General features: G+C 31.3%; 3 protein-coding genes across 3 annotated transcripts in view; 2 read left to right on the top strand and 1 right to left on the bottom strand.

The window, feature by feature from the left end:
- Positions 1–6,419, bottom strand: part of LOC111688008 (uncharacterized protein CG5098) — a 64,135-nt gene extending 57,716 nt beyond the window's left edge. Inside the window, exon 1 of the mRNA XM_046953395.1 lies at positions 6,387–6,419. The gene's annotated coding sequence lies outside the window, so the exon portion shown is untranslated. The remainder of the gene's footprint in view (positions 1–6,386) is intronic.
- Positions 6,420–41,934: 35,515 nt separating this feature from the next.
- Positions 41,935–43,156, top strand: LOC111681500 (putative uncharacterized protein DDB_G0282499). Its single transcript, XM_023443296.2, has 2 exons — positions 41,935–42,539; positions 42,603–43,156. Exons 1-2 carry the CDS (start codon positions 42,022–42,024, stop codon positions 43,099–43,101), a joined length of 1,017 nt encoding a protein of 338 aa, XP_023299064.2. The 5' UTR covers positions 41,935–42,021; the 3' UTR covers positions 43,102–43,156.
- Positions 43,157–53,461: 10,305 nt separating this feature from the next.
- On the top strand, positions 53,462–57,294 carry LOC124420606 (uncharacterized protein K02A2.6-like). The gene is made up of 3 exons (XM_046954067.1): positions 53,462–53,791; positions 55,546–55,928; positions 56,109–57,294. The coding sequence occupies exons 1-3, from the start codon at positions 53,462–53,464 to the stop codon at positions 57,292–57,294; spliced, it is 1,899 nt and encodes a 632-aa protein (XP_046810023.1).
- Positions 57,295–72,089: the final 14,795 nt, after the last annotated feature.

The raw sequence follows: 72,089 nt of genomic DNA, 5'->3' as shown, positions 1-72,089 counted from the left end.
AGATGAATGATATTTTTTTCTCTCTCATGCAAAATCAAAAGTTCCTAAAAAAAGTTTTCTAGTGTGGACCAGCACAAACATAAAAAAAGACATAGGAAAACAAAATAAAACAACGTATACGAACAGAATTCACAAAAACAAAATACAGAATTTTTTTTAGTGCTTTGATAAACCAGCAACCAAAGCGAATTTATACAAGGTGGTGGCAATTCTGCAAAAACAACATTTTACATGTATTTTTTTGTTTTTGCATTTGGTTTACGTCAAGCCGAATTCATATAAGGTGGTGTTATTCAATCAGCTGATAATTTTTTTCTTAATTCGCCTGGTTTGCGTAGATGTCAAAGTTTGTTATTGTTTACATTTTTATATTTAAAAATGACTGTTAAACGGAGAAAAACGTCGTTAATATTTTGAATTATTTATGTAAAAAATCTGAAAATATCAAGCATCTCGTAAACAAATATCATTTTATTTAAAAAATGGCATAATCGGTATGTATACAAATATGTGATTTAAGAGAAATATTTTTTTCTAATAAATGTTAAAATATTACACAATATTGTTTTATATTTTATATATAAAATTGTGTAGATAACGAGATTAACTAAAAAAATCTCTTCCGGAGCATTTACATTATGGCTTAATTTTGAAATCTATTAAATGTTAGCAAATTAAGCAATATTGATTTATATATACACTATGTAGATAAAGAGTTAACTAAAAATAGTCTGTTCCAGAACGCTTTATATAACAAAACTCATATGAGGTATTTACTCGTCCGGCGGCTGTTACATTATTTCCAAATATTGAAAATTATTCCAAATATTGTAAAAACTTGCGATAAAAATATATTCTGAATTCAATAATGTTTGTTTAAAACGAAAAATTCCGGCATATTAATTTGCAAAATTTAAGTCAGTGCCTGAAGTCAAATAAAACTTTTTTTGTTGCCGCCAGCCGGGTAAATACTTCATATGAGTTTCTTAATATTAAATGTTAAGGAAGAGATTTTTTAGTTAATCACGTTATCTACACAATTTTAATATAAAATATAAAACAATATTGTGTAATTTGTTAACATTATTAGAAAAAAATATTTTTCTTAAATAACATATTTGTATACATTCTTCATATGTGTTTCTTAATATAAAGTGTTTCGGAATATTAATATAAAATATAAAACAATATGGTTAATATGTTAACATTTAATAAAAAAATAATATTTTCTAATATAAAAATTTTGTATGCATTTGTATGCTATATATCATTATTTAAATAAAATTATATTTGTTTAAGAGATGTTTGGTATTTTAAGATTCATTACTTGAGTGATTCAAAATATAAAGGAAGTTTTTCTCCGTTTAACGGAAATATTTAAATATAAAAATGTAAACAATAATAAACTTTGACAGCTACGAAAACCAGGCGAATTAAGAAAAAGTTATCAGCTGATTAAATAACACCTCCTTGTATGAATTCGCCTTGTAAGCAACAATACTGTGAATTGGAAAATATGTACATGTGTGTAGACAAGGTGTATTCATATAACATATTACATAATATTGTTTTTAATTTATATTAAAATTGTGTAGATAACGTGATTAACTAAAAAAATCTCTTCGGGAACACTTAATATTAAGAAACTCATATGAAGTATTTACCCGGCTGGCGGCAACTGACTTCTACGTTAATTAATTTTGAAATCTATTAAATGTTAACAAATTAAACAATATTGTTTTATATACACACTATGTAGATAAAGAGATTAACTAAAAAATGTCTGTTTCGGAACGCTTTATACAACAAAACCCATATGAGGTATTTACCCGTCCGGGGGCTGCTATATTATGGCCAAATAGTGAAAATTACTCCGCCGGAATAGAATTATCCATTCGCAACAAATATTCATTCATTCGTAATATAATGTTTTCATGAATATGTACTATTTTATGTTTACTTCTCACAAAAAAATTGAGTTTTACTTAACTTCAGGCACTCACTTAAATTTTGCAAATTAAGCTGCCGGAATAGAATTTTTCGTTTTAAACAAACATTATTCAATTATCAATCAGCTGATAATTTATTTCTTAATTCGCCTGGTTTTCCTAGCTGTCAAAGTTTGTTATTGTTTACATTTTTATTTTTAAAAATGTCCGTCAAACAGAGAAAAACTTCGTTAATAGTTTGAATTATTTATGTAAAAAATCTGAATATACCAAGCATCTCGTAAACAAATATCATTTTATTTAAATAATGGCATAATTGGTATGTATACAAATATGTTATTTAAGAAAAAGTCTGTTCCGAGACGCTTTCTATAACAAAACCCATATGAGGTATTTAGCCGTCCGGTGGATGCAACATTATGGCCAAGTATTTAAAATTACTCCGCCGGTGTAGAATTATCCATTCGCAACAAATATTCATTCATTCGTAATATAATATTTTCATGAATATTTACTTTTTTATGCTTATTTTTCAAAAAAAATAAGTTTTACTTAACTTAAAGCACTTACTTCAATTTTGCAAATTAAGGTTCCAGAATAGAATTTCAATTCAGAATATATTTTCCCACAAATTTTAATATCTTTATTTTTTAATATAATATAAACATTTTACAAAAATTTTTATATCAAATAAATTCGCCGTACTTATGGTTTTTGACATTTACGAAAACCAAAAGCAAACAAAATACATGGGAAATGTTGTTGTTGCAGAACTGCCACCACCTTTTCTGAATTCGCTTGCTGTGTATTTTGTTTTGTATGCAGTTTTTTTTGTGAATTCTGTTCGTATATATTGGATGTAGTTTGATTTTACTGATCTGGATACGCGTCTGGGCCTCAAATTGGCAATTAAGTCATATAAACTCTGTATTTGATGTAGTAGAAATTCATAACTGTTGTTTTTATTTCCTATGTCTCTTTTTTTATGGTAGTTTCGAGCTGGTAAATAGTCCTTTCGTATAGTTCAAGGTCTATGATATATATTATTTTAAAGTCTCCTATCACAAGTTTGGCGTTCTAGTCTCTATTGTCACTATTTGAGCGTTCGAGTAATCCAAAATTTGTACTTCTGTTCTACCCAATGTTATCATTTGTCTGAAAGTAAAAATTATTTTTTTATTAATTTTTTTTTGGACTATTCGGTTGGTTGTCGTCAAAACAGTTCCTCCTCTGTCCTCTTTAACTATTTCAATATTGTATCTAGGTGTCAGTTTATTCCCTATTATTTTGTTGTTCTTCTTTTTGTTATGAAAGTCTAAATCCTTTTCTTGTTTTTCCGTCAATTTCTGTATAATTTTTAATCTGTCATGTTTTTAGGATTCGGGGTCATTGTTTCTACCGAAAAATATTTCTATTGGTTTCCTGTTTGTTGTAGAGTGAACGGAATTATTGTATTTTTTTAAACAATTAGTCAAAAGATCTTCAAATGAATTATAGACTTTTTCTGCATTCATACACCTCATAATTTCAGTGAAAACGTTCAATCTGGCCGGGTTTGTATTTGATCTCATAGTTATATTCTTCCAAGATGGCTTTCCATCTTTTCAATTTACTATTCGTGATCTTATTCCCAAGAGCATAAGTTAATGGTTGATGATCAGTAAAAATCTTTACATCTACTGGACCATACAAATAGTTTCTTAATGTTTTAAGAGCCCACACCATCGCAAGCACCTCTTTCTCATTGGTGGCGTAGTGTTCTTCGGCTTAATTCAGTGTTCGTGAAATGAAAGTTATTGGTTTGCCGTCTTGTTCGAGAACAGCACCTAGAGCATAATTTGAAGCGTCAGTTGTTAAATGAAATTCCTTTTCAAAATTTGGAAATGAAAGCATTACTTCTTCTGAAGAAAGTGAATTCTTTATTTTTCTGAAAGCTTCTAAGACCCCTTAAAAGAACGGTTAGGGGTTTTGCTAATTTCGCGTAATCTTTGATAAAGCGTCTGTAAAACCCTGAAAGTCCTAGGAATGACCTAAGTTCTTTAATTGTTTTTGGAGGTGACATTTCTTGGATTTGTTCCTTTTCCATTTGTTGATATAATAAAGCCTAAGTATTCAACTTCCTTTTTAAGAAATTCACATTTGTACAATTGAATTTTCATATTTGCCTTTTGGAAGGTGTCAAAAATTGTCTCTTTATTTTTCAGATGAGAGTTTTCATCTTGACCAAAGACTATAATGTCTATATAGACGAAACATATTTTTCCAATATGATGTATTAACATATCATCTAATGCTCGCTGAAATACGGCTGGAGCGTTTTTTAAGTACTGAGAACCAATTACACTGTGATACAAAAGTGAAGAAAAATAAAATGCAGGCGTTTTCATATACCAATTCTATTTCGTTATAGTCCATAGAGTACGAATATATTTTTAGTTTTCTTCTATCACTTCGTTAACTTACTTTTTAAGAGCAAAATATGCGAAAAGAGCCATTTTTGAAGTTTTAAATTTGAAAAATCATAAGTTTAGTAGTTTTCATCCGATTTTCAAATCCGATATTTTTTTAATGATACAAGTGTTGCCTTTTAATCCAAGAAAAGAAATCCAAAATTTATGGTCAAATGTCTGAGTTACGATCGTTTAAGTAGAAAAACTCACACTTTTTTTAAAAAATTTTCATTTTCATCATGCTCTACTTTGACCATGAGGCAGTGAGTTCATCTTTTATTACTTTCCTGAAGAATCACATAAAGGAAGGTTTCTAAAACTTGTTATTTCATAAAAATCTATGAAAAACTGGATGATTTATACCAATTTTTCTAATAGCATGTTCCTCGAATTTTTGGTTTTCTCCATACAAATTAATTTTTGTATAAAAATGTTTATAAACATTTTTTAAACTTGTTACAAAGAAAACCAGAAACATAAACGTTTTTGTATGGAAGAAATATGCTATATTTTTATAAAACTTAGCACAACTCATAACCTTTTTCATCGATTATCATAAATTGACCATCATTGCACAGACTGTCGAGAGTTTTAACGTGAGCACCTGCCGTGTCGGCCTTATCTCACGGTGGTCTTTTTCATCCACAGGCTAGACTTGAGATCGGTCTACCATCGCCCCTTTGTCTTCAATGAAGACTCAGGTGGCAATTTTTGCACATTGGCTATGACCGGTACCATGCGCAAGTACTTTGCTGGAGTACTCGAGCTATCTAATCTCTTGCCAAAGTAGTCACGTTGTAAGACAACCACACTACTATGGCTCTGTTGAATCGGCAACAGCACCTAGAGACGTAACCGGTGGACCGAAGCACGATCCATCAATAAGCCGTTGTGGTGGTTTTAGATTGGCAGGATCAAGTGGGTTGGTTTGTCAAAATAACAAAAGTAAATTAATTAAAGAGTTTGTTTTGTAACCGGCAGTGTTTGCCGTTGGCTTATATGATAACTTTCATTCATAATCATTCAACCCAGCACACAACTCATTCATTCGACACATTCATAGAGAAAAACATACGACACATTCATTTAGGTATACGGGTGGATGAGTCCCGCATACCTCTACATTCATTCTTTATCATATACAATTGATACCAACTCATTTCCAACGCTTAGTCCCACAGTCACTCCTCTGTGGGGTATCTGTTGATTTCGGCAACAGCACCGAACCTTATCCCGAAATATTGACTATTATCATGCATCAGTCTTTTAACCGCCACTTATTCTCTTCCCGCGAATTTGGGTTCAACCAACAGCCACTACGTGGATCCCGAAGGAACCTCAACCAACTGACCAGCCAGGACATAGTCCTGCGGGCAACTGGCCACCCGTAGTACCAGATTGTGCGGTGCTCTGGTCAGACCTCTGGCAATCTATGCAAGGACTAAGCCAAGCAGTAGACTGAAATCACCAATTTTTCAATCCCGGTCAGATTGTAAATAATATAGGATCAAATGAGGCATTTGAAAGAGAATTAGTAAAGGACACGGAGAGAAAATTAGACATAGTTAAAACAGAACTTACAAATTTTGGTTACTCCATTCAATGGGCGAAGGCAGGTATAATAAATTCCATTATCCTATCAGATTACGAATTAAATTTGTCCAGAAGTCATTTCAACAATCTTAACATACCTTATGTAAATGTAATTGATGCATTAGAATTTGGAGAGGTAAAGATAGGAACGAATGAAACTACAATTTTATACGTTTTGTTTTTTTGTTTTGTTTTTTATTTGTAAACTCAATAAAAAACAATTCAAATGTAACAATAAAATTTAATAAAGAAAGATTTGAATTTAAGAGGGGAAGAGTTAAGAAAAATAAAATTGTTACAAATAATAAATAAAATAAATAAAAATTAATTTACTTACCATTCAATAAATTGCTGACTAGTGTTTTATAATTTAAGCAATAGTTCATTTACTTACCTTTTGTAAATTAGCTGACAAATGTCTGCAATATCAAATTTCATGTTAAAAATAAATTTCAAGATTGTTTTGCAATATCTAAAATTGTACTTCAGTTATTAATAATAAAATAAAATTTGTAATACAAAGAAAAAATTTAATAAAAAGTCAGTTGCAGTCAAGTACTCAAACAACTTAGAACATAGTTTTCATTAATTTATACGAACAGAATTCACAAAAACAAAATACACAACTCAATGACGCCAACAGCATCCAAACATACAAAACAAAATACACAGCTGAAAAAACAAATACATCTACATGCACATTTTTTTCTAATATACATTGTTGTTGTTGCTTATTCAACAAAGCATGAAAAATATGATATTTTTTGATGAAATTTTCAGAAGTTGTCTCGGATTTTTGCTCATATCTCCGTTATTTATTGACCGATTTTGCTGATTTTAAATAGCGATCTTCCCGAAAGCATGTCTAACAGAATTGAAGATTATTGAAGATTCGGAAAACTGATTTCAACAAACATACAGACAGACGGACATGGCTTAATCGACTCCGTTATCTATAAGGATCCAGAATATTATAGGGTCGGAAAATTATATTATAGATATTACCAACGGAATGACACTTCTCACGAAGGTGAAAAGTATAATAATGAACTATCGTCTGTTGGGGATTTCTGTAAAGTTCAAAATTTTCACAAAAAATTGACACATTTCCTTTTATAGAAAAAATTTGCCCCAAAAAATCGAATACTTTTTCCTCAAAATACTCATTTAATGTTATTATTTGTCTAGTTTTGCTATCGTATAAAGTAAGTTTTTCATAATTATACTTTTTTCCTAACATGGAGATTTCGAAACAAGAATATTGTCGTCCAAGCTTTACTTTTTACTGTAAATTGTAGCTCTGTCAGTATTTACATTTACCATTAAGGCATTAACATCTACATGACTAAGAAAGTATGCAAACTGATTTGTTTTTCTCTTAATGTACTCAAATTCATAGTCATATCCATTTAATAGAATTTTCCATCTTTGTAATTAGAGGTCTCTACTTTAAATTTTCGTCTAAATAAATAGGGCCTGAAATATTTAATTGACCACACAATCGCTAACAATTCTTTTTCTATAGCGCTATAATTAAGCTTATGCTGATTAGTGTCCTTGACGAATGAGCGATTGGATGTCCGACTTGCAATAAAACCGCACCTAAGGCCCCATACTGGCATCTGTTGTAAAAACTAACATTATGTCAAGACTGGAGTAGTACATAAAAATTTCCTTAATTTGTTAAAGGAATCAATGTAATTCTTATTATTCACATCTATATGTGAACCTTTTTTCAAATATGCAATTTGGCTGTAATCTCTTATAAATTTCCTGTAGAAACCAGTTAATCCTAGAAAGGATTTTATTTCCTTAATTGTTCTTGGTACTGATATTTTCTGTATTACGGAAATATTACCAGGGTTTGGTTTAATCCCGTCAGGGGTTATAATATGGCCTAGATATTCTGACTCGTGTTTGAAGAAATTGCATTTGTCTACCAGTACTTTTAGGCTATAGTCAGAGATTCTCTGAACAATTTTCTTTAATGACAATATGTGCTCTTGGAGAGAGGTCGGAAATGCCAGAATATCGTCTAAATAGACTACACATTTATTATTTATGTAATCCTGCAAAACTTCGTTCATCATTCTCTGAAATGACGCTGGGATATTTTTCAAGCCAAAGGCATTCTTGTAAATTCGTAGTGTCCGGTTGAAGTGAAAATGCTGTTTTATGTCTATCCTTGGTAATATAGGGATTTGATGAAATCCTTTAGACAAATCGATATTGCTAAAATATTGAGAGGGAAATTGAATGGGAAATTTGTCCTCTATTGCGTCGTTATTTAATTTTCTATAGTCTACTACTCTCCGTTTGTCCCTACCTGAATTATCAAGTTTCTTGGGTACAACCGAAATTGGAGCATTGTATGGACAACAATATTTGGTTATTTAACATCATCCTTGTGTATTTGTGGAAAACGATATGTTTTCGAATATATCGCAATATCATTAATTGTTGGTATCCTATGCCTATATTTAATTACGGAATATAAATTATCACCTTCTATATAAAAGACATTTTAAAACTCTTGATTGATTTTGATAATTCCTTAACCTCCTCACTATTTAAATTTTCTGTCAAATATTTCATTCTAGATTCATTAAAATTCCCTTCTTTTAATCGTATTCCATATAAGAATTTTTATATACTAGTGGAATTTTAGCATTTGTAGTTATCAATAAATTCTCTTCTAAATTAATTTTCACTCCTAATGGTTTCAAAATATTACATAACAAAATACTATCGAAATCACTAAATATTTCTGTTTCCAACATTTCAATTTTGGCACAAAGCGAATTAAATTCCTTAAAAAGAGGAATTGTTATAGAAAAAAATAGTGTTAAGTATTATTGGATTTTCAAGTTCTGTTCTAAAATAGCTATGAAAAAAGCCTCTCCTTATTAGTGTAGTACCAGATCCTGTATCTAATAATAATTTAATTGGTATGGTTCTTGTTTGGACAACTATACAGGGTAGAGCTCTTCGGCCTATAAATAAAAATTTGAAACCTGAATGTTGATGATGTCCATTCTATCTGAGCTATTAATACTATACTGTTTAGACCTACCAGTATCAATGTCCACAGGGTTATTGTCAATATTATTGCTATTATTAAAATTACGAGATATTCCACGATTTTGAAAATTTCCTGTGTTATTCTGTACATTTCGTGAACTCTGAAAATTATCATTATTATATTGATCTGAAAAATATATGGGTTATCGTTGCTTTGGCGAATATTATCATTATTGGGAATAAAATTATTCAGCCAAAATTGATTGTAATTAGTATTGTAAGATTGTGAATAAGATTGATGAGATTTTATTAGGATTATGATTAAAATTTTTATTTTTGTTATTGTCCGGGTTGTATACATTTTGAAAATTTGTTTTTATACCCTACACCACTATAGTGGGGAGGGTATTATACGTTTGTGCTGATGTTTGTAACATACAAAAATATTGGTCCAATACCCACCTTAAAGTATACCGATCGATTCAGAATCATTTTTTGAGATTAAGACATGTCCGTCCATCCGTCCGTCTGTCCGGCTGGCTGGCTGGCTGTCCATGTAAACCTTGTGCGCAAGGTACAGGCTGTAATCTCTTATAAATTTCCTGTAGAAACCAGTTAATCCTAGAAAGGATTTTATTTCCTTAATTGTTCTTGGTACTGATATTTTCTGTATTACGGAAATATTACCAGGGTTTGGTTTAATCCCGTCAGGGGTTATAATATGGCCTAGATATTCTGACTCGTGTTTGAAGAAATTGCATTTGTCTACCAGTACTTTTAGGCTATAGTCAGAGATTCTCTGAACAATTTTCTTTAATGACAATATGTGCTCTTGGAGAGAGGTCGGAAATGCCAGAATATCGTCTAAATAGACTACACATTTATTATTTATGTAATCCTGCAAAACTTCGTTCATCATTCTCTGAAATGACGCTGGGATATTTTTCAAGCCAAAGGCATTCTTGTAAATTCGTAGTGTCCGGTTGAAGTGAAAATGCTGTTTTATGTCTATCCTGGTAATATAGGGATTTGATGAAATCCTTTAGACAAATCGATATTGCTAAAATATTGAGAGGGAAATTGAATGGGAAATTTGTCCTCTATTGCGTCGTTATTTAATTTTCTATAGTCTACTACTCTCCGTTTGTCCCTACCTGAATTATCAAGTTTCTTGGGTACAACCGAAATTGGAGCATTGTATGGACAACAATATTTGGTTATTTAACATCATCCTTGTGTATTTGTGGAAAACGATATGTTTTCGAATATATCGCAATATCATTAATTGTTGGTATCCTATGCCTATATTTAATTACGGAATATAAATTATCACCTTCTATATAAAAGACATTTAAAACTCTTGATTGATTTTGATAATTCCTTAACCTCCCACTATTTAAATTTTCTGTCAAATATTTCATTCTAGATTCATTAAAATTCCCTTCTTTTAATCGTATTCCATATAAGAATTTTTATATACTAGTGGAATTTTAGCATTTGTAGTTATCAATAAATTCTCTTCTAAATTAATTTCACTCCTAATGGTTTCAAAATATTACATAACAAAATACTATCGAAATCACTAAATATTTCTGTTTCCAACATTTCAATTTTGGCACAAAGCGAATTAAATTCCTTAAAAAAGGAATTGTTATAGAAAAAAATAGTGTTAAGTATTATTGGATTTTCAAGTTCTGTTCTAAAATAGCTATGAAAAAAGCCTCTCCTTATTAGTGTAGTACCACAGATCCTGTATCTAATAATAATTTAATTGGTATGGTTCTTGTTTGGACAACTATACAGGGTAGAGCTCTTCGGCCTATAAATAAAAATTTGAAACCTGAATGTTGATGATGTCCATTCTATCTGAGCTATTAATACTATACTGTTTAGACCTACCAGTATCAATGTCCACAGGTTATTGTCAATATTATTGCTATTATTAAAATTACGAGATATTCCACGATTTTGAAAATTTCCTGTGTTATTCTGTACATTTCGTGAACTCTGAAAATTATCATTATTATATTGATCTGAAAAATATATGGGTTATCGTTGCTTTGGCGAATATTATCATTATTGGGAATAAAATTATTCAGCCAAAATTGATTGTAATTAGTATTGTAAGATTGTGAATAAGATTGATGAGATTTTATTAGGATTATGATTAAAATTTTTATTTTTGTTATTGTCCGGGTTGTATACATTTTGAAAATTTGTTTTTATACCCTACACCACTATAGTGGGGAGGGTATTATACGTTTGTGCTGATGTTTGTAACATACAAAAATATTGGTCCAATACCCACCTTAAAGTATACCGATCGATTCAGAATCATTTTTGAGATTAAGACATGTCCGTCCATCCGTCCGTCTGTCCGGCTGGCTGGCTGTCCATGTAAACCTTGTGCGCAAGGTACAGGCCGCAATTTTCAAGATAATTTGATGAAATTTGGACCAAGCATGTTTTTTGGCACAAGGACGAAGCCTATTGAAAATGGTTGAAATCGGTCCATTATTTCACCTAGCCCCCATACAACCGTACCTCCCGATTTGAACTTTTTATGCTATAATTACGCCTCATTTAGAAATTTTAGTTTTTTTTATCAATAAATGGTTTAAATATTTTGGAATTATGGTAATATTCAACATAAAAGTTTCTTTACAAAAAATAAAAATTTTATAAAAGTAAAAATTGTAAAAATATACTCATGGTGTAGGGTATCATATGGTCGGCCATGCCCGACTATACTTTCCTACTTGTTTTTTTTTTTTTTTTGTATAAAAATATTCAGTTTCTATTAGTATTTCCTTAGCTTTTAATAATGAATAGGGATTTCTAAAATTCAATACTAATTTTGGTTCATTTGGCAGTTATGATAACAAATTTTAATACCATATTTTCATTATTTCTACAACTATACCATTGCTCGTTTTCTCTATCTATACTTGTTTTCAAATTTAATTTTGTTAGTAATTTTATCATGTACTCGTAAAAATCACTGACATCATTTCTATATTTTCTATACTTTCCGATATGTTAAAATGAATGAAAGCTGGGTTGTGGTATCCCAGCTTTAATTTCAAATATATTGGTAGTGTACTTGGTCCTATATACGATTTTTACAGTTGATATGCCTGTTACAAATGATATTATAGTCGCAACATATGCAGACACCGCAATAATTGCAAGTAGCCAAAATTCAACGGATGCATCAACATTTTTACAACATGAAATAAACTTTCTAGCGTTAAATATTTGAGAATAACTCTTGATAGACGACTTACTTGGAAACCACACATAAAAGCTTAACAACTACAACTTAAAATGAAATCAAGAAAATTGCACTGGTTGTTAGGACCAAAATCTCAATTAAACCTAAGTAACAAATTAAAAATATACAAGGTCATTCTAAAACCAGTTTGGACATATGGCATCCAGTTATGGGGCACCTCTAGCAACTCTAATGTCGAGATATTATAAAGATATCAATCCAAAACCTTAAGACAAATTACTTGTACACCATGGTTTGTCAGAAACAAAGACATACTACAAGATCTTAAAATAAGAACAGTTAAAGAAGAAATACAAAGATATAGTCAAAATTATTTATCCAGATTAGACTCTCATCCAAACCCCTGGATATAGCGTTCCTAAACGGAAGCAGTGATACTAGAAGACTGAAACGTTTACATATCCTTGACCTACCTTCAAAAAGCTAATTTTATTAATGAAAATGTTAATTAGAATATAATAATTAAGCAGTTGAGCAGCAAGCTTATTTTATAGTTTGTGGTGTATGATGAAACATGAATAAGCTAAACATTAATAACTATTTACTTACTATATTATATTATAAAATTATTTATCTTATTTCAATTATAAATTTTATTAATTATAAAATAATATTCTATATTTGAGTGTATAATAGGGTGGGTCGAAAAAAGCTGAGTCAGTCACCCTCTACGATTAAAGATATGTTAATAAAATTTTCAAAAATATAAAAAATATTTTTTGACACGCCTAGAAATACCGCCCTTTTTGTTTTATATATTACGCTGCCATTTTAAGTCCGATCATAACATATGATATATCAATATTTATGGCTTGGATGCAGCTACATTTCACCCTTAGATGATTTTTAAATTAGACGTAACATTCTATGCCCGACTTCTGACATCTCGGATACTTTCCCCAAAATCTAAAGTTGTGGATATACTGGAATAAAGTACATTTAATTACACGAAATATAGGCTTTTAAAATGCTCACTTTTATGCCTAAAGAGCTATTATACAGGTATATAATAATACCTGTATAGTTCTTAATACAAACTATTAATTTGCTATTGATATGTTCGAAAACAATTTTTTAAAATTAATTTCCAATACAAAAATTGCATCCTACTCCCTATATTAACAAAAGAAATATCATTTTATTCAGCATTTAATTCTATTAATTAATAACAAAATCATGCAGGTATATAAAAAATTAACTTTTTATTTTATAAAAATCTATAACAAATTTCAGTGTTAAGTTTTATAAAAATGTTTTTCATCTTTTTTTGCATACAACTAATTTTTATGAAATGTGATAACTTTTTTATGATAAATTAGCTAATTTATTTTTTCTTTTTAATAGGTTCATATTTTTAGAGAAATTCTTTAAATAATAAAAACTAATATAAAATGAATAATCGGGAATGGCAGACCATATGATACCAGATATGAGCATAACTAAAATATGATTAATTTTTTAATATATCATTTATATTATTTTGTCTTAATTTTCATATACTATTTTTATTGGTGAAAAACTGATTTTCTGAAAGAGAGCAAGGATCAATTATGGATCGATCCTATTAAAATTTGGTGTTTGATTTATTTTTTTATATGAGATAGATTTGCAGAATTTCATCCTGATTGTAGTGTTTAAGAGGGAATTAATGACCTTGAAGCCATGTATAAGAGCTCCAAAGCCCTATTCGAGAAGTACGGTTTTATGAGGGCTAGTGGAATAATGTTCTGATTTAATCTATTTTCAAAAAACTTCTTTCTTGGGTAAAATGAGAAATATCAGCCCATTTGTATCGAATTATCTAGAAAATTTTGAGTTGTAGTTTGATTAAAAGTCAGATGGTCAAAGCGAAACCACTATAGTGCTATAGAATATAATAAACTTTCCTCTTTTTCGATAGGAAGTAGGATCTGGAAGGGTTTGTAAATGAAAAAAAAACATGTTTTATAATTTATTAAAAAAAGTGTTTTCGACGTTTTTTTCTTGCAAATTGATTATTTGTTGTGAGAACGGTTAATAATGAATATATGAACATTTTTAAATATCTATAAAATAGCTGTTAATGCATAAAAGTGAGCATTTCTAAGGCCTATATTTCATATAATTAAAGGCTCTTTATTATTGTATAGCCACAATTTCAGATTTTGGGGAAGGATCCGAGATATCAGAAGTTGGGCATAGAATGTTACGTCTAATTTAAAAATCGTCTAAGGGTGAAATGTAGCTACAGTCAAGCCATAAATATTGATATATCATATGTAACGATCGGACTTAAAATGATGACGTAATATATAAAAAACAAAAAAGGTGGTATTTCTAGGCGTGGCAAAGACTCAACTTTTTTTTGTCCATAGAGACCGACCCACTCCAGTGTATATAAATATTTATTTATAATAATTAAATATAATTTTAATACTAATGAATATAATAAGTGCTAAATATTGTAATAAAAACAAAATATAAAAAGTATGAAAATTGATTTATATGGAAAATAGAAATCAAAAAACCAAATATTTGAATCAGAAAATATTATAATTAATTATAAATATTTGAAATATTAAGTTAGTAAATGTTTACAACTGATTTTGTTATTACAAAATTAAAAGAATTAGATTCTAACTTTTATAAAATTAAAAGAAGAATTTTTCAAAGACGTCCTATTTCAAGTAATAAAAGTAAAGTTGATGAATATATAAATTTAATTACAGAGTCATATAACAATATTTTATCTTACACAAAGGCTTATAATGATCAATTATCGAACAGTTTAACATGTTATGTTTAAATGTTGTTGCAAACTTGAATGTAAAATTTAAGATCCATTTGGTATCGATTTATTTTAACTCGTATGTAAAGAAGTTATAACAGATAGTAGTTCCGAAACAGAGTTTGGTGATGATAAAGAGGAAAGTTATGAATAAGAGCAATTGTATTCAAATACTGGGACAGATAAGGAAATTAAAATTACAGTACAGCTTGTAGTACGAATAGTTTAGAAATGGCTTAGATAGACGAAAACACAAAATTTTTATTTCGATGTGTTCAAACATCATTCGTGAAAATTAACCCTTTAACTCTTAATTCTTTTCTTGATAAAATAAGTTTGATTGAGGAACTAACAGCACCAAATTTGAACATATGTCTCATTTCTTTCATAAAATCCCAGTTAGATGGAAAAGCTAGGGAAGTTTTACCAGAATATATATTGACCATAGAAGAGATTAAGGATTCCCTTAGGAGTAAGATAAAACCAGACAGCTCAAAGGTAGTAGCTGGTAAGATTGCATCTTTAAATGTTAGAAACAATAATTATAAAGATTTTGCTAAAAATGTTGAGGAACTGGCAGATGCTTTACAGCGCACAGTGGTATAGGAAAAAAAAGAGGGAAATAATTCGGTAACTTCTAAACGGTTAATCCGATTTTAATGAAATTTGGTATGTACAAAGAGGAGGTGTTGTCAAGTTTAGGTTTTCTATTTGGACCTTATAGGTCAACCAGGGGCCCAGCGGGGGGTCCTCAAATTAGGACACCTCGGCTATGATAAATTTTTAAAACGATCCTATTTCTTCATTTGAGTTCCGATTTAAAAAATATCGCAAATATATCCTCATCGAGCACTATTAGAAAACCTAATGTTTTTTAAGTGACAAATTAATTAGGGAAAACTCAACATCTTTTAGAAAATTTACCTAGCACTATTTTCATCCATAAGGTAAATCTTAAATTTGTTACATATATTGATGAAAATAATAGTACTAGGTAAATTTTCTAAAAGATGTTGAGTTTTCCCTAATTAATTTGTCACTTAAAAACATTAGGTAGGCATGTTATATATCAATGGAAAAGTAATTTTGTCTATTTTTTCAAAACTGTATATAATTTTGGAAAATTTAAAAATTCGCGGAATTTACGGAATACACGAATAAACAAAAAATGGCGAAAATCGGGAATATTTGGACCCGCTATTATCAAAAAACTAAAGTAAGGACGGTAAAAATTTTAATTCTCAAATGCGAATATCTCCTAAACTATAAGAGAAAATTTACTGCTACGACGACATTTTTTATAGTGCTCATGCAGACATTTCAATTTTAAAAATTTATAGTATAGATAATTTTTTTTAAATGTCCAAAATTATATTAATATTGTCGGCATAACAGCTAATACAGTAAAGTCATTAGGTACAATAAATACTGAATTACTTATTTCAAATTATTCAATATCGCAAACTTTTCACATCGTGTCTGACAACTTTAATATTCCATCAGATGGTATATTAGGTAAGGATTTTCTAAAGACGAATAAGTGCAACATTGACTATAATACAATGACAGTTTCTTTTTATATATGTGGTAAAAAAATCATTATTCAAATTTACCATGGAATCAGCAAAAATTCTTATTTTCTGCCACCAAGAAGTGAAGTCTTTAGAATGTTTCGCCTTGACGATGTGATTTTTATTGATTCTCAGGAAAACTGTGATGGTGTTTTTGTTAGTAGGTGTATTGTAAACATATACAATATATTTACGTTAAAGAATGATAAGATGACTATAAATAGTTTTTATGAGCAGAAGTTAAGGCTAAATGATAAATCTCCAGTTTAAGTAAAAAATTATTGACTGCCATACGCACATAGAGCTGAAATAAAAAGGCACAAGTATAAAATTTACTTGATAATTATTTAATTGAACCAAGCACTTCCAATTACAATAGTCCCTTAATTTTAGTCCCAAAAAAAGTCCAGATGATAGCAAATCCTATTATATGTGTGTTGATTTTAGGGCTATTAATAGAAAATTGGTTACTGATAATTTTCCACCGCCGAGAATAGACGATATACTCGATAATCTTGGTTGAGTTAAGTATTTTTCCATAACTTACTTGTTCTCTGGTTTTAATCAAATACCACTTCACCCAAAGTCAAGAGACTTGACTTCGTTTAGTACTGATTAGGGCTCATATCGTTTGTAAGTCTAAATATATCTACAAATTCTTTTTCTCGTAAATTGTACATAGCAAAGTATAACAAGTAGCCCGACTCTTTGACAGCAGTACCTAACTCTAAGCATCCCAATAAACATCGATTCAAACCTGTGAATATTTTTGAAAATTTTCTTAACTAAATAATGTATTTTCCAAATTGTTTTCAAATTTTAAAGTTTAGCCTTTGAAATAAACATGATAATATCCAAAAACGTTTAAAAAAATATAATGTGTGATATTTATAAAATTTTCAAAGTTTTGTTTTAATTGAACTTAGAAAAGTTTCTTTCAAAAAATAAATTATTTTAGAAAAATAAAAACAGAACATTTTTTCTACAGCAAGGGAGCGAAAAAACGTTAAATATAGGAGAAATAATCGGAGATATAAAAGAAAAATATGCTAAAATAAATGTATGAATGTTTTATTTTCAGGTGATGTAAAAAAATATATGAATTTTGCAATAGTTAGCATTATAATTAGGGTTTGAAATATGTATGAAAATAATAATAAAGAATACTTGAAATACGTTTGAAAAATTTTTTAGTTTCAAGCTTACCTCTAGCCTTTTTTTAAATTTGAAATACATTTGAAAAATACGTTTGATTTCTAACTGCCTTTTTGTTTGAGAAGGCCAAAATTTTCCATTTGAAAACAAAATTTTTCAAATTTGTTCTCAAAGGCTATGTATGAAATTTGAATAGGTTTTCAAATACATATTTACATCATTTCAAAGGTTTTTGCTTATTGGGATGTGTTAGAGAAAAAGTACCTAAATCTAAATATGTGTTAGTAACAAAAATGTATATGAATTGGTGTATTCTAAACACACAGAGTTTTATAAAAAAGTTACAATTTTAAATTTGTTCGAATTTTCAATACCAAAAATTGAAACTCTGTTTGTAAAATAAAATTCAACAACAACAAAAATAAAATGTCAATAAATTAACAAAAAAAATTTTTCCAGTTCATGAAAATTAAACAAAATTTTAAATTAAAAGTTCTTAAAAACTATTTTAAAAAATTGCAGTTTTTTTGTGGATAACTGCAATTTCGCGTACGATCCTTAAAAGTGGCCAAAAAAGTAAGTTAAATATTTGAGTGTTTTGACAAGTTTTAATTTCTCACAAGAGAGTCGCCAAAATCCCGCCAATTACGCGCAGATTTCATTGATTTTATTCTAAAAATCATAAACAAAGACAAAATTTTCCTAAGAAAATTTCAAACATTTTTTTTAACAAATAGAAAATAAAAATATATTTGAAATATTTTAAGTCAAGGCTTCTAGATTATGTTTAAAAAAATAAAAATTAAAAAATTCATACAATTTAGGAACTTATTCTTAAATATTATTAACTTTAATCAATGAAAGCAGTTCATAATATTTATGCTGAAACTTTTTTCTGTGTATAGATGATATAATTGTAATCGGATATAGCAAAAAACATCACTTGAAAAATTTAACCAGTGTTTTTGATACCTTAAGAAAATTTAATTTGAAAATTAATACCTATAAATGTATTTTTTTATGCCAGAAGTAAAATTTTTGGGTCATAAATGTACCATGAATGGATTGTTGCCAGATGACAATAAAGTATCCGCTGTAAGAATGTACACAATACCCATTAACAAAAATACTGTTAAACGTTTCATTGCTTTTGCGAACTATTACAGGAGATTTATTCCTAATTTTGCTTCTCTTGCAGCACCACTTAACTATTTAAGTAGAAAAAAAATTAATTTTGTATAAGATGAAAACTATCAACAATCTTTAGAAAAAAAAGAACAATTAATTTCTACAAAAATTCTTCAATAACCAGATTTTACAAAGCAATTTCTAATTACAGTGGATGCTTCAAAACCCGGTAGTGGGGCAATCTTAAGCCAACATTTTAATGGATTTGATTTGCCAATATACTACGCATCTAAAGCCTTTAGTCATTCTGGACAAAATAAAAAAATTATCTGCTTGCTATATATTTTGCCATAAATCAATTCCGACTTATTTAACATGAAAGATCCATCTTCTAAATTGACTTAAATAAGACTAAAATTATCCGAATATAATTTTTCAATCGAATACATTAAGGGCAAAAACTAAACGAGTAATCAGAGCATTCTTGCTATGACAACTCGAGCGATGACTAAGAAAAACGACATGAACAAAGAGCCATCAGGATGTGTTGGAAAGCTAAAATTACAAATTTATTATAAATTTTAACATAACTTCGATAAGAAAGTTTCAAAAATAAAGTGGGAAATATATTACGTTAATGAAAAGATAAATGCGATTAAATTAAAAGTCTATTATAAATTTAAATTTCTTATAAATATGATATTGTTAACGAAAAATTGAATTTCGATGATATGCTTTTGAGGCTACAGGAAGAAGCCAACAATGATAACATGATAACTTTAAAATGGGTAAAGGCCAATACATTATTTACTTTATTCACTATTCAGGAATTATAGAGCCATGGTAATACAATATTAAAAACTTTAAAAATTATACTAGTAGACCCAATTGAAACTATATTTGAAGAAGAAAGGAAACAAGTAAGAGTGCTATATTCGGCTGTGCCGAATCTTATATACCCTTCACCATAGTGTATTTTAAACATAATTGATCTTACAGTCTTGTTAATAAAAAAATTTGAGTCGATTTAAGCCGAATGTTTCGGCGGCGGCTCAAGCAACTAAATATAGTTCGGCGGCGGCTAAGCTCCGACTAGAAGCCGGTCGACTTCGACCTCTGATTCATTGCTGGTAAACATTGACGAGACGTAGATTTTGTTTTTGTTTATCGTAAAAAAAATTGTTTTCAAAAGCACTTGGGAAAAATTTGTGTTAGTTTTAAATTTCAAACTTACATTATTCGCATAAAAATTATTGTACAATAACTCACAATCTACTCTCATATAATTGAAAACGTTTTAAATACTTTTTTCTATTCATTAAAAAATATATTTGCAATACAAAAGGGAATATTATTTTATTTTAACAAAAAATGTAAATCATATTTTTTTGCTGTGTATTTTTTGTATGTTTGGATTCCAAACAAAACAAAAAAATACACAGCTGAATAAAACCAAATACATCTACACACACACATGTAAATCTTTTTCTATATTCAGTGTTGCTGTTGCTTTTATAACAATTTTTTGATGAAATTTTCAGAGGTTGTCTCGGATTTTTGTTCATATCTCCGTTATTTACCGACCGATTTTGCTGATTTTAAATAGCGATCTTCTCGAAAGCATGTCTAATAGAATTATTGAAGATTCGGATTTCGCCGATATCTGGGGTCCTCTAAAAACTGATTTCAACAGACAGACAGACAGACAGACGGACAGACAGACAGACAGACGGACATGGCTTAATCGACTCCGCTATCTATAAGGATCCAGAATATATATACTTTATAGGGTCGGAGAATTATATTATAGAAATTACAAACGGAATGACAAACTTATATATACCCTTCTCACGAAGGTGAAGGGTATAAAAACAGCTATTGGAAATTTATCATAACGATCCGATTTTAGGTGGACATTGTGGGCGTAAAAGGTTGTATGAAAAGTTGAGAACGAAATATTACTGGAAGCACATGACTAGGGATATCGCTTCATATGTTAAAAATTGTAAAGATTGTAATTTAAATAACTTTTATGGAACTAGAGAAGAACTTATGTTGACTCCAACTACTGTTAAACCTTTTGAAGTTGTTGTGTTAGACACCATTGGTCCATTGCCTACATCAAAACTTGGTAACAAATATGCGTTGACATTAATTTGTGACTTTACGAAGTATCCAGTTGCAACTGTTACTGCACTTTTACCTGATAAAAGTGCAGCAACCGTCGCACAAGAAATTTTTAAGAATTTTATTTTGGTTTATGGAAGAATGAGTTGTATTATGTCAGATTTATGTACAGAATTTTTGAATTAGGTGTTTTGTGAACTTTGTAAACTTTTGAATATCAAAATAAATTTTTCGACAGCCTATTACTATCAGTCTTTGAGAACAGTAATCTGACTATAAACGATAAAGTTTTTATAAAAAAAGAACATTACTATAAAATATGACGGACCATTTATTGTAAAGAAAATTAACGAAGTAAATGTAACAATATATGTATAGTAAAATTTCAAAAAAAGAAAAAACGTTACATAAAGATAGAATAAGGAAGGCCACCTCAATAAGAAAAGTGAAACATTTAATTTGAATTATCTAGTTTCGACTACATATCTTTGTTCTCATTTGTAACATTGAAATTTTCTAGGTTCTTATTCTCAAACGATCTAGACACGTCAGTCTTTTTAAAAGATCGATAGGACCTAAACTATTGTTGCAGTTTGATTGGTACTAAAAATAAGCTTCGCTTTAGAAAATGACTAACGTTCAAAACAGGTTAAAAAATATAACAATATTATAATAAATACAAAAATATCATGATGAAATATTTTGACGGTATTTAATCATAATAAGATATTTTAAAATTGTTAAAATAACGATAATATGTTTAGACTACAATCATAATTTTAACAATAACCATGTTTTTTCTCTGCGTGCCCTTACAGAGAATTATATCATTGACAATGAATCGTTTAAAAATCAAAAATAAAGGTATTAAGATATATGCATTTCACAAAAACAGTTTGTTATTAGAAATTTATAACTCTCTGGTATTCGGAATTAGTTGATAATTGTCCCAATTGCTAATTAAAGAACCTTTCAGATGTTCATATTTTGGTTTTAAATGTTATAAATTTATTACTTTTTAATCATAAATGCGTTTTTTATTAAAGAAAAAAGTTCGGGCGCAACTCAGATGAATGTTTGTTCTGAATATTAAAGTTCTTCGTGCAAAATTTTAAGAATTTACTTGTATAAGTTGTATAAGATTCTAACTGTAATAGTTTCCAATATAAACGAATTTTTGTATTTAATTTATATGGAAGTTGCCACGCCCCCTAACGCCAGTCCTCCCACATTTTATCCTAAATAATCATATTGACACTTAAGTGGCTCCGACAAAATTTTAGGACTCTAACTGTTACATTATCTCAAGATAAACAAATTTTTGTAATTTTCTATTCTTCAAATGCTACCTTTTAGATTCTTTATAATGTTTAATCGGAATGAGAATTTATTGAGAGAGATTTTTGTATTTTTTCGTTTTTCCGATGGTACTTTTTGATATTTTTTCGATATTGAACATAGATATTGAAAATAAAATTTAAAATGTAGGGGCCTTAGTGAATGAGAATCTACTGAAACGGACTATTTTTTTAAAGGTATTTTATAGTACTTTTTTTCAAATAGTACTTTCGAAATTTTCTATAATGTGGAAGCTAAATGAATGAAACTAAAAATACGATCGTTTTGCTGAATGCGAATTTAATCACGTGATATTGAACATAGAAAACTGAAACATTAAAAAAAATGTTTTATCAATTTTAATTTTCTATAAAAGTATTTATGTATTTAATTTAAGTTAGGGTAGCGAAGCACCCAGGGTATGCTAGTATTAATTAATAAATGTTTATATACAAGTAAAGCTAAATTATTTACAATATTAATAGTATAAATCAAAGTTAACTAAAAAATATATATAAAAATACTTGGCTATAGCCTAAAATGACTAACTTTCGATCTATAGAATTGTATTCAGTTTATAAAAAAAATTAAATTCATAATTTTAAAGTGTTGTCACTCTAGATTTTAGATTTTATTAGATTTTATAAATTCTAATTCGAAAGTATGGGAGAAACATACTCTGCATCATACTATTAATCAAAAAAAGTATGACCAGGCAAATGAAATATTGAAATGGTGTATTACATAGTAATTATAGGATATTTAAAAATATTATTCCAATGTTGTTTTGATGTTATTCATCATTAAAATGTTCAGCATTCCTTGGATATTCAGAATTCCCAAAGAACTCATAAAATTCACTTATAATGTATTTTACACTGATTTTCAATATTGGTAAATTTCTTTGTAGTTGTACTATCCAGATTTGAAATCATTCCATTGCATTTGTTGACGTTAGTTTTTAATTCGTTGAGCTGATTGTTTAACTCTCGTTTAACTTCCACCAAAATAGTGTCAAACTATTTTTGTACACCTTGTAGCCCTTTTTAATTCTTCACAAAGGGAGATATCCCCATCTGATAAAAAGTTTTAATTGCAGGGCAGTTATTAAATCCAAGCGCACCTTTACATTTAATTATTGCTTCTAGTTGCTTAGAAGAGATACCGACACAGCTCCATTTGGAACACAGGTCACAGCATAAGGTTCCTTTTGTTTTTGTAATATTTTTACCGCATGAAGCTAGCCCACATACAATTTTATCCTTAGGCATACTAAATTATTAGCTTATGTTAGCTTTATATTTTTAATGCAATTTCCGGCTTCAACGCAAAACAATATGTATTTAAGGTTATATTTGATATGTTGAGGATATGTTTTTATATTAGGGAAAATTTGTTAAAGTTCAAAATATTACAATTTTAAATATAAATTTAAAAGTTTTAAAATAAATTGTTAATAATAAGATTTAGCCGACCACGATTATTTTATCTGATCATTATAGTGATGCTAGATCTACCAGATTTTTTTTATCTATAATTAAAATTTAGGTTGAAAATTATCAAATCGTATAGTCGATAACCCACCCTCTGGTATGTATATTATAGCTAAAAAGTAAAAAATCTCTTATTTTCCAATACATTGATGTATCTTCTTTCCTGTCCTTTTCACATGTAAAATTAAAGAGGAAATATTTAACATTTTAAGGCTTACATGAGATGAAAAAATATTCCTTGTCATTTAAGCCTTCTGTTATTTCTTATGGTCTGTTTTTAGTTTTGTTTGGCATTGCCTTCGTGTATTAATGTTATGAAGGTCATGTTTTACAGTGCCGTATTTGTAAATTAATAAGACGGTCAGAGGTGACAATTTATGTTGATTGTCAGGCACTTAGAGCCTTGAAATGTCGTGTAGTACATTCTAGCTTAATAAGTAGCTGTAGAGAATGTGTCCTGACCTATTTGGGTTTATACATATACAACTAGGTTGCGTTCTAGTGCAGTATAATATTCAGGAAAATTAGATTGCAGATGAACTGGACAAACAAGGGTCATATGTTGACACTTCCCAGCAAATAAAGACATGCATAAAAGTAGTAAGGGCATGGGTTCAACTGATAATAAACTGGTTCATATTTAGGGGAAACATGCATGATTTTAACATTAGCGTGTCATTAGCGAGCTTGGGTTGGTACTTGGAATAATGTATATCTTATTTCGAAAACTTTAGAGAAATCCGTTAAGTATTCGGCCAACTTGGTATTCTCTTCTCTTATGAATCAAGATGTTAAAGAGGACTTAATATTACTAATTTTAACAAATATTTAATACAAGGATCTAATAAAATTAATGGTACTTTTTAAATTTATTTTATGAAATGCGTGTATCTTTTAAATCCTAAGAGAATACTAAATTATAGAGAATTTTACAATTCTAATAACAGAATTTTACATAAGTGAATTGGGTGCAATTTTTCATGACTTCACTTATGACAAATTTATAAGAATTTTAGCATGTATTTAAAATGCATTAACAAGAATACGTACAAAAGAAATCATGAACATATCCCTTCTTCTTGAACAACTTCAAAATTTTTTTACTGGGTAAAAGTGGAATTAGTTAATAAGTCATCTGTCGTGTAGTACATTCTTGCTTAATAAATACCTCTACAGAATACATCCTGAGCTGTTTGGGTTATATATATTTATAAAACTAGGTTGCGTTCTAGTGCAGTGTAACATTCAGTAGGCAACCAGAATACCAATAATGTTGGGCAGGAGGAATATTAGACTTCTAGCATGAGTAATAACATAGTTATTGGGTCGGGGCCATGCAAATGAATAAACACATTGTCTTCATTTTTTGGTTTTATTCTTCAATAGTAATATTCATAGGGATTTCAATATCCCCATAATCAAGAAGATCAAATTCTCTTGTTAAACCTACTTGTCTATCCTTTGCGAAGGCTAGTCATCTTGACGCGATGCGAAGGCTTAAGTGTGTTGACCCATGCAGGCCGTACTGGATAGGGTCACCCATACCAGAGGGGCGAGCACTTACTAAGAACTACCCCCCCCCAAATCTGGTAGCGTCTGTTTCTCCCCAATGGGGCGGCTACCAGATCTCTTGTGTCTGCCGGGTGTTTTTCCCTTTTCGTGACTGAGAGGACACCCGGTAGCACCGGTCCGTTCTTTTTGATCCTATTGGATCTGTCCATCTGAACGTCCGTCAAATCCACCAGCGTCTGTTTTTCCCACATTGGGCGCCTTGGTGGTCTGCCTTCTCTATGTGGTGAGGCAGCCTCTAAAACTTGGCAGTAAGTAAAAAATGCAAACCCTTTTTATATGTCAAATGTCCGATAAAAAGATGTGCCCCATGTATCCGGTCGGGGGCCTTACAATCTCCGGAGATCCTATTCCCGCGGCGGCGATTTCAGATCGGGGTGAATCGAATACTACTGAGAACCGGGCTAGTTTGGCGGCAACACCGGGCCAGACTAATCCGCGAGTTACCGGCAATCAATCACCGGCAGGAAAGGAGGAGGGGAAACCCAAATCCAACGAATGCCTACAGAAAGCACTCCCTAAAAAGGGTTGCACTAACAAAGGTGGCGAAGTACCTCTGTCTTCTACCCCAAGTACTTCAAAGGCTGCCCAGGCCCTTACCGATGAAAATTCGGCCAATTCCCCTGTCTTGGGTACTGCTAAGGCAGTCAACCCTGTGCCAGTTGTGAGCAATGGTACTGCGAACCAGATTTCGGGTAACATAGCAACATCTCCCCCCGCCAGTGAAGGAACTGCGAACTCGATTTCGGGTTCCTCAGCTGTGCCTCCAGCCCAATCGGGCGATAGTAAACCCACAAGGCACACCTGCTAGAAAGGCCTTCGTTAAACGGCTCGCCGCCGAGAAAATTATCGACCGGTTAGGTAAAGAACCTGCCGAGTCCCTGTCTTGCGATGACTTGTCATCCCTAAACTGGGCTAAGTCCGTCTTGGCTGACCAACAATGATGTGATGATGCTGGCTGGTACCGTGGTCGGGTAAAGCTAATGGCCTGCTCAAATGAGCGATCTGCTCAGCTACTTAAGCTGGCGATAGCTCTTTTGGATGGCCTGTGGGATGGAGCGAACCTGGATGTGGTCTCTGTTGACGAGATACCACCTAGGTCCACTGCCCTGGTTCCTGACGAGCCAGCGAAACCAAAGGAGATATTGGAGTTACTGAAGTTTGGAAACCCCGAAATCCCCACTCATGACTGGAAGGTAGTCAGGGTATCCGAATCTGAAGGACACTCCAGAAGGATCACCGTCGTTATAAACAAGGAGTCCTTGGCGCCGCTTCGGGAGAGACGAGGAAAGGTCTACTACGGTTTTGAGTCGATCTTTCTCCGTGTCTACCGAGGTGACGACAAGGACAAAACTGTTCACAATGACGAGGATCCGGCTCCGGAAGAGATGTCGTGCGTCGAGGCTGCCATTTCAATCGCCGAGGAGGACTCCACAACCAATTCACAACTGGTTGGTGAGTTTTTTGAGGGGGTTGAAAAGACAGTCGACGGCGGCAAAACGGTTGAAGAGGACGACCTCCTGAAATCCGATCAAGAGGACGCCAACGTCACCGTTATACGCGTTTTGAAGAAGATGAATGGTGAAGGTCACACATATTAACCTTCACCATTCCAAAGCAGCTTCGGCTGACCAGCTCCTCCGGTTGGCAGAGAGAGGGAAGGAGCTCATACTGGTCCAAGAGCCCTGGATCCACCGTGAAAGGGTTTGCGGACTTAGTATCAAACGCTATAAGCTTTTATACATGTAGGTAGGATTAGATCATGTATACTTGCCAAAAGCGATCTAAAAGTCTTCATCCTCTCCGATTACAGCGATGAAGACACTGTTGTAGCGTCCTGGGAGACAAGCTCTGATACCATACTAGTGGTCTCCTGTTACATGGCCCATGACCACTGCGAACCACCGCCAAACAAAAAGGTTCGCGATATTGTAAATAGGGCGAACAATGAAAAGTTGCCGATCATAATTGGGGCTGACGCCAATCCACATCATGAGATATGGGGCAGCTCGGATATCAACGCAAGGGGTGAGTCAATTTTCAACTTAATTCTTTGCAATGGTTTTGATGTAGTTAATACTAGTTCAGAACCTACCTTTGTGGTGACGAACAGAAGGGAGGTTTTAGACATTACGCTAGTTAGTTCCAGGCATTTTAACATGATCAGGGAAGTGGAGGTCTCAAAAGACTGCTCCTTTTTTGATCACATGTATATTGACTTTATAATATCATTCTCGATTCTAAGCTACTATGGATTCTAAACATCAAAGCGGGAGCCTCTAAGGCATCTATCGCGTTGTACGCATGTAGGAAGGCCATCGGTAAGAACTGGGGAATTAGTCCCAAGACTGCAAAATGGATCTTCGACATGGTTATAAAGCCTATTCTGATGTATGGAGCGCTTGTCTGGTGGAAAGCTTTGGAAAAAATCCACCTACTGCAATCATACTGAATAATGCGAGCTTCTGCACTAATGATCATCGGTGCGATTAGAAGTACACCATCACAGGCGTTCACACCTATGTATTGGTTGCCTGCCGATCTGATGGTCAGGCAACTGGCATTAAACTCGGCAGTCAGACTTCATGATGCCGGAATATGGAAGCCAAACCGACATGGTCATGCTTCTATCCTGGGAAGTATGACTTACATCCCCGAAAATATAGATTACTGCTCTCCTACGCTCCTTCCGGACAAAAGATTAACAGTTAGGATGTCAAATGAACCATCCTTCAGAAGGTGAAACACTTGACATCTTTACTGATGGATCTAAGTCCACTACAGGCGTTGGTGGTGGTTTCGTTATTCCCCGCTTAAATAAAGCGGTATGTTTTAAGCTGAAAGATAACTGCAGCGTCCTACAGACTGAAATCTCAGCTACAAAAAGAGCGATTAACTGAATGAGGTACTATAGGATATACAATGTTAATATCCGAATTTGTACTGACAGTAAACCTGCTATAAAGTCTCTAACTGGTGTCTACACGACATCCAGACTGGTTCGCGAATGTCTCTTGACGAGGTGGCGAACCATTCGTGCCTAAAACTACTCTGGGTACCGGGTCATTCTAACATTCCCGGAAACAGAAAAGCGGACGAACTAGCAAAAACTGGCTCCCGCCTTCATATAGGAGACACTGACACACTAGTCGGTGTTCCGCTTTCATGCAGTAAGGATTTTATTCAGCATGAACTCTATGGGTCTGCTCAGACCAGATTGTCATCACTGACCTATTGCTCTACATCAAGAATGACCTGGCCTCTCTATGATGAGCGAAGGTCTTTCTGTCTGATGGGGCTTCCAAGGATGAGACTACGCAAACTGGTAGCCATCCTAACAGATAACTGAATCACTGGGATCAACTTCGAACTGAATCCCGACTGACTTGTTGGACAGTAAAGTAGCACTCACTACGGCATTCATACTGAATGCAATAAACGCGTGGACGTGCAAACCATATGGACATGCTAGTATTACCGATAGGATAGGAAATCTAAAGGTAATACTAGCATGCCCATATGAAATTACTGCGTCCCAAGCCTTTCCTTCAGAGAAACTTCAGTTTCGTCATGTCGGAAAATACGGGACTGGAGGAGATCGCTCTTAACTAAGCCTAGCCGGGTACATACGACTACGATTTCTGGAGGACGCCTCATAATTATTAGGCATTAGAATAGATAAACTGAAAACAATCATCAGTCATTGTTTTTCGAGTCCAAGTCTCATTCCTCTTATGTTTTTAATATCTCTCTGTCTATCATAATATCCGTCTTTTAGCATTTACTACTACTATTAATACGTCGTAATGCCTCTTTACCAGGAACTTAAATAACTGTTATTCTGAAATTTTTAACCCAAAAAGTCCCTAAGTTGAAGTCAACGTAGACCTTTCAGAATATATGATGATTAAAAGAACGATCTTAGATCCACAACTAACAGTTATTTTTTAAAGGAAAAATAAAGTATGATTGATACAGTTAAAAAATTAGTTTTATTTTTCCGTCATAAAATAAGAATTATTTGAGGAGTTTAATTTTTTCCATCCGAAAATAAAACTCATTTGGGGAGTTTTGTTTTCCCCGTCAAAAAATCCAACAATATTCTTATATATTTTTCAGTCTCTTATTATACCCTACACCACTATAGTGGGGAGGATATTATACGTTTGTGCTGATGTTTATAACAAACAAAAATATTGGTCCAATACCCACCTTAAAGTATACCGATCGATTCAGAATCATTTTTTGAGTCGATTAAGGCACAGGGACGAAGCCTATTGAAAATGGTTGAAATCGGTCCATTATTTCACCTAGCCCCCATACAACCGTACCTCCCGATTTGAACTTTTTATGCCATAATTACGTCAAATATTCTATTATCTCTCTAAAAATTGGCTCAAATAAGTTTCACATAAGTATAAATGACACTGCATAATTGACCCTAGCCCCCATACAAACCCCCCTTCAAAAAATGTCTTAAACGTCTAAAATTGACTTGTGACCATTTGTATCGCAATGAAACTCAACAAAACTAACTGTTATTTAAAAATATGTCCTTTTCCCAAATTTCCTGAGGATCGGCCCATATTTGACCTATATATAAAGCCTCATTTAGAAATTTTAGTTTTTTTTAATCAATTAATTGTTTAAATAATAATTCACCATTAAAGTTTCTTTATAAAAAGTAAAAATTTTAAAAATATACTCTTAGTGTAGGGTATTATATGGTCGGCCATGCCCGACTATACATTACTGACCAAGTCCATTAAATAGTTGATTTGAACTGACGTTGGAAACATCTGAATCAAAAATGGCAAATGGTAATTTTCTGTTGTGACTGAACAAGCTTTTTTAATTTCTTCGGAAGTCATTATTATTGAAAATGAGTTTTATTTTCTGACGGAAAAAAAATTCCTCATATAATTTTTATTTTATGACGAAAAAATAAAGCTGTTTTTTATACCCTACACCACTTTAGTGGGTTTGTGCTGATGTTTGTAACATACAAAAATATTCGTCCTATACCCACCTTATCCAATCGGCTTAGAATCATTTTCTGAGTCGATTAAGCTATGTCCGTCCGTCCGTCTGGCTGACTGTCCATGTAAACCTTGTGCGCAAGGTACAGGTCGCAATTTTCAAGATAATTGGATGAAATTTGGAACACACTCTTCTTTTGGCCCATGAAAATGGTTAAAATCGGTCTATTATTTCGACTAGCCCCCATACAACCGTACCCCCCAAATAGGGCCTTTTGGCTTATAATTAATTTAAATGATCTATTATGTTTACAAAAGTCGACAAAACTTAGTTTTATAGAACTTTAAATGACAGTACCGATTTTTGTAATGATCTGGCTTCATTTGATCCTATCCCCCATACAAACGCCCCTTCAGAAAATGACTTAAAGGTCAAAATTCACTTACAAACACTAATAACGCTTTTAAATTCTACATAAATAATATTAAAGAAGACTTACTCCCCCTACCAACATTTTTAAGGATAGGGCCATATTATACCCTACTCCCCTTTAAGCCCTCTTAAAAAAAAATCTCTTTTTTTTGCCAAAAAAAAGTAAAAATATTCCGAAATGAAGTTAAAAAAACAAAGCAAATGCTTTATTTTCTTAAATAATCCCCATTTTCAACATACATACTGACTGGAGTAGGGTATCATATGGTCGGCTACGCCCGACTATACATTCATACTTGTAAAAAGTTTCATTTGAATTTTTATTTTTAAAGTCACAAAATAACTGTTATAAATTAACTTTTTTTTTGAGTTATTCTCAGGTTGGCGGTGTATAAACACACAAATTGCCAGATTATCACACAACACGTAACTTAACAAGTACGTGAATATAACAAATCCAAAAAAATAACAAAAACCGGGGTGAAAATTAAATTTCACCACCAAATCTAGTCAAAACACACTTCCACAGAATACATCTGTAAGCGTGAAAGGTTGTGAGCATTAAATAAAAATAAATAAAAAATAATTTCGACAAATTACATAAGAGGAGTCACTCCTTTATAAACTTAATTAATCCATAAATGTCCTTTTTATTATAGGACTTTAATAAGTAAAATAAACAAGAATATTTATCAAAAATAGTGTGCCTTCGTCTAAAATCATTATATCTAAATTATAAAATTAAATGATTGGCATACTCAATAACATTACAGGTACTGCAATGTTAGTATCCTCAACCCCTATCATATTCAAAAATTTCCTGTCATAAGCATGACCCGATAATAGACGGTTCAGAATTTTAATCTCACCAGGATCTAGCGAGAAACCTCGATACCAGGGTTTGAGCGGTACAGACGGGTTCAATGAGAAAAAGAAATCCCCCTTACTCTGAGATATTTCAGAATAAGAGACATTCCACTCCCTCACCAACTCATTATAAATCAGTTTTTCAGTCCAATCTATCGTGTGATCAACCCTAACAGGCGCTCCATTTTCAATGGCCAGTTTCGCCAGTTCATCCGCCATCTCATTAAAAGAAATCCCAAAATGACTGGGAACCCAGACCAAATGAATAGACCCTATATACGAATTTTTGATTATCTGAATAATCTCAGAAACCAAACAATTCTGCCATCGATTATTCAAAATTAATAAAAACGCATTCTTAATGTCAGTAAAAATAACGATCTGCTCAGGCTTGTCAAAAACAGAGGCCAATAAAGCCTCACGTATAGCAAAGAGCTCAGCAGAGTGAAAAGACACTCCTAAAGATCAAAAAGCGATCAAAAGATGCTAGAAAAACAGCAAAACCAGAAGCAAATTTCGATATTGACGCATCAGTGGCCATAATAGAGTAACCTGAATCCTCATATTCCCAATATAACCTCTCATAGTAAGCACGAATGGACGACAAGGAATAAGAACTGTGCTTCTTGCCAAAGAGATCACCATTTGAAAAAAGCAAATGAATAACTATTCTTTAAATGTCTATTGTCAGAGATGAGTTTTAAAAAGAGCTGGATTGAAAATTGAAATTCGCAAAAGTTCTTTCACAGTCAGAAAAATGGCTCTTAAATCATTTGGAAGATCACAAGCCAGTGCATAAATGACATGAACTGACGTGAATGGAGTCAAACCAAGACATCTTCTCAGAGTAGCATTCTGAAAAGACTGAATTTTCCTATTAATGTACCGTGGCGAATGATCCGTGGTGGTCCTGGCATACTTAATTTTGCTCCTAATATAGCTTTTATAAAAATTGACAGCAATATCTGTTCTAAGTCCACCTCTCACAGTGCCTAGACACTTAAGTAACCTTACAGCAGAAGAACAATTGTCAAATACAGCATTTTAGTGTTCCGTAACAGAAAGGCTATTCATTATCCTCCTACCGAGAAACTTAAGAGAAGAAACCTGGACAATACGCTGACCATTGACTGATATGTCAACAACGTTACGACCACCCTTGGCAAAATACATTACATTTGTCTTGCGAATGTTGAAAGTGAAATTAAGAGATTAACAAATATCAGCAAAATCAGAAATCTTCACCGATAAGTTGTCAACAGCGTCATTAAAAGATGAATCAAAGGATATAATGAAAAAGTCATCAGCAAACTGATATACCAGGGTATTCTCATATTCAATGCTATGTAGAGATGAAGAATATAAGTTAAACAAAATGAGTGAATGACAACTTTCCTGTGGGAGACCATTAAATACCCTAACAGAGCTATTGCCTAGACATAAATTCCTATTAGACAAACAAATAATCAAGTCAAACATGTCAAGAGTCTTAGAATTTCGACATTGACACCATCATACGCAGACGTAATATCTATTGTAGCAGCAATGATCTTGAATCCCTGTGCCTTTAGCATTGAAATCCTGAAAAGAATCTCATTAATACAAATTGGAGCAGAAAGATTCCTCCTGTACGCAAAGGTGCGATAAGGAAGTCAGGATCTTTCTTCTTCAACCGTTGTCAAACCTTCACAATGAGATTAATGGTCTTCATGAACACTGAAATTATGGCTATAGGTCGATAATTTGTAAAAAGAGTCAGATCCTTATCCCTTTTGGGAATAGGCGCGATCCTAATGTCCCTGCACGATGGCCTCATGATACCATTACAATAGAAACTATTGAATGCAGCAAGCAACAAGTCACTAGAATATGAAGATAAAGATATTAACATTTCATACGTGACACGATCACAACCACCCGCAGAATTGGCCTTCCTGCCATCAAGCACAGAAACAAGTTCAGATCTTGTCAAGGGGCATCCTGGAAAACTTACAAAGTGTGTTATCCGGAACCTGATCCCTCAAATGCTCCAGAAAGGGCAGATTGTTACCATCATCCCATAAGGGAGTCTGGGAACTGGCTGAGTTCTTCACATTATTAACAAATTTCCAAGCACTCCTGGTACTCGGCTGTAAGTTCAATTCCTCCAATCTCCTACGAAAAGACTCAGATTTGGCTGTCCTGACAGCATCCTTCCAATTAAGGAAAGCTAAACAGGCTTCCTCCAAGTTAGCAGGAGTGGGATATTTTGAAGCCCTTTTCCTAGCCGCGACTTGCAAACGAAACAATACAGACATATTCGAATTCCACCAAGATTTGGGAGAAAAGGATTCTGATGTCCTGACCGTAGCAGAAGATATCCGGGATCTGAAGGTATTCTCAATGTCATCAAAATCCGGAGATAAGTAAGTGGAGTTTAAGTCCGAAAGGAGTCTTCGTTTCGATAGGAAAGAAACAGGTCTTGGAGATGAGGATTCAATATTCATTATTATAGGATAATGGTGGCTGCCGCCCAACCATACTGGATCAGTTTTCCATGAAATTGTAAAATTACAATTGGAAAAACTAAGATCCAGAACTGAACCCCTCGTTGATTGAAGATTAGGAAGAAATGTTGGAGAACCGTCATTTAGGCAAATAAAAGACAAGGACAACAAAATGTCATACAAAAGATTTCCCCTGTGAGAGTCACGGTAGGCACCTCAGTGTGTTGATCGAGCATTAAAATCCCCAGCAATGATAACATTATCAATACTGGCTATAAAATCAAACAACCCACAGTGGTATAGGAAAAAAAAAAAGAGGGAAATAATTCGGTAACTTCTAAACGGTTAATCCGATTTTAATGAAATTTGGTATGTCGAGTTTAGGTTTTGAATTTGGACCTTATAGGCCAACCAGGGGCCCGGCGGGGGGTCCTCAAATTAGGACACCTCGGCTATGTTAAATTTTTAAAACGATCCTATTTCTTCATTTGAGTTCCGATTTAAAAAAGAATCTTCTCATCGAGCACTATAAAAAATGTCGTCATAGCAGTAAATTATCTCTTATAGTTTAGGAGATATTCGCATTTGAAAATTAAAATTTTAAAATTTTTACCGTCCTTACTTTAGTTTTTTGATAATAGCGGGTCCAAATATTCCCGATTTTCGCCATTTTTTTTTATTCGCTTCAACAAGTCTATATATCAAGCAGTGAAAGAATTATGTAAAAATCATGACTGAGTCCAAAGTTATAGGCATTTTAATTTAAAAAATTAAAAAAAGGCGATTTTTTGCCATTTTTTGGGGAAAAAAGTATCTTTTTCTTTTTAAGTTATCTAAAAAGTTTCTAAGAAGATGTATATAGAATTTATACTTTTTGAAAAGCTGACTTTACATAAAATACGACAAATGAAACAAAACCTAAAAATTTTTGATACCGAGGGGACCAGATCCATCCAAAAAAACCCTATTTTTTATATAAAATTCAATTTTGAGCAAAAATTCTCAAATCGCATAGTCGATATCAAATTATAGTGACCTGTTTTTATATGACCCAATATGTTCTTAATCATTTTGTAACGGGTTTCGATAACCACGCCCCTGGTATGGATATAATAGGCAAAAAACCAAAAAATCCCATTTTTGGGATTTTTTAAAACTTTTTTCGGAATTCCGGGATTTCTAATAAGAAAATTCGAAATTTTTATTTAATTTTGGATTTTGAGTAAAAAAATCTACCTAACTGTAAAATTTCATCAAAAAATATTCATAAATAAAATTTTTATTGCAATTTGAAAAATTTGTATCTTCGCAAAAACTGAATAAAAAACATTTTTTAATTTTTTTAAAAAAAGTATTCCGCGAATTTTTTAATTTTCAAAAATTATATACAGTTTTGAAAAATAGACAAAATTACCTTTCCATTGATATATAACATGCCTACCTAATGTTTTTTAAGTGACAAATTAATTAGGGAAAACTCAACATCTTTTAGAGAATTTACCTAGTACTATTATTTTCATCCATACATTTGTTAGGCATGTTTTACTACCTAAATTTTTATGAATTTTTATAGCCACTTTTTACGATTAATCTTTTATTCTTTATCCCTAAAAAAATTAACAAGTATTTATTTTATATAAAAATAGTCTTTATTTATTTTTTTTATAAATTAATATAATTTTGTAAAATAATCGGTATCACAGTAGTCCATATCTAAAAGATAAAGTAAATCTTTAAATTCATGAATATTTTCAAATGCTAACGTTTTGTAGCAAATCCAACGTTTCTTTATAGTAGATAAAACAGGATCAGAAGATAGAATCAGATTATTAAAAATATCTTCATTTTGAGACTGCCTAGAACACTTCCTTGAGCTAAACTGATGAATATGCTTAAGTCTCTATTCCTCGATTCTTGGGGTTCTTCTGTAAGCTCTCCTAAAGGCAGAATATTATGTTCTATGATGACCTTTCCATGACATAATATCTTGTGAACTGTAGGTGTCATTTCTTTCCAGGGATATAATTCCAAAAGTAATTTAGAAACTTTTGTAGAATACTCTCCAAATTTTGTTGCGTTCACTTTATGCTTGCTATTTATCGCCATTAGAATAATATTGACCTTTTGCAGTAAATCCATACTAATTCCGGTTATTTCGGAAGTAGTTTCAAAATGTTTAAAAAAATGTCTAGCGGTATTACCATCGTTTGTGCTTCCATATCCTGTGAGTGGTTTATCAATATTTAATCCCATCCGCTTTTTAAATTCCTCTTGAATTCTTCGTTTCTCACTGGCTCTCATTTCCATTAACTCCTTATTGTTATTTGCACTTTTGTTTGCATTTTCCGGTATGCTTCTGTACTTTAAATCATATGCTAAATGTAGAAAATGTTCCAGAAATCGTATGCGAGCATGTAGGGGGGATATTCCAAATTGTAATGTTTCCTCATTTATTGATCTTTGTTTGAAAATATTCGAAAATTCTGATTTTTTATCACCACATATGTAGCAGTACCAAGTAGATGATGTTCCTGTAATGGCATTTCCAACTTTCCCATCAATCATTGTAAGTTTTAAATCATAGGACATGTTAAACGAATAATTTTCTATTTCGATTGTTATAGGTTCCAAGTTTTTAATTTCTGCTTCAATACGATTTATCAAATCTTGCGTTGTTGTTTTGGATTCCTTTATATACTCAAAGCTTATTAGCCTACAAAAAGCTTTGGATCCTGGAGTCGAATTCTTCCAAATATCATCGAAACTGGTTGATGGAGAATCGCTGTCAGCATACTTTCGAATTCTTAATGGAACAAGCGATGCCATAAATACACTTTTATACTCGGAAGATGATTCACTTGTGTTGATTTGTTTATATTCCGAGAGTGCTGATAATCCATCACATCCCCACTTACAAATGAGTTGAAGATCACAAGAATTTATTTTTTTTAGTTGGTCTGAAGAAAAGTCAGAAGCAATCCTTAAAGCAGTATTTTCGAGTAGAGCGCCGAGTCCAATAACAGCCTTCCGATCAGTTATTTCAATAGGAGGTGGTATAATGCTTTTCTTCTTTTCATTTATTTTGTCATATGATGGTAAAACATCCACTCCTTTTTCAGATAGCGCCTTTCTTAACGTTATGTAGTTATCACGACTTAATCCCAGCTGCAACATAAGCGCAATAGCTTCTTCCTCAGTGAACGTTGTATCAGATGATGGTGTGGGTATACTCTTTACAATTCTTTTCAGTCGTCTTGGTGATGCGGTTGGAAGAATATTTGCAATTTTTATGGCATCCAAAGGCTGTTTTTCTTTTCTTAACATTGCTTTAAAAGTGTCCGAAACTTCTTCGTTAGATAAGGTTTCTAGTGAAGTTGATAACCTTTTCCTCTTAGATTTTGAGCTCAAATCCTCATACTGCTTACAGGGAGCACCAACAGTTGATACGCAAATAGCAACTTCTACACATTCATCCAGCCAATCAGAAAATTTCGTTCGAAATTTAGCAATGGAATACCGAACAATCTTCAGTTTTATATCAACTGATTTTATAAAATTTTCAATTTTACATATATCAGTTTTATCCACTTTATTTTTATGTGCAGTTTCAATATATTTCAATAAGAAGTTCACTTTATCTTGAAAAGGAGCTGAAGAGTGTTCAAATAAAATGGAGCACAAATCATTTTTTTAGTACGATCGCCATGGTTAGAAAATTACAAATAATTACAAACAGATATAAACCTGTCTTATATATTAATTACAGGTACTTAAATTAAATTATTTTTTGAAGGGTTATGATATTCTACCTAATATGTCTAACGTATCCTTATGTAATGAATTTTTCCTCAATAGGTCACTTTAATAAGCTACCTATTAAAGTGACCTATAGGGGTAAAAATCATTACAGTTTAAAAAATAATACCTGAAAATTTTTTAATATATGTAACAAATTTAAGAGTTAACGTTATGGATGAAAATAATAGTGCTAGGTAAATTTTCTAAAAGATGTTGAGTTTTCCCTAATTAATTTGTCACTTAAAAACATTAGGTAGGCATGTTAAAGGTAATTTTGTCTATTTTTCAAAACTGTATATAATTTTTGAAAATTAAAAAATTCGCGGAATACTTTTTTTTAAAAAAATTAAAAAATGTTTTTTATTCAGTTTTTGCGAAGATACAAATTTTTCAAATTGCAATAAAAATTTTATTTATGAATATTTTTGATGAAATTTTACAGTTAGGTAGATTTTTTTACTCAAAATCTAAAATTAAATAAAAAGTTCGAATTTTCTTATTAGAAATCCCGGAATTCCCAAAAAAGTTTTAAAAATTCCCAAAAATGGGATTTTTTTTTTTTTTGCCTATTATATCCATACCAGGGGCGGGGTTATCGAAACCCGTTACAAAATGATTAAGAACATATTGGGTCATATAAAACAGGTCACTATAATTTGATATCGACTATGCGATTTGAGAATTTTTGCTCAAAATTGAATTTTCTATAAAAAAAAATAGGGTTTTTTGGATGGACCTGGTCCCCTCGGTATCAAAAATTTTTAGGTTTTGTTTCATTTATCGTATTTTATGTAAAGTCAGCTTTTCAAAAAGTATAAATTCTATATACATCTTCTTAGAAACTTTTTAGATAACTTAAAAAGAAAAAGATACTTTTTTCCCAAAAAAATGGCAAAAAATCGCCTTTTTTTTAATTTTTTAAATTAAAATGCCTATAACTTTGGACTCAGTCATGATTTTTACATAATTCTTTCACTGCTTGATATATAAAAAAGAAAATGGCGAAAATCGGGAATATTTGGACCCGCTATTATCAAAAAACTAAAGTAAGAACGGTAAAAATTTTAAAATTTTAATTTTCAAATGCGAATATCTCCTAAACTATAAGAGATAATTTACTGCTATGACGACATTTTTTATAGTGCTCGATGAGGAGATTCTATATACGAATTTTTTTTAAATCGGAACTCAAATGAAGAAATAGGATCGTTTTAAAAATTTAACATAGCCGAGGTGTCCTAATTTGAGGACCCCCCGCCGGGCCCCTGGTTGGCCTATAAAGTCCAAATTCAAAACCTAAACTCGACAACACCTCCTTTTTGTGCATACCAAATTTCATTAAAATCGGATTAACCGTTTAGAAGTTACCGAATTATTTCCCTCTTTTTTTTCCTATACCACTGTGCATCGGAAGATGGTGCACTGGTTGCAGGTATTGATATTTTTATATCCAAACATATGCCTTTCTATTTAAGTGCATAAAATTATTCGGAAGCATATTACCTACCTATTTCCATATTTTTATTAAATTGTAAAAATTTATGAACTTTAATTTTTTATACTACTTTTTTAATTTTACATAAAACTGAAAAGTTTTTTACCTGTTACTTTTTGTATTATATTTGTTATTCATAATTTGTTACTATTTATGAACTTTGTATTGTTTCTTTAATTTTTTATACTACTTTTTTAATTTTACATAAAACTGAAAAGATTTTACCTGTTACTTTTTGTATTATATTTGTCATTCATAATTTGTGGCTTAATAATTTTGAATAGTGAATAAGTCCATACATATTTGATACGCGTATTGAATATACGTAATTAGATTTCATTGCGAATACGTACACGATGATACTCAAAATGAAACTTGTGTGAACGTACATTGTATTCAAAAATTATGAGTAAATAGTTGCATTACTTGTTTCATACATACTCATTGTCAATCTCTGGTGGGGACTAGGCGAAATCGTGGGCTAAACAAACTGCATCAACTAAAAACTTCTGTGTAAAATTTCATCTATTTAGCTGTTCCCGTTTTGATTTAATACGAAATATGTGTTACACCAAAAAAACATGGTAAACATGTTGGAAAAAATAAATACCGCCGCCGTATCGTTATAATGTATAAAAATCCAGAATAAGAGGAGCACTTTATGAACTCCGAAAATCTGTCTTAAAATATTACAAAAAGTACACTAAGTTAACCCATGCTTATTCGTTTTAAAGGAAGATCAGAAAAAATGGACGATTTATTAGCAGACTCTATGAATGTTTAATTAATGAATTTATGAAACCCCTAGACGAATCATTTGAGATGTAAGATCTCGGACCAGTTAAGTTGAACGAACGAAAATATACTGAGTCTATATATGTTGAAAAAGTATATGTGAGTGATTTTAAACCCTCCCGGGATGTCGAGGAGCTCATTAAATTTTCTATGGTGTAGTCGATGCTTATTGAATCTAACAGACAACAGATAATATTCTAGTTACGCTCAGAGGGCGAAGTCAACCGGCTTCGAGTCGGCGTAAGACTGTAATTATTTTTGGTTCTGAAACATAATGAATTATTGTTGGACAATTATATTTTGAAAACGTACAAAATTTTTTCAAAGGATATATGTAACAAGCGATATTTTATAATTTTCAATACTCCCGATACATTTTTAATATAAATGTGATAGTTTTTATTAAATTTATTTAAATGTTTTTCTTAATTTTTCAATTGGTTGCAATAAAAGAAAAATGTATGTCTGGCTAATTTAAATATTTTTTATTTCCTAATATGTCTATACCATCCAATTTCTCCATTAAGATTCAAGCCAGTGTAACTGAATATATTTAAGGAATATTATTATTAACATTTTAAGCAAAGAGGCTTGATTCGATCGTGAAAAATTCTTGAAATAGAATTTTTGTATACAAAACTAATATTTGTGGCAAATTTTGTATTAAGAGCATTAATGTGCTTTTAAGATATAAATAGACCTTGTATCTATATCATTATTTTGTAATGAATGAATATTTTAAGCAAAGAGACTTGATCCTAAGTCTTTAAATGTTGATATTTTGTTATTTTTGAACATAACATTTATAGCTTAAATATCAATAAAAACGATTGGCTCTGAGCCGACTGTAAGCCGCCGCCGAATTATTTTAGCTCAGCCGCCGCCGACAATTTTAAATCGACTTCGCCCTCTGGTTACGCTCTTACATTGTAAGGGACAGCTTTAAATTGAGAGCCACTAAAACAACAAAAATTTCCCATGAACAATATGAAACATATTGATGTTAAACATTACTTTATAAATCAGAAACAGCAAAGCGGTGACATCAGCCTTCAATATAAACCAGCAGAAGTGTTGACATTGAAGTTATCTTTCTCTATACTTGGAGAAGATGAGATGGAACATGTAAAATATTTCGAATATTAACAATACCATTTATTTGCATTTAATGACATTTATTGTTTTATTATTTTTAAACTTTTTAATGGCTTTTACGTTGTAACTGATTTTTTTTTAGTCTGGAGGAAATGGCCATCACAAGTTGGCTATTCCTGGACGGGTTTACTTTGAGCTCAAAACTAAAAACTACCCTCCCCCATATGTTTCCCTGTGGGACGGCTTTCAGACACTTTCTACGGCTATTCTATTGTAATAATAATTTGAATCAAATAAAAAAATAAAGCTGTAAGTTTAGTGGTTTCTTTTTTATAAACATATATGTATGTTAAGAATTTTTCGATCTCACTCCTTAGTTAATGTTGTATATGTGGGCATGGCATCTCGCCTACTCCAAATTATAAAATAAAGAGTAGCCTACAGCTTCTCCCCGACATACAGGATTTTGAAATATTTTAAGTTTTGATAGTATTTTATAATAAATTTTAAATTGTGTATTTATTTTACAAAGATCTTATTTTCAGGATGCGCGTATTATAAAATAATTATTATTACTGTATTATCGGAAAAAGAAGATTATTGATAAAAATCATAAAATGGATTTAAGCAAAACTACATTGCAGGACATAGACAACAGGAAAACTGAAAAATTGTTAAATGAAAATCAGGACCAAGACAATTTTTTTATTAAAAATAATTCTATTTGTAATCCAATCAGTCATGAGTCAATGAAAAAATCTGGTGACACCTACGATTTAGTTAATGATTTCAAAACTGAATCACATTACAATCAAAAGGAGTCATGTAATGAAACACAAAACGCAATCAATTTAAAATATAAACAATTGGAACACAGCGAATTGCTGAATCGTTATAGTAGGAACACTACCACTCCAGTAATTGATATCGATGTGTCATCAACTATAAATGATTTATGTAACTTGGAAACAAATAAAGTAAATAATGTTAAATATGGATTTCCAAACATAACGAATAACGATTCTAAACTTGAACAAGCAAGCAAATTAGGAAACATATTAAAAATCCAATCATCTATATGTTTAAATCCAAATATAAGCGACATAAAAACAGTTGATGAACAATTTAATAATAAGTGAGAATTTATATTTCATTAATATATGTAAGTAATATATAATAATATTAATGTATATTTCAGATTAACAAATAATGATGTAACGGCTCCTTCGCATATAATAAATAACAATGTTGAAACTCAGAAGAGGACTCAACAAGAACATAAAAAGGACAAAATTATAGGAGATGTAGAAACGATTGAAAAAATTGCGGAAATGATTGAAATAAATAACAAAAATACGAATGAAAGTAATCTAAAATCAAAAAAAAAGCTTCAAATATTAATGTCTCGAAACTGTATGGAGAAGCATTGGAATAAATGTGCTGATAAATCTACAAGTATTGAAAAAGATAATAGCCCAATAAAATTAAGTGAAGATGTTACGGATATTAACAAAAAACAATCTTTAACTAATCTAAACCAAAAAATTGAATGTGAACCAGAGTTGCAAAGTACATCTGATATTCAACATGATATTGAAATGATTGATAATAATGAGCAATCAGATGGGAATTGTTTAGCAAAAAGCCGATTTGAAGAGGTATGTACTACTGTTTATTCGAACTCATTACGTTTGTAAATTATCTTAATTTATAAAATTTCGACTATCTTGAAGTTCAGAACAAAATTTTGGTTTAGTTTAAATTATTGTATACTCACTGTACCTAAATTAGTCTTCACTCCATTGTAATTCCCCTTGGTTAGTTGGTAATTCAGGCTGCAATAGACGCACACGTGGGTCCATTTGTAATACCTGTAAGTATATTAAAAGGAAAAGAAAAAGAGTACTAGGAAAGTTATAGCAAGAGACAATAGTGAAGAGCAGGGACCGTAACAGTTATAACCAGAGTAGGAAGAGCGTTCAAATTGATTTCTCTCCCGAGTGATATTAATTCGAGCGAAATAAATTGTTTACTTTCTTGTGAATTTATCTTTTTTCTCGTGACTTTTAAAAATAAATCTTACGAGTGATATTTAAATTTAAAGAGCGGAAAATAAATTTCTCTCATGAAACGAGTATAATATTGTAAATCTTAAGAAAATGAAAATTCACTTTTTTATGTGTGAGTTTGTAAACATACATGTGCATTTATGTATATGTTCGTAAATTTTTAAAATGTGGTAAATTTCCAGAAATTTCATTATGATTTTATGGCTTTTTACGATCTTTGTGCACGTGTGCAAATAGAAATATCAATTGTTATTGTAATTGAAGCAAGAAATAGGACATACGATGTGTCAATTAGGTTTTTGTATTAAAAACATTTATTGATGCAATTTATTTTGTTTTTTTTTCATAAAAATTTACAGGTCAATAATATTTTGAATTTTTTAATTTTGTAAAAATAATAATATTGTATGTAAATAAAATAGCATTAACAAATTTTTAATATTAGTATTTTTTCTAATGTAACATCATAATTGCATCATATATGCAAGTTTTTGTTTTGCAAATAAACATTTTTATTTTTTAAATCGTTTGTTTGTCGCCATAAACCCCTTTTCTCCGCACACACATCCATCTTTCACATACATATGTACGTACATTCTTCTTACTAAATTTATTTTTTACCACCGCCATTAAACCGGTTTTCGTGCACACATTTTCTGTGTGTGAGTTTTATTCAAATTCTATTCATATTATGAAGTGAACATAAAAAATGAAGAGTTTAAAAAAAAAAGATCTCGCGAGATTAAAAATAAATCTCGTGAAACTGAGTTGTAAAACGAGAGAAATAAATAAAATTTTATTCACGAGTGCAAAAAATGCCTACTCTGGTTATAACAGTTATCAAAAAAGTTAATTACCCTATCATTCCGATAATTCATCGGAAGATTGAAAGGGTTACTCAGTTTGAAAGGCTTGTCACGAATATGACAAGGGTTATGAGGGATTATTTTGCTGAAAAGAGGGAAGCCTCGTTTATTAGAGTACTTGATGATTTTAAGATAAATGTTGCTTTTTTGGACATGGACAGAGAAATTATTTCCTCGTTCAGTCGGCCTCTTACTACATCACAATGAAGATTTTACAGCACAATGTACAAAGTTTAGCTACCAATAAAGGTTCGATTGAGTACTAACACTCTATTGATATTTATTTTTTGTCTGAGATTTTTAATGAGATTTTTAATGAATAATTGTAATTCAACTGGTAATATTTTGAACATTAATATTTTTTGTAAGACCAGGTCTGATGGTTATCGTGGATGTACCATAGCGGTCAGAAAGGGAATACGTTATGTTAAGTAGGTTGCACAGTGGTATAGGAAAAAAAAAGAAGGAAATAATTCGGTAACTTCTAAACGGTTAATCCGATTTTAATGAAATTTGGTATGCACAAAAAGGAGGTGTTGTCGAGTTTAGGTTTTGAATTTGGACCTTATAGGCCAACCAGGGGCCCGGCGGGGGGTCCTCAAATTAGGACACCTCGGCTATGTTAAATTTTTAAAACGATCTTATTTCTTCATTTGAGTTCCGATTTAAAAAAAATTTCGTATATAGAATCTTCTCATCGAGCACTATAAAAAATGTCGTCGTAGCAGTAAATTATCTCTTATAGTTTAGGAGATATTCGCATTTGAAAATTAAAATTTTAAAATTTTTACCGTCCTTACTTTAGTTTTTTCATAATAGCGGGTCCAAATATTCCCGATTTTCGCCATTTTTTTTTTTTATTCGTAAAAAAGTATCTTTTTCTTTTTAAGTTATCTAAAAAGTTTCTAAGAAGATGTATATAGAATTTATACTTTTTGAAAAGCTGACTTTACATAAAATACGATAAATGAAACAAAACCTAAAAATTTTTGATACCGAGGGGACCAGATCCATCCAAAAAAAACCTATTTTTTATATAAAATTCAATTTTGAGCAAAAATTCTCAAATCGCATAGTCGATATCAAATTATAGTGACCTGTTTTATATGACCCAATATGTTCTTAATCATTTTGTAACGGGTTTCGATAACCCCGCCCCTGGTATGGATATAATAGGCAAAAAACCAAAAAATCCCAGTTTTGGGATTTTTTAAAACTTTTTTGGGAATTCCGGGATTTCTAATAAGAAAATTCGAAATTTAATTTTGGATTTTGAGTAAAAAATCTACCTAACTGTAAAATTTCATCAAAAATATTCATAAATAAAATTTTTATTGCAATTTGAAAAATTTGTATCTTCGCAAAAACTGAATAAAAAACATTTTTTTTTTTTTTTTTTAAAAAAGTATTCCGCGAATTTTTTAATTTTCAAAAATTATATACAGTTTTGAAAAATAGACAAAATTACCTTTCCATTGATATATAAACATGCCTACCTAATGTTTTTTAAGTGACAAATTAATTAGGGAAAACTCAACATCTTTTAGAGAATTTACCTAGTACTATTATTTTCATCCATACATTTGTTAGGCATGTTTTACTACCTAAATTTTTATGAATTTTTACAGCCACTTTTTACGATTAATCTTTTATTCTTTATCCCTAAAAAAATTAACAAGTATTTATTTTATATAAAAATAGTCTTTATTTATTTTTTTTATAAATTAATATAATTTTGTAAAATAATCGGTATCACAGTAGTCCATATCTAAAAGATAAAGTAAATCTTTAAATTCATGAATATTTTCAAATGCTAACGTTTTGTAGCAAATCCAACGTTTCCTTATAGTAGATAAAACAGGATCAGAAGATAGAATCAGATTATTAAAAATATCTTCATTTTGAGACTGCCTAGAACACTTCCTTGAGCTAAACTGATGAATATGCTTATTCCTCGATTCTTGGGGTTCTTCTGTAAGCTCTCCTAAAGGCAGAATATTATGTTCTATGATGACCTTTCCATGACATAATATCTTGTGAACTGTAGGTGTCATTTCTTTCCAGGGATATAATTCCAAAAGTAATTTAGAAACTTTTGTAGAATACTCTCCAAATTTTGTTGCGTTCACTTTATGCTTGCTATTTATCGCCATTAGAATAATATTGACCTTTTGCAGTAAATCCATACTAATTCCGGTTATTTCGGAAGTAGTTTCAAAATTTTTAAAAAAACGTCTAGCGGTATTACCATCGTTTGTGCTTCCATATCCTGTGAGTGGTTTATCAATATTTAATCCCATCCGCTTTTTAAATTCCTCTTGAATTCTTCGTTTCTCACTGGCTCTCATTTCCATTAACTCCTTATTGTTATTTGCACTTTTGTTTGCATTTTCCGGTATGCTTCTGTACTTTAAATCATATGCTAAATGTAGAAAATGTTCCAGAAATCGTATGCGAGCATGTAGGGGGGATATTCCAAATTGTAATGTTTCCTCATTTATTGATCTTTGCTTGGAAATATTCGAAAATTCTGATTTTTTATCACCACATATGTAGCAGTACCAAGTAGATGATGTTCCTGTAATGGCATTTCCAACTTTCCCATCAATCATTGTAAGTTTTAAATCATAGGACATGTTAAACGAATAATTTTCTATTTCGATTGTTATAGGTTCCAAGTTTTTAATTTCTGCTTCAATACGATTTATCAAATCTTGCGTTGTTGTTTTGGATTCCTTTATATACTCAAAGCTTATTGGCCTACAAAAAGCTTTGGATCCTGGAGTCGAATTCTTCCAAATATCATCGAAACTGGTTGATGGAGAATCGCTGTCAGCATACTTTCGAATTCTTAATGGAACTAGCGATGCCATAAATACACTTTTATACTCGGAAGATGATTCACTTGTGTTGATTTGTTTATATTCCGAGAGTGCTGATAATCCATCACATCCCCACTTACAAATGAGTTGAAGATCACAAGAATTTATTTTTTTAGTTGGTCTGAAGAAAAGTCAGAAGCAATCCTTAAAGCAGTATTTTCGAGTAGAGCGCCGAGTCCAATAACAGCCTTCCGATCAGTTATTTCAATAGGAGGTGGTATAATGCTTTTCTTCTTTTCATTTATTTTGTCATATGATGGTAAAACATCCACTCCTTTTTCAGATAGCGCCTTTCTTAACGTTATGTAGTTATCACGACTTAATCCCAGCTGCAACATAAGCGCAATAGCTTCTTCCTCAGTGAACGTTGTATCAGATGATGGTGTGGGTATACTCTTTACAATTCTTTTCAGTCGTCTTGGTGATGCGGTTGGAAGAATATTTGCAATTTTTATGGCATCCAAAGGCTGTTTTTCTTTTCTTAACATTGCTTTAAAAGTGTCCGAAACTTCTTCGTTAGATAAGGTTTCTAGTGAAGTTGATAACCTTTTCCTCTTAGATTTTGAGCTCAAATCCTCATACTGCTTACAGGGAGCACCAACAGTTGATACGCAAATAGCAACTTCTACACATTCATCCAGCCAATCAGAAAATTTCGATCGAAATTTAGCAATGGAATACCGAACACTCTTCAGTTTTATATCAACTGATTTTATAAAATTTTCAATTTTACATATATCAGTTTTATCCACTTTATTTTTATGTGCAGTTTCAATATATTTCAATAAGAAGTTCACTTTATCTTGAAAAGGAGCTGAAGAGTGTTCAAATAAAATGGAGCACAAATCATTTTTTTTAGTACGATCGCCATGGTTACAGAAAATTACAAATAATTACAAACAGATATAAACCTGTCTTATATATTAATTACAGGTACTTAAATTAAATTATTTTTTAAAGGGTTATGATATTCTACCTAATATGTCTAACGTATCCTTATGTAATGAATTTTTCCTCAATAGGTCACTTTAATAAGCTACCTATTAAAGTGACCTATAGGGGTAAAAATCATTACAGTTTAAAAAATAATACCTGAAAATTTTTTAATATATGTAACAAATTTAAGAGTTAACGTTATGGATGAAAATAATAGTGCTAGGTAAATTTTCTAAAAGATGTTGAGTTTTCCCTAATTAATTTGTCACTAAAAAAATATAGGTAGGCATGTTATATATCAATGGAAAGGTAATTTTGTCTATTTTTCAAAACTGTATATAATTTTTGAAAATTAAAAAAATCGCGGAATACTTTTTTTTAAAAAAATTAAAAAATGTTTTTTATTCAGTTTTTGCGAAGATACAAATTTTTCAAATTGCAATAAAAATTTTATTTATGAATATTTTTTGATGAAATTTTACAGTTAGGTAGATTTTTTTACTCAAAATCTAAATTAAATAAAAAGTTCGAATTTTCTTATTAGAAATCCGGGAATTCCCAAAAAGTTTAAAAAAATCCCAAAATGGGATTTTTTGGTTTTTTGCCTATTATATCCATACCAGGGGCGGGGTTATCGAAACCCGTTACAAAATGATTAAGAACATATTGGGTCATATAAAACAGGTCACTATAATTTGATATCGACTATGCGATTTGAGAATTTTTGCTCAAAATTGAATTTTCTATAAAAAATAGGGTTTTTGGATGGACCTGGTCCCCTCGGTATCAAAAATTTTTAGGTTTTGTTTCATTTATCGTATTTTATGTAAAGTCAGCTTTTCAAAAAGTAATAAATTCTATATACATCTTCTTAGAAACTTTTTAGATAACTTAAAAGAAAAAAGATACTTTTTTCCCCCAAAAAATGGCAAAAAATCGCCTTTTTTTAATTTTTTAAATTAAAATGCCTATAACTTTGGACTCAGTCATGATTTTTACATAATTCTTTCACTGCTTGATATATAAACTTGTTGTTAAGCGAATAAAAAAAGAAATGGCGAAAATCGGGAATATTTGGACCCGCTATTATCAAAAAACTAAAAAAAGAACGGTAAAAATTTTAAAATTTTAATTTTCAAATGCGAATATCTCCTAAACTATAAGAGATAATTTACCGCTATGACGACATTTTTTATAGTGCTCGATGAGGAGATTCTATATACGAAATTTTTTTTAAATCGGAACTCAAATGAAGAAATAGGATCGTTTTAAAAATTTAACATAGCCGAGGTGTCCTAATTTGAGGACCCCCCGCCGGGCCCCTGGTTGGCCTATAAGATCCAAATTCAAAACCTAAACTCGACAACACCTCCTTTTTGTGCATACCAAATTTCATTAAAATCGGATTAACCGTTTAGAAGTTACCGAATTTTATTTCCCTTTTTTTTTTCCTATACCACTGTGGCATCGTCTGCGTAACAGATGGTCAATCCTTTATCATATAAGTGCTTAGTATGGTATTTATCTGTGTATCCAGATTAAAATCACAGAACTATTTTTTGTTTATTATACGTCTCGACCTATTCTTTTTAATATGCTTGGCAATGACACGGAACGTACCTTCAATCTAGAACTGGTTTCCGACTCTATCTAATTTTCTATTTTGATCATGTTATATATTACACCGTCCGACAGAAAAAGGAGAAATTTAATGGGAAAATCTGCGTAGTTAGTTTTTAATTTCGTGATCCTGTGTCCTTCCAAAAGGACTTTAAAGTTTTAAAAAGTACATTTTCAAAAAATATTTTAAAATACTTTTACTAACACAGTGCAACACGAAAAATTAACCATATAAGGTCACCACTATATGATAAAAGAACAAAAATAAGAAGACCCGTTTTTTTCACTTTTGCCCAAAGTTTTAGTTATAGGCCCTCAAAGATTTGGGGCTTTAGTGTCAATTTGAAAAAAAAAAATAATAATCATTTTCTCAGGCTCATATCCTTGCATCACAAAGATCCAATTGAGATACAACTTAAAACGATTTGCATGTCCAGGAACATCAACATTATAAACATAATACTCAATGTTGAAGTTAAGAAAACCTAATGAAATTTAATTTTTTTCAGGAAACTTTTTACTTTCGCGACTTACCTATCATTCCTAGGAAGTTCATATGTTCTAGAATGTTATATATTGGTTATTTAACCATGACTTTAAAAATCAAATCAGTGTAACCAAACAATGTCAAATTTTCAAAAATGTTTTTTATACCCACCATCAAGACCCCATAAAGTATATATATTCTGGGACCTCGTAAGATTCTAAGACGATCTAGCCATGTCCGTCCGTCTGTCCGTCTGTCTGTTCTTGGCACGATAGCGTCCACAAAATAAGAGTTATTGAGATGAATTTTCCCAAAATATATTTTATTGATCAGAAATGTTTGGTATTGAAAATGGGCAAAATCGGTCAACGATTTCACATAGCCCCCATACAAATGTACCCCCCCGAATACTGTATAAATAGCTTCAAATATTCACAAATTCGTTTTTATGAAGCAAATACCACAAAATTTCGCATAGGTCAGTTTTTTGACGTCTGCAAAGTAATTCTGCATTATGGCAGATATAGGACTATAATTGGCCCTACCCCCATATAAAGTCCCCCTTAGAAAATGACTAAAAAGCTTATTACTGGCTTAAAAAATGGGGATATAGCGATGAAATTCGACACACATAAGTTTCATGCAAGCCAATATCTCTCAACCAAATTTTACGTATATCGTTTATAATTGACCCTACCCCCCATATAAGGTCCCCTTCAGAAAATGAGTTTAACGCTCATTACGCTCTAAAAATAAAAGTATAGCGACGAAATTTGACATAAGTTAGTTTCTTACTAGCCAAAACCTCTCTATGAAATTTTATGTGGATCGGTCCATAATTGACCCTACCCCCATATAAGGTCCCCTTCAGAAAATGACTTTAACGCTCATTACTGGCTTAAAAATGGGAATATAGCGATGAAATTCGACACACATAAGTTTCATGCAAGTCAATATCTCTCAACCAAATTTTATGTATATCGGTCCATAATTGACCCTACCCCCCATATAAGGTCCCCTTCAGAAAATGAGTTTAACGCTCATTACTCTCTTAAAAATAAAAGTATAGCGATGAAATTTGACATAAGTAAGTTTCTTACTAGCCAAAACCTCTCTATGAAATTTTATGTGGATCGGTCCATAATTGACCCTACGCCCCATATAAGGTCCCCTTCAGAAAATGACTTTAACGCTCATTACTGGCTTAAAAATGGGAATATAGCGATGAAATTTGACACACATAAGTTTCATGCAAGTCAATATCTCTCAACCAAATTTTATGTATATCGGTCCATAAATGGTCCTACCCCCCATATAAGGTCCCCTTCAGAAAATGACTTTAACGCTCATTACTGACTTAAAAATACAATTATAGCGATGAAATTTGATATAAGTAAGTAAGTGTCTTACATTTTTTGGCTTTAGAAACATCATGTGGACCATTCCTTCTACCTGAACCAGGTTTTCTATCAACTGACAAGTTCTCCCGGTACTGTTTAATAACATTGGAAACAGTTTTTTCTTTGTTTCAATAAATATTTTGGACAAAAATGGGCGAACTAGCTATAATGCTTTAAGTTATAGTTGTTTTACCTATTCCTTTCACTATGTAAGGGAACTTCCTTATAGGTTCTTATCGTGACTTCTGTCGTCAGTTCTTTCCTGATTATGATAAGCCACGCGCCAAAAATAAATACCTGCAAAGTAATTTTTTTTTTGAAAGTGTGAAACAAGAATCTATTTTTGAAATTTGGCAAACACCCTAAAAAATCTTGAAATACGAATAAAAAAACCCCGGTTTTAGTACTTTTAAGAACTTAAAATTTAGTTACATACATAGTTGAATCTTAACCAAATTTAATTTTCTTAACGAATTTAAAAAAATATATTTCTGATTGTTATGCAACAAGTAATGCAACTATTTGGAAATTTCTTTTATTCAAACATTTCAACAAAATACCCAAACGAAAAAAACGAATATTGAGGATGATTTACTCTATTTACTTTAAGTATTGCTGTGCGAAAATGCGTGTAAATAAAATATAAATAACAATAAAGGCAAAAAATGAGCACGTTCTTCGGTAGGAAAGTTAACACGTGGTGCATTTCTATTAAACATGCTATAAATAGAATGTTTATGTACAAATCGATTATTTGAGGTATTTTTTACTACTTCAGTTTACATCTTTGATGGAAAACTTTTATTAATTCAACGAGTAAACCGCTAACTGTATTTAAACTTTGTTGACTTCCATACTTAGCAATAAGTAGTTGTTTACTCTCTCGTCATTTAGAAGCCTTAAGAAGCACTTCTTGTGCATACATGCTTAAGGTAATATATAAATAAAGGAAGACAAATCTTTTCCTTTTATAAAACTAATAATTATCCTTTGTGTTTTATTCTTTTTGTGCATTTACACTGAACCATAACGGATTGACGCCGAAACATTGGTCGCTTCGAACCGGATTAATTAAATTGTTGCTTCGAATCGAGGATAATCTCCACATCTTGATCTTAACCAAGCGGATAAAACACGAAGAAGTTCAGCATATGCCCTTTTGTTTGGAGAGTTTTTAAGATTGCTTTTTTTTAAAGGTTAGTAAATTGATATTAAGTGATTGTGTCAAAAGGAAAAGTACATAAGCATACATAAATACATACATATGGATGAATATACGTGTCTATGTTAAAAAGAAAACAACAAGTGTTTATTTTAATCCCTATTTAATACATCATTGCGCGATTATATTTTATACAGTACCTGTTGATAGATAGTGATCGGTACTTTTAAAATCAAGGCTGCGTATGTTTACATTGGACAACAGCCATAATTGATAATTAAAATTTGCATTTTTTCCGCAAATACTTAAATAAATAAATTATTTTCAATAATTAAATTTTATGAAAATTATTTTGGAGTAAATTTTCTAGTGAAACACATAGTGATCAAAATAAGTGACTGCGTTTAATGCAAGGTTTGTTCACACAAATTTAATATTAGTAATTGTGTAGTGAAAGATAAAATTCTTCTTCCTCCTTTTACTAATTTATTGTTAGTTACCCAACGGTCGGTCGATTTTACTTAAAATAGTTACTTTAGAAATTTATAATTCAAATTCGATTTTTTTGTGAATTTGAACACTGCTTCCATTTTTATACTGTTTTATGAATTAATCCAATCTTAAAATTTTGAAAAATGCCTTTGACAGCCCACGAACGTTTCACTCGTGCTTCAGACTCCGTTATAAAATTTGAGGCAAACTTTAATAATATACGCGAGGAGGAACATGAATTGAAGATGTGTTGGGAAAAGGTGAAAATTACTTTCGATAAGTGTTTAGACGATCTTGAATCTTCTGAAGACGCTGAGCCAGAAGGTATTCAAGTGGCTGAAAGTAAATTCCAAAGTACCCTTACTGTTTATGCGCGATGTTCAAAGTCGATAAAAATTAAGATTGATGAATTGGAAGCAAAGACTAAGCCTAAAGTTTCCCATCATCCAAACAATGATTCAAATTTTGATAATGTAAGTCATAATTTACCTCTTCCGACATGTGATACGGACATCTTCAACGGCGATTATCTATCATGGCCTACATTTAGGGATCTTTTTACTGCCTTATATATTAATAACAGTCGGCTGAACTAGATTATGATGACTTAATGTAATTGTTGAAAAGTCATTTTTCACCCACAAGGAATATACTAGTGGCACAGCATCGCTTTTTGACCAAATACCAGAATGATCAACAAACAATTGCAGAGTTTGTTGCAACCCTTCGTGCAGAAATAGGCGAGTGTGACTTCACCTCTCCCTGTACCTGCAAGGTTTCAATAGCAGATATCTTTCTACGTGCTCATTTTTACCGGCCGGGAACAGTTATTACAGGCGGGTTCACTAAAATTTGATGAGATTGTCACCAAAGCTTTAGCGCTTGAGGCCGCAAAGGTTGATGCGAGAGAGCTAGCAGATACGGCTGGTGCTTCAAACGTCACTACGGATATAAATAAAATTTCGGAAATTAGGAGGATTGGACAAAAACGTCCACAGGTCAACAGGCGAACTATGAAGATTTAGGTATTGCCGGATTATGTTTTCGCTGCGGGAGGAACAATCACCAGGCTAAGGAATGCCGTACGAAAAAGGATAAGTTGAAATGTTCAAGTTGCAACAAAAAGGGACACGTGAGTAAAGTGTGTATAACGTCATTGAAGACGAACGGTATGGTACGACCACAGAAAAACTCGGATCAAATTCAAAATATACAACACGATGATTATGGTGTTTGCAGGATAATTGATGTTTATCAGAACAATTTTCAAAATTCTAACTCTGAACGCTATTACGCAAACACCAATATTGAGGGGAAAGCAGTGAAATTCGAAGTCGATTCAGGGTCTGGCTTTACATTTCTTCCTAGGAAACAATTCAGAGAATTGAACCTAAATAAGGTAATTACCACTACAAATGTAATTTTCCGCATACACGCAAAATACCTTTGTGCCAGATGGCAAAGTACGTGTTAACATAGAATTTAATGGTGTGTCAACCTCGGACGATGTATATATCGTTCCGGATACATGTGCAGCGTTAGTGGGGAGATCATGGATTCGACGTCTCAATATCAACTTGACTGAACTGGACAATTTGAATCCAGGTGAGAATTCGTTGGACATTTTTTATAATCAAAACGACATCGAAGAGATTATAGGAGAATTTTCTGATGTTTTCGAGGAAAGAGTCGGATGCATCCCGAATAATATAAAGCCTATCTCCATCTTGCTGTTGAACCATCCAGTATTCTTCAGACCATTTCTACCCAAAGAGGAACATACCGCATGAACAGATTGTCTTTTGGTATAAAGACTGCGCCGGCAGAATTCAACCGTATAATAGATCAAATTTTGCGGCAGGTACCCAACACTGAATCCTACTTTGACGATATTATCATACATGGTAAGTCTATTGAGGAGTGCAAATCGAATCTGAAATGTTGTTTACAACAACTAAGGAAGTACGACTTACATTTGAATCGCTCAAAATGCACATTTTTTAAGAACAGAATAGAAGTTTTAGGCCACACCATTGAAGATTAAGATTGAAGAATAAGATAAAAAAGTCTGCTTCGAAAATGGATGCAATTGTACAGATGCCAGAACCAAAAACGGTTGATGACGTTAGGCGTTTTTTTGGGGATGGTCACATACTACTCGAGATTTATTTTGAATGTATCCACAACTACAACTCCATTGCGGAAATTACTGCATAAAAATACAAAGTTTAAATGGTCAAATGAATGTCGTGAAGCGTTTAACAAATTGAAAAAGGAAATCGCGAGCGATCGAGTACTAATGCCATATGACCCCGAGTTGCCACTTCAGCTGGCATGTGATGCTAGTCCAACTGGAATAGCTGGTGTTCTTTCCCATTTAGTGGATGGAGAAGAGAGGCCAATTGCATTTGCCTCGCGATCGCTTACAAGCGCAGAACAAAATTATTCGCAGTTGGATAGAGAGGCTTTGGCTATTTATTACGCTGTTCAGTACTTCCACGAGTATCTGTTTGGCAGACAATTTAATCTTATTACGGATAACCAACCGTTGATGAGGATAATTCATCAGAACAACAAACTACCACAAATGACCTCAGCCACATTACAAAGGTATGCAGCATTTTTAAGCGGTTACAATTACCAAATTGTTCATAAGAAAAGTGAGGAGAACGTTACTGCAGATTGCTTTTCAAGAGCACCGGTAACTCAGAATGAGCACTTTGTGAACTCAATTGATAGAGAAGTGCATCAATTATGCAATTTTTCTCTTAACCAAATTTGTTCGAAAAGGTTAAGTTTCGGAAAAATTCGAGAAGAGACACAAAATGATGAAAAACTTTTTAAAATACTTTATGAATTGCGCCATACGGCGGCGGCAGACTCTGAGTTCACCATTGATGGGAATATATTATTTAAAGGTCAACGCATTATGATACCATCCTCCTTACAAGATACAGTTTTAAAAGAGCTTCACCACACCCACATCGGGACCACGAAGATGAAACAATTGGCCAGACGTTACGTGTATTGGATGGGGATCGATAAAGATATCGAAAAATTTGTACGAGCTTGTCCAGGTTGCGCCTCTATCAAAAGTAGTTCAGTAAAAGCTCCACTTCACCCATGGGAAGAGCCGGACAACAACTGGGAACGTATACATATTGATTATGCGGGTCCCTATCAAGGTCAGTACTTCTTAATGGTAGTAGATGCTAAATCCAAATGGATAGAGGTAGGCATATGTACAGCAGCACCAACATCAGCTTCAACAATCGAAATTCTTCTCAACATCTTCACAAGAAACGGATACCCCGACGTAATGGTATCCGACAATGCCACAATTTTCAAAAGTGATACATTTTCATCGTTTTGTCAGGATTGCGGTATATTCCAGAAGTTCATAGCTCCTGGACACCCAGCCACAAATGGCCTAGCTGAGAGGAACATACAAACCCTCAAAAATAAGTTAGCAGCTATGTCCAGCGAGTCATCGTCCACGCAGGAGAAAATAAGAGATATTCTCTTAAAATATAGAACTACACCACTGAAGAACGGTAAAACGCCTTCAGAATTGTTCTTAGGTCGACCAATTCGAAGTCGCTTGGATATTTTGAAACCTCCAAAAATACAAGGTAATCAACAAGATCACATTCCATCAAGACAATTAAGAGTGGGGAAAAGAGTTCAAGCTCGGTATTACACTCCCAACAAATCGTTATGGAAGCTGGGTATAATAGTTAGGAAAATGGGCCGACTACAATATATAGTTAAATTGGATGATGGATACGTATTCAAGAGGCACATAGACCAATTATTGTCAACCAATATTCAAGCTGAAACTTCAACTAATGCTCACTCCTCGCCAGAACAACTGATATTCCAACATGCGTCAATCTACAATCCTAATCTTAATAATAATTCCGAAGATGGTCCAGTGGAAAATTACTTCTTTTTCCATATTTTACGATTCTATTAATACAGCGAGATTTACGTCTATCCCTAACGTAAATCTCGAATTTTCTACATTTAAATATTACCTCGTAAAAGGTTGCAATAAGTATTTGCACGAAGTGCCTTGTCGTAGACGAAATGAAAAATAATGATTTACAAACATTTTAAGTAGTAGCGGTTCTATTACAGATTGACAAACTAACTAGTTCCTACATCATTTGGTTTCATTACGATTACATGTTGGAATGTAGCTATTTTTAGTTGGCCTATATCTTTTCTTTCTACGATATGAATTAATACTATTTTCAGGACCGGTTAATATCCAACCAAATACGGTTTTTTGAACCAATAATAATCCGAGTACCTTTTTCCGAATTCCGGGTAAAATAAGCTGGGGTATACATCAGTTCCTAATAATATTTCTACAGGTCTGCTTCCGAAGGATTCGATTCTGCCAAATGAAGATTTGGTAATTTGTCGGCATTGACCGATACTGAAGGCAAATTTCCTGAAATGCTTGCAAAATAGAAGCAGAAGTATTTAATAAAAATGAATTAGTACTAAAACCTATTATCAAATTACAAGTCTTCGTCGAATTGGCCGAAAATTCCTCATTTATGCCCGAAAACTACGCTGCTTCGGAAATAGTTGGAATTTTGAATCTTTTCCTCAACTTTTCAGAAATAATAGTGCATTCTGAAGCAGAGTCAAATAAAGCTCTAACTTGATATCTACATCCATTGTGTATGAAGTCGACAGTTGCTGTACCCAATAGAACAGAATGATTCCTACGAATATGGTATACTTGTCGTTCAGTAACGGAATGTCTTCCAGCTGTTGTACCTGACAAAGTAGGCAGATAGTCATTAAGAGTTGGATTAGTGGGTCTTAGAACCACACTAGAATTGTCATCTAATGAAGTGCGAGGTACATTGCTAGTCACTGTACCCAAAGGAGTAGAAAAATTTTGTATGCGATACTTGTCATTCAACTATAGTGCCAGACGTAGTCGGTCTTTCTACTAATGCAGTTGACGTGTTAGTAGGAGTGTGATTGTATGGTCGTAAAACCAAAGAAGAGTTGTAAGTGCATTTCTAGAGTTGTGCGAAGCTGAAAAATCCCAATGTTGCCGCTTATTACAAATAGAACAACGATGTTCTCTTGAACAATCATTAATTAATTACCTAGACAATTTATGCAGCAATGAAATTTTTTAACCGTTCTAACTCTCTCAGGAATAGACATTCTATACAAATAAAAACGATAATTGGATCCCAATTTTGATTGCATTGAAGTACAAAGAGTTGTGTTCCGTTTTATGGAGTGTATCTTCAAAAGGGCCAGAAAAAATTGAAGACATTTCAAATTATATAAAAACTACATATAGTAGAAAAGTAGACCAAACAAACATATCAAAAATTTAAAACTTTTTGATGTAAAAAGTAAGTCTGTGGATGGAAATCAATAGAAATTTCGATTAAAATTTTGTAGTTGGATGGAAACTACTACGGAAATCTCAACTTACAACACATCAAAAAAAAAAGAGGGTCACACAAAAACTTTTTTCAATCTCAAATGGGGAAATGGCTGATACATTTAACGAAATGCTGAAAAAGGAAAACCAACCTATGGATGCCGTACATATTGCAACTATTCTTCCTAATGCATCACCAAAACGACTTAAGCGAATTGTGGAAAGTATACCAACTCCAACATCACAATCAAATTTTACTGAAGAGGAAGCAATAGCACTTATGTTGGAACTGGGTCTCAGTCGAAATAAGTACAAAATATTAAGCAAAGCTCTGCATGAAAAAGGACACAATATATTACCATCATACAAGGCGATCCAGGAAAAAAAACAAACTATCCGACCATCACCTATTGCTGTAAATGATGTGGAAGCTTGTATTAAAAAATCATCTTTGCTCGAAAACACAGCATCAAGAATTGTGTCAGACTTTTCAGAAGACCAACTAAGGAAAATTCATAACTGTGATGTTGTCTTAATGTGTAAGTGGGGATGTGATGATTTATCAGCACTTCCAGAATACAAACAAGCTTGTGGAAGTCGGACATTAGCAGACTACAGAAGTGTATTTATGTCATCATTAGTGTCATTACGAATTCGTTCATATTCCCTTAATCCATCATCGTCAAGCATCGGAAATTCATTTGAAGATATATGGATCAATACAACTCCGGGTTCAAAAAATTTTTGTAGACCCATTGGATTTGAATATAAAAAGGAGTCAAAGAAAACAACAAAAGATTTAGTGGAATATTTAAAAGATGAAATAAATGCACTGGAGCCCATTTGCATAAAAATAAAGGAATTCTCTATTATCGTATCATATCAGCTAAGCTTAACAATGATTGATGGAAAGGTCAGAAATACCATAACAGAAACTTCTTCCTTCTGGATATGCTCAATATGTAATGAGAAAAAGTCGCAATTCTCAAATATAAACAAAAGCAGAAGTATTAATGAAGAAGTCCAGTCTTTCGGAATTTCACCACTTCATGCCAGAATACGATTTTTGGATTACTTTTTACACATAGCATACGACCTCAAATATTGAAATTGAAAGAACTGAGAGCAGCGGAAAAAAGCAGAATCCAAGAAGAATTTAAAGTTCAGATGGGATTAAACATCGACAAACCACTTCCAAGTTGCGGTAGTACAAATGACGGTAATACGGCGAGGTTTTTTCGTGATTTTGAAATTACTTCAAAAATAACTGGAATCGGCAAGGAGTTGCTTCGAAGAGTTAACACTATTTTAATGGTACTAAATAGTAAACATAAAATTAATGGAAATCGATTTGGGGAATATACATCTGAAATTTCTAAATTACTTGTATCTCTGTATCCATGGATAACAGTACACAAAGTATTGTGTCATGGTCAAATAATAATTGAATCGAATATTCTTCCACTTGGAGAGTTAACAGAAGAAGCCCAGGAAGCGAGGAACAGAGACTTTAAGCATGTTCAACTATTCAGCTCAAGAAAATGCTCCAGGCAATCACAGAATGAAGATATTTTTAATAGTTTACTTCTATCTTCTCATCCTGTTCTTTCAACTATGCGAAAAAGATGGATTTGTTATGAAACTCTATCATGTTTAAGGTAAACAGTTCAAATAAAAACGCTATTACACTAACTGATGATATTGTATTAACTTGTGTTTCATATTTCGGTGGGCGGGAAAGGTGGTTTGTGTGGGGTGATTTAGGCGTTGTTGTTAATGTTATAGTCTTTAATAAAATAATTTTTAAAATTGTTAAATATTTTATTCAACACCAAATGTATGTTCTGTCATACTTAATACTAAAATATGAAATTAAAGGATACAGGTTTAAATAAATATATTTTTGAATGTAATTGAGATATTGGGTTGAAATTTTTTGTAAAGGGTCGATAATTTCCATATCTAACTAAAAAATAATATTAAAGGATAAATATGGACTAAATTTATGTAGCTATCTGCGACCCTATTAAAATTTTAATATAAATCATAGTTTTAGAAATTTAACAAATATGTAATATATGACAAAATCTTTATATATGAACAAAACTCATTGAAATTTTCAACGCTTGTTAAATTTGTCATTTCAAACAAGAAAATGCAAAAAAATTGAAAAGGGCATCCCGCAATTCCCAAAAATAGGAATGAAAATCCCAAAAATTTAATTTTTTACTTTTTTGCCCATAGGGCCCACATTTCTTTCAGGGCTGGGAAAATACTTTTGGAGTAAATATAAAACATATTGAGGTTTTCAAAACTGATTTCAGTTTTCTGATCCCAGCTTTGGGATTTTAGAACATGTCGCCCAAAGTTGAAGTTTTGATAAAAAATAGGTCATATTCGGAAGGACGCAGTGGCAACATTTTCAAAAAATAGGACAAACTTTTTACGCCAAACCGTTTTGCGTAAAGATACCTTTCCGAAAACTATAAAATTGTTATATGTTCTTAAAGAAAGTTTTATTTTATTAATAAAAGAGTTAAGATATATTTCTGGGAAAAAAACGGCAAAAATCTAAATTTTTTTTGAATTTTTAAATTAAACAACTTCACTCTTGAACTTGCACTTGAGGTGTTAAGTCGTGTTTATAAATCTACAAAGTGTTTTCTTCTTTTAAATTAAACAGTTACGTTTGCATTGTTTCATACAATAACAAATTAATACAAAATTACAAAAAGAGCGCGTTGTGATGAAGATGTTTTTGCCTATTTGAGGCAGAGCAAAATGAGTAAAACTAATAAACCAACCTCTTCTCAGAGAATTGGCAATCAAAATTATTATGCTCCTCTTCAAACAATAGACAATGATGATGAAACTGTTATCGATGAAGTCGTTAAGGAAAAAGTACCACCTTTAACTATATTGAAGTGTAAAACAGAGCAAGTACACGAATTGATGAGAATACTAAAAATAACCGATTATTCAATTAGAAAAATGTCTATTGGTTTAAAAGTTTTTTGTTCAAAAAAAAAGACGATTATGATAAAGTCGGTAAAGCATTAAAAGAAAATTGTCAGTTTGAATATTTTACTTATGCTACTAAAAATGAAAAACCATTCAAAGCTGTGCTTTTCACTTTAGTAAGAAAACCATGTTAAAGTAGACATTGCCTGGATGCAAGGAAACTCAACGAAACAACAATCAAAGATGCATACATATTTTTTTTTTTGGTTTGTGAAACGCTGTGTAACTTATGGACAAAGTGATTCCTCACGAATTAATATCCAATGTCTTTGTCATTTCATCTAACTTTGATGACCACCTAAAATTGTTAAAGAAAGAAGCCTAATGTGTTAGTAAAGCGAACCTTACGATTAAGTTAAGGCAGTCAGAGTTCTGCTTTTAAGAAATTCAATATTTAGGATTCATAGTGGGAGGTGGTTGTGTGAAAACCGATCCAATAAAAATTGAGGCAATCAGGAATATACCGTTACCGAAATCAGTCAGAGAGATAAGGAGCTTTCTAGGCACAGTGCCGCTTCATCGAAAACATTCAACTCTCACAACTCTGATAAATTGAAATTCAACCTATCGGAAGTTGAAGTTGGTAAAATCTATATAGTTTTAATAAACTAAAGCAAACCCTAACAACAGCACCAGTCGTTCCCACGAAAACCGTTTCTTCGCACCGGAACGTATGTATTTTCTGTTCTTCTTGTTTCTTTTAAGGGGCAGCCTATTCCGGAAAATCTGCTCCGTATTCTTTTGGTCCGAATCCCAGAGAGTGATAAATTTCTAATAACAAACTATTTTTGTGAAATGTATATATCTTAATACCTTTATTTTTGGTTTTTAAACGATTCATTGACAATGATATAATTCTCTGTAAGAGCACGCAGAGAAAAACATGGATGTGGATATTAGCCCATATTTTCACTACTACATGGCGGATTATTTGACTGGGTTACCAATATATTTTACAATTTGTTTCATATAGACGATTTTACCTTCCAGTATTGTTTTTGAATATTTAAATATATTACTTCTTTCCTCCGGAATGATAATGTTCAACTCTTTGTAGGCTTCTTGAAAATTGTTTGGATTTTTATTCCAGAGGCACATATCTATTTGAATAAAATATTAGATTTTTGTTACCAACTATTCCCATTTCCTCTATTTTTCTTTCAAATTTATAATCACTGTTATTTTTCCTTTGATATTCACTTTCAAAGAAATTGGTACCTAATGAACTCCAAGAATGCGTTAGTAGAATTTTTGTACAATACCCCATTAACACATACTTTACTTTTACTATTTTTGGCATTTAGGAAGATTTCGTTTTTTAATATTTCTTGAAATTGTATTTGGTATAACAAATAAGAAGGAAAAAAGGAATGCATATTTATTAATATTTTATTTATAATAAAAAATTTGATATTGAAATTAAACCATACCTTTTATTTTAAATAAAGTTTTCATTCATGTTTTTCAATTTATTAAAATTTTGTCGACCTATTAATTTTCGTTTCCTCTTTTTGTTTTTCTCTTTTTTCTTGTACAACGTAGTATTTTTTAGTATTATTCAGGAAAAAAAATAGTTGCATCACTAAAACTAATAGATTTTTAGTATGTTTTAACGAAATGTAGTTACGAAGTAGATTTTGTTTTGTATGGGAAATCTAGTTAAAATCAACTAGAGTTGACTGGAAATCTGATAATTCCCGTTACTTTACAATGTAGTTTTTCAAACTACTTCTACTACTACTTATTTCACTCAACAAAGAGAGCGTAACACAAAAAATTCTCTCTTGCAGACAAAAAAAAGAGTTTTTCTTGCTATAAATTAGTTTTTCTTGCTATGAATTGAGTTTTCACCAATATGCGCCAACATATTGAAATTGCTGTAATACAAGTATTTTTAGTACATTATCTGGCAACATAATAAAATTAATTTAGCTAAGTGGATGCCGAATTTTTCTTCTTTTTCATATATGAGAGAGGATTTTCATTTTAACAAACTAAGTAAAAGAGAGAGTAAACATTTTAAAAACAATATTGAGAAATTATAAATTGATTAATAATAACAATTTAAAACAATAGTGGTAAATAAGAAAATTTATGGAATTAAAAGTGCAATATTCCAACATTTAATTAAAAAAAATTACCAGTTTTAGAGGTGTCATATTGGACCAATGTCCAATATTTTTTGCGTAATAAGTTTTCTTCTATAGTTTTTTGTAAAAACATTTTAAAAAACAGATTTTTAACATTTCACTTATTATTTTCTTTTGATATTAGGGTCATATTTTGAGATAGGTAGACGCATTGGTATTGGCGTATTGGACATTATGGAGGAACCAATTTCCTTCTTTTTGGTGGGTAATATGGTTCCGCTGTAGGTTTTTGTAGAACAAAGTTTTTAAAAAATCAGTTTTTACAAAATTTCACTGATTTCACTCTTTTGGCGCCGGGGTCAAACTTTGGACGAGTAACTAGGATTGGCGTATTGGACATTATGGAGGGACCAATTTCCTTCATTTTGGTGGGTAATATAGTTCGAGCTGTATACAAAATTTCACTCTATCAATCAATCTATCTATCTATCTATCTATCTATCTATCTATCTATCTATCTATCTATATGTCTATCTATCTTACATTCAAATTAATAATTTGCAAAAAATAATGAACTAATTTAAACATTTTAAATAATAACATAATGTCAGGTATCACCAGTAAGACAAAAATTTGCCCAATACCTAATAGCTGCTTTTTAATAATTTTTCTCTAACATACTTATATTTTAAGCTATATTTTTTGTAGCTCACTTGATTAGGTTCAGTTAGAATAATATCAGTTTACTGTTGGCAGTGGGTAAATTTTAAGAAAACATTAATAGACGTACAAAGAGAACAAAAGAGATTTCATAAAATCTAGAACCAGGATCGGCAGACATATACTACTACATTTTGCACTTGTATAAGTGAAAGAGCGTAAAAACAAGAAATGAGAAATCATTGTACTCTCATCTCCACAAAAATGCATATATGGAAAACTGAAATTTAGAAATAATATTAATGTCACACAAAACTAATATTTTTTAGTTTAAAAGTAGCAAATATTTTTTGCCCTGTTTGGCACATATTCATTTTAAATATTAAAATATATGTACAGTGGGACCTCGATTTTCGTGCCGGTCGGGACCGGAAGCATTCTGTATAATCGATTTTCCCGGTTAAATGAGTGCCAACTTTCGCTAGTTTTTTAATAGATATTTTTATTAATTAATAAATGAATATGTACATATTTATATAAAAATGAAATAATTCAAGGATTTTATATTCATAAATGATTCAAAAATATAAAAAAATAATTTTGTCAGAAAACAGTAAACAGTAGATAAGGATTTCATGTTATGTAATTTCTAAAAATAATTGAGTATTATTGTTTGCCTATTATTTTCCAATTTAGTATTTTCGAATTTAGGGGTATTCCCCGTTTTGATTTGTTCTAAATGTTCATGATTGTTAAAAAATATGTAGTAGAATTTTGCTCATAATTACGGATAATAGAGGTAATTACGGTTAAACGATACTGAAAAATTCAAGTCAATCCAAAATAAAATTAAGTCGATTACAAAAAAAATTATTTTTCCGTCCCAGATAATTGATGTTGCCGGATAATTGAATCACGGATATGTTATTATGTTGAATGAAAAAGCATTTTAAAAAGATAATAATTCTAAAAACTACTAAATATGTAGTGTAGAAACTAAAAAAGTACAACAATAATTAGTATTATCCATCCCTTCATTAATATAATTTCGTTCATTTTCATTGCAAAAGCAAGAAACGAGCGATGACACAACATCTTCTATGAGACCGAATTGTGTTTTCTATGCGTGTGAGTAATCTGTGTAAATTTAGTAACGGCTAAAGGAGTTGCCGATCGTGGATCTAGAACCAAGTCAAGTGATTCTGCAGCAAAAATTTAATAAAAAGCTTAGCTACAGTAAACGTTAATGTAAGAAGAGCCAAAACTGTAACAATATTAAAAAGTTAATAAAAAATAAAAGAAATTTAGCCCAAAGCTGTCAAACTCCATATAAAAAAATTCTCTCTCAAACCATGAATTCGCCGCAATATGAAATGACTTCACCTCATAGAATATTTCCCTTGCTCTGCAGATTGAGCGAAAAAAGTAGTTTGATAAATTACTTTGTTATTTTCTAGCGGCATGTTAAAAAAAATGTTTTGTTCAGAACAGTGTTATTGTTCATGAAACCATCAAGCGACACGGCCACACACCAAATTTGTTTGATACAAACGGTAAGTTTTTTGATTGTGTTAGTGAAAAAACTCACACCGCATGTATACACAATCAAAAAACTTACCGTTTGTGTCAAACAAATTTGATGTGTGACTGTGTCCAAGGCGAATTCATATAAGGTGGTGTTAATCAATCAGCTGATATTTTTTTTCTGAATTCGCCTGGTTTTCCTAGCTGTCAAAGTTTGTTATTGTTTACATTTTTATATTTAAAAATGTCCTATAAACAGAGAAAAACTTCGTTAATATTTTCAATTATTTATGTAAAAAATCTGAAAATACCAAGCACCTCGTAAACAAATATCATTTTATTTAAATAATGGCGTAATTGGTATGTATACAAATATGATATTTAAGAAAAATATTTTTTCTATTAAATGTTAACATATTACACAATATTGTTTTATATTTTATATTAAAATTGTGTAGATAACGTGATTAACTAAAAAAATCTCTTCCGGAACACTTATGAAGTATTTACCCGGCAACTGATTTCAACTTTATGGCTTAATTTTGAAATCTATTCAATGTTGACAAATTAAACGATATTGTTTTATATATACACTATGTAGATAAATATATTAACTAAAAAAACATTCCGGAACGCTTTATATAACAAAACCCATATGAGGTATTTACCCGTCCGGCGGCTGCTACATTATGGCCAAATATTAAAAATTACTCCGACGGAGTAGAATTATCCATTCGCAACAAATATTCATTCGTAATATAATATTTTCATGAATATGTACTTTTTTATGTTTATTTTTCACAAAAAATTAAGTTTTACTTAACTTAAGGCACTTACTTAAATTTTGCAAATTAAGCTGCCGGAATAGAATTTTTCGTTTGAAACAAACATTATCCAATTCAGAATATATTTTCCTCACAAATTTTTATATTGTGTAGATAACGTGATTATCTACACAATATTAATATACAATATAAAACAATATTGTGTAATATGTTTATATTTAATAGAAAAAATATTTTTCTTAAATAACATATTTGCATACATACCAATTATGCCATTATTTAAATAAAATGATATTTGTTTAAGAGATGCTTGGCATTTTAAGATTTTTACATAAAAAATTGAAAATATTAACGAAGTTTTTCTCTGTTTAACGGCCATTTTTAAATATAAAAATTTAAACAATAACAAACTTTGACAGCTAGGAAAACCAGGCGAATTAAGAAAAAAATTATCAGAATTCGCATTGGCTGTGTCGTTTCAGACATTGAGAGAGAATACGGATGAAAAATTTTATAGTTGTATTCATTTTTTGAAATGATTAAAAAAAACAAGCAGATCGCATTATATCAGGGATGTATTTTTATGTAAACACAACCCAAAAAGTGAAACATCTGTTTCCATCTGACTTTTTTTAATGCATTAAATATTTAGTGCACTAAGGTTTCCACTAAATTCCACTAAAGTGACGAAATTTTGATATTCCACTATTTTTTATCACTATAGTGGTAGTGAAACATATTTTAACTACCACTAAAAAAATATTTAAATATATTTAAACTACGACTAAAAAAATAGTGGTAGTGAAAATTTTGCAGTATAATAAAATAGTGCAAATGTTTAACAGTCACTCCGTGAATGCTTTAATATGCACTAAAACCTCAAAAAGTGTTTATAAAAATATTCCAAACAAATAGAAAATACATATGTTCAAAATATTTCTATTTTATTATTTTTATTGTATTAAAGAATATTATATGTATCAATATGAATTTAATTTAATTTGTTATATTAATATATTGATGAAATTTCCGTATTTTTTGTATTACTATTTCCTTTTGTCTTTTAATTTTGTTACTACTTTAATGTTAGTATTTATTAATTAATGTAATAGAGTATAAATTAATTCAATATTATGATATGTATTTGAGTTCCTTTAACATTAGAATGGAGTTTGTTATTGAAAATGGGACAATATAGGTATATGTATGTATATAAGATTAACTCATCAGGAAATTTTTACACCGTTTGTAACACATCGAAATGTTGGACTTAAATCCATAAAAGCATAGACTGGGATCTTAGCCAATTTGCCAAAATATTTTTAGTTGATGGAGTTCATTTTTGAGAATGGACTATATCCGTATATAATTTTACCACTTTAATATAACGTCCCTTTCACAAAATAATTTAATCTCTAATAAAATGTATCCAAATACCGTATAGTAAGAAAATTCTACATAATTATAGGAGCCAAAATCGTGTTAGTCTCATATATTCAGAAAATGACAAACGTCCATTACTTGATTAAAAATATCAGTTTTATATAAACCAAATTTTTTCTTTCCAATTTTATGAGGATCAGGACATAATTGACCCTATTTCTATAAAAAGTTCCCCTCAGTAAATGACTAAAACTCAGATACTGCTTCAATATTCCATTATAGCAAAGAGACTTTGATACTGCCCTCATATAATTACACTCTAAGGAAATTATTTTACAATATTTATATGATCCAAAACCTTTCTGGACCCAAAATTGACCCTACCCCCATATAAGTTCCCTTCAGAAAAAGACATTAATTCCAATAATTGTAGTAAAAATTCCAATATAGTAAAGAAATTACACATAAACAAGGAGTCAAAATCGTTTTGCCAAATTTTATGAGCATCGGTCCATAATTTAACCTATTCCCGATATAAGATCCACCTCGTGAAATAACTACCGCTCATAACTGGCTTAAAAATGTATAGCTATAAATAAACAACTTTTATCAGTTGAATTTTTTGTAAGGGTCAATACACAATTGACCCTACCTAAAATCAAAAACAGATTATGCTACCCGATTTCAAATTAAAGTTCTATATATGTTTTTATCGTACACAAGATAACATTTTCTATTTACTGCTATAGTAACATTTTTTGTAATAAAAGTTTGTTGTTATGAGCGGTAGTTATTTCACGAGGTGGACCTTATATCGGGGATAGGTTAAATTATGGACCGATGCTCATAAAATTTGGCAAAACGATTTTGACTCCTTGTTTATGTGTAATTTCTTTACTATATTGGAATTTTTACTACAATTATTGGAATTAATGTCTTTTTCTGAAGGGAACTTATATGGGGGTAGGGTCAATTTTGGGTCCAGAAAGGTTTTGGATCATATAAATATTGTAAAATAATTTCCTTAGAGTGTAATTATATGAGGGCAGTGTCAAAGTCTCTTTGCTATAATGGAATATTGAAGCAGGGTCTGAGTTTTAGTTATTTACTGAGGGGAACTTTTTATAGAAATAGGGTCAATTATGTCCTGATCCTCATAAAATTGGAAAGAAAAAATTTGGTTTATATAAAACTGATATTTTTAATCAAGTAATGGACGTTTATCATTTTCTGAATATATGAGACTAACACGATTTTGGCTCCTATAATTATGTAGAATTTTCTTACTATACGGTATTTGGATACATTTTATTAGAGATTAAATTATTTTGTGAAAGGGACGTTATATTAAAGTGGTAAAATTATATTCGGCTATAGTCCATTCTCAAAAATGAACTCCATCAACTAAAAATAACTGATATAATCAAGTAATGGACGTTTGTCATTTTCTGAATATATGAGACTAACATGATTTTGGCTCCTATAATTATGTAGAATTTCTTACTATACGGTATTTGGATACATTTTATTAGAGATTTAATTATTTTGTGAAAGGGACGTTATATTAAAGTGGTAAAATTATATACGGATATAGTCCATTCTCAAAAATGAACTCCATCAACTAAAAATATTTTGGCAAATTGGCTAAGATCCCAGTCTATGCTTTTATGGATTTAAGTCCAACATTTCGATGTGTTACAAACGGTGTAAAAATTCCTGATGAGTTTATCTTATATACATATATATACCTATATTGTCCATTTTCAATAACAAACTCCATTCTAATGTTAAAGGAACTCAAATACATATCATAATATTGAATTAATTTATACTCTATTACATTAATTAATAAATACTAACATTAAAGTAGTAACAAAATTAAAAGACAAAAGGAAATAGTAATACAAAAAATACGGAAATTTCATCAATATATTAATATAACAAATTAAATTAAATTCATATTGATACATATAATATTCTTTAATACAATAAAAATAATAAAATAGAAATATTTTGAACATATGTATTTTCTATTTGTTTGGAATATTTTTATAAACACTTTTTGAGGTTTTAGTGCATATTAAAGCATTCACGTAGTGACTGTTAAACATTTGCACTATTTTATTATAGTACAAAATTTTCACTACCACTATTTTTTAGTGGTAGTTAAAATATGTTTCACTACCACTATAGTGATAAAAAATAGTGGAAAATCAAAATTTCGTCACTATAGTGGAATTTAGTGGAAACCTTAGTGCACTAAATATTTAATGCATAAAAAAAAGTCAGATGGAAACAGATGTTTCACTTTTTGGGTTGTGTTTAAATAAAAATACATCCCTGATATAATGCGACCTGCTTGTTTTTTTAATCATTTCAAAAAATGAATACAACTATCAAATTTTTCATCCGTATTCTGTCTCAATGTGTGAAACGACACATCCAAGGCGAATTCTGATAATTTTTTTCTTAATTCGCCTGGTTTTCCTAGCTGTCAAAGTTTGTTATTGTTTACATTTTTATATTTAAAAATGTCCGTTAAACAGAGAAAAACTTCGTTAATATTTGCAATTATTTATGTAAAAATCTCAAAATACCAAGCATCTCTTAAACAAATATCACTAACACAATCAATAAACTTACCGTTTGTATCAAACAAATTTGGTGTGTGGCCGTGTCGCTTGATGGTTTCATAAACAATAACACCGTTGTGAAGAAAAACATTTTTTAACAAGCCGCGAGAAAATAACAAAGTAATTTATTAAACTACTTTTTTCGCTAAATCTGCTGAGCAAGGGAAATATGCTATGAGGTGAAGTCATTTCATATTGCAGCGAATTCATGAAATTCTTTATTTTTGTTGTTTGACAGCGTCTGGTTTGAGAGAGAATTATATATATATATATATATTTATATTATATATATATATATATATATATATATATATATATATATATATATATATATATAATATATAATATATTATATTTTATATATATATATTTATTTATATAAAATGACGATCTTGTCCACGATAAAAACCTATATAGAACTTTAAGTTAGAAGTGTAGAAATCAGATGGCATAAATTTTTTCCCGGATTTCATCGTTCTAGGGTGTGTACTACAACAACAAACTTTTTTTTACAAAAAATGTTACTATGGCCGTATATGCTATCGGACGATCTTGTGCACGATAAAAACCTATATAGAACTTTAAGTTGGAAGTGTAGAAATCGGATGGCATAAATTTTTTCGGATTTTCATCGTTATAGTGTGTGTACTACAACAAACTTTTTTTTGCAAAAAATGTTACTATGGCCGTATATGCTATCGGACGATCTTGTGCACGATAAAAACCTATATAGAACTTTAAGTTGGAAGTGTAGAAATCGGATGGCATAAATTTTTTCCCGGATTTCATCGTTCTAGGGTGTGTACTACAACAACAAACTTTTTTTACAAAAAATGTTATTATGGCCGTATATATATAATGATATGTAACTGCCATCGGACGATCTTGTGCACGACAAAAACCTATATAGAACTTTAAGTTGGAAGCGTAAAAATCAGATGGCATAAATTTTTTCCGGATTGCATCGTTACTTTTTTTTCACAAAAAATGTTACTATGGGTATATATAAAATGATATATAACTGCTATCGGACGATCTTGTGCACGATAAAAACCTATATAGAACTCTAAGTTGGAAGTGTAGAAATCGGATGGCATATTTTTTTTTTTCAAATTTCATCGTTCTAGGGTGTGTACTACAACAAACTTTTTTTACAAAAAATGTTACTATGGCCGTATATATAAAATGACATATAACTGCTATCGGACGATCTTGTGCACGATAAAAACCTATATAAAACTTTAAGTTGG

The sequence above is a fragment of the Lucilia cuprina genome, chromosome 6 (assembly GCF_022045245.1).
Source record: "Lucilia cuprina isolate Lc7/37 chromosome 6, ASM2204524v1, whole genome shotgun sequence".
Lineage (NCBI taxonomy): Eukaryota > Metazoa > Arthropoda > Insecta > Diptera > Calliphoridae > Lucilia > Lucilia cuprina.
Note: the sequence above shows the minus strand (reverse complement) of the source record. Positions and strands in the feature narration are given on the sequence as shown.

What these genes read in the sequence shown, in the direction of transcription:
- LOC111681500 (XM_023443296.2), top strand. Translation starts at nt 42,022, where the DNA reads ATGGATTTAAGCAAAACTACATTGCAGGACATAGACAACAGGAAAACT. An exon ending in GATGAACAATTTAATAATAA is followed by an intron (nt 42,540 to 42,602) that starts GTGAGAATTTAT and finishes TGTATATTTCAG; the next exon opens with ATTAACAAATAATGATGTAA.
- LOC124420606 (XM_046954067.1), top strand. Translation starts at nt 53,462, where the DNA reads ATGCCTTTGACAGCCCACGAACGTTTCACTCGTGCTTCAGACTCCGTT. An exon ending in ATGATTCAAATTTTGATAAT is followed by an intron (nt 53,792 to 55,545) that starts GTAAGTCATAAT and finishes AAAAATACAAAG; the next exon opens with TTTAAATGGTCAAATGAATG. An exon ending in ACCTCAGCCACATTACAAAG is followed by an intron (nt 55,929 to 56,108) that starts GTATGCAGCATT and finishes TTGTTCGAAAAG; the next exon opens with GTTAAGTTTCGGAAAAATTC.